Source organism: Helianthus annuus, chromosome 1, assembly GCF_002127325.2.
Source record: "Helianthus annuus cultivar XRQ/B chromosome 1, HanXRQr2.0-SUNRISE, whole genome shotgun sequence".
Classification (NCBI taxonomy): Eukaryota; Viridiplantae; Streptophyta; class Magnoliopsida; order Asterales; family Asteraceae; genus Helianthus; species Helianthus annuus.
Genome location: NC_035433.2, coordinates 131,407,719 through 131,479,588, shown reverse-complemented (window position 1 = coordinate 131,479,588; position 71,870 = coordinate 131,407,719). Strand labels below are relative to the sequence as shown.

Genomic DNA, 71,870 nt, shown 5'->3' with positions numbered 1-71,870 from the left:
CATCATATTCAACTATTTTTGCAGAGATTCTTTCATTTCGAGTCGTAGTAGATTTGGTTGGTCTACGACTCCACTAAAACGTTTGATTTGTTTCGATACCTTGCGGAGATATTTACACAAAATTGAAGCTTGCGCTAATCTGGTTACTCACTTCGTACACAGATTCAATTCCCTATTTAGTTGTTAACAATCCATTTTGGATCTTCACGATCAAAGCGGTCTCAACACAATTGTGTGTTAAGGCAACAATACATATATTCATGTCATGAGCACAATGTACCTCCTAACGATTCTTTCATTATCAATCAAACGCCTTGCAGTACTTAGTTTCATCTTCCGGCTTGTTTCGGTACACCTTCATCTGGACTCCAACTTGGTGAATTTGTTCAGTCACCGCTATTATGGAATCATGTCGTTGCGATACCTTGTGGTGTCATTACAAATTTGCAGCTTGTGCTAATCATGGTCAACCGTTTCACACCAAACTGCATATCTTTTCGTTTGACCTGCCATTTAAACATTTCTGATGCAACTACAAATCAAGGTGAGTATACACCAGATTCGTTGTATTCACTCAGCGTAATCTCGCAATTCGAAATTTACAACACACTAAACTTTACCATTCACCTACCCGGGAGTTGACATATCAAGATACCATTTCATTTAAGTTGATAATTTTTGAGTTCATATAGAGGGTGCTATGTTTCGTGAAAACTCGTTTGCACATTGCGATCGATCGTTTGAGAGTCTTCTTAGTCAAGGCTCCTCTTTGTGGAACCCCCTGCTAGCTGGGTTACATTAGGTCACACGTCAAGTACGTTTTGTACTTCTGACATCAACTGCTATGAGCACCCACTTTCTTAACCCTAGGGTACGGGTTGTTAAATATTCTTGGACCCACCAAATGTGAGTAAGGTTTGATTTAGTTTGACGATTATCTACCTCGATGTTATTTATAAACATACATGTGTGACGTAACCATAAGGAGTTAAGGTAGTACAAATTTCGGGGACGAAATTTCTCTAACGGGGGGAGAATGTGACAACCCTAAAAATTTCAGGTATCCGTACGATTAATTTATATTTAATTACTGCTCAATTACTGTGCTTGCTTACAGTTGTAAATAAACTTCTACATGATTTCTGAAATATATATAACCAGGCCTCATACTTTATTTGCTGTCACTCTATCATTTACGTACAGAGCTTTAGTGACAACCTTGATACACAAAAGCACAGTATCACAATGAACGGATAACCCATTTAACACGCTGATATAGCCAGCACCAGGCAGGCACTGCCTCTAAGGCCTGTATGAGCCAGAGATAGTTTACTACACTAGTAAAGAGTGTAGGGATAAGAGGGTTGTAGAACTGCGTCACTAGGTGATAATTATAGTGACCGGATGTGCCTAAAACGTACTTTAAATACAAAATTCAGCACTTTAAATAAAAATTCAGCATTAAACTAATTAATAAAGTGCCAAAAACATGAGGAAAATATTACTAGACACTTTCCAGAGTGTCGGGAATAAGTTGTGTCACTAAAAATAGTATTAACGACACTTTAAAGCTTTGTTAAGTACTTTAACGGATCACTATCCAACCGAACAACCGGACTATACCCGGAACATAAAAATATTGTCATTAACATTGTTTTCCTTTTCTGAGCCAGTTAGGGTCCCGAATACCCTAACACCCGTTACAACTTACTACATGCTACTAACTAGTTTAACCTCCTAATTAAAATAACTAGCACCTAACTATCAAGTTCCAATCAAACCGAACCCCCTCCCCCTTATAACCAAATCGGTCCCCATGTGGGGACACTCCACAAACTTTTTGATTATTTTATTAGGACATGTTTAATATCTTGATGGCATAATACCTAATGGTTACTAGTGAAATGGGTTTATAAATAAACCTAAGAGTTAGAAACTCTCATGTACACTAACCAACTCACTCCAACTCTCTCTCTTTCCCCCTTGACCGTCCGCCGCCACCACACCACTAAACCGCCACCATCGAACCTCCTAGAAGCCAACCATACATACTCAAAGGTGTTAAAGATCATATAAGGAAGCTCGGTGCACTCGGTTTGCGAAGGACCTCACTATATTGCTATTATCCACTCGATTTTCGACTAGTTTCTTCCCTAGCCTCGAGCTAGTAGTAAGTGACTCTAAACGCCTTCTTGATTTATTCTAAAGTGGTTAATATGAACTTTGTCGGTTAAAAATTATGAACATACGAGATTTCATACTAAAAGTTTACTAAAATGATAAACATGTTGGATAAAAGCAATAGAGTTGTGTAAAACTTGTAAGACTTGTTTTCTTGTGATTATTTAGTGTTGATCTATGCTAGTAGTAGCTCGGATCGTCATCTAACCCGGCTAAGTCATGTCCATGAAACATGACCTAGAATATGTTAAAGTATGAAAGAGGTTAAATGATGAACACTACTACATATCAAGCATGAACTTGTGTAAAGACAATCTTTCTTATGAAATAGACTTGTAAACTAGTAGATCTACGGATCTACAAGTTGTATTTTCAAAGGACCAAGCGTCAAAAGAAATCATATTTTCTAAACCGGGTTTTACATGAACAAGAGTGATTTTTGTAAACACACAAGTGTGTAGACACTTGTGTAACACAAAGTTTTGACAAAAGAACTATTTTTGTAAATGTTGACAAGAAGTTGTGGAAATTTATTTTCTTTAAAAACGAGACTCTCAAGAAACCGAGTTGATTTCTACAAAGATCCACTAAAAGTAATGGAAAGTTACTACATATTTTGGATAAACCACAAGTTCATGTATTATTGCGATTTATAGCTATTTTGACTAGTTTGATGGTTTGAATATTGTTTATTGTTGATTGAGAAAATTGTTGATTTGAATTTTAAAAGAAAATGATACGCTTGAAAGCGTGGCCACCTCCAGTTACAGGAGAAACTCTGGCGAAATTTTTCCAAAAACCTAACACTTGGAAATATTTTCACCACAAGTGTTATAAATATGTTTCTAACTTGTTTGCAAAAATGTAAATTTCGCCACGATTTTATTTACAAAATTTCTAAGTGTCGGAGGTGGGATTTTCACAAAATAATCTTGCTAAAATATATATATTTAGAATATATATTTTCATAACAACACTTGCGTAAATTTTTGTGATTATTTTGCAAATTATCTAAATATTATTTTTAGAGTAAAAATAATATTACCGAATGTTAACAACTCCAAAACAATACGAACGCCTTCACAATAAATATTTAGTTACAACGGTATTATTAATACCACCCGATCTTTAAACATAACTCACACATTTTTAGAAAATACTCATAAGTGTGTATTTTGACGAGTGTTATTTTGGAGAAAAATTATCTTGAATAAATATAATATTTTTGGGAAAAATATTTATATTTTGGAAGTAGAGTATTTTAGACAAATGAAATAAAATATAATATTTTTGGGAAAGATATTTATATTTTGGAGATAGAATATTTTGGACAAAAGAATTAGAGTATATTTATTAAGTGGGACTTAATAATAAGGTCTTGAAATTGTATAAACGCACATGTATTAAAACCCCCATCCTTGGGAAGGAATATATTTACCAAATAATTCCGAAGTGTAATTACGAAATAGTTGCCTAACTATTTCCCAAAGACATTAACCCTTATGCTAAGGCACGGCCGTCCGTCTAATAGAAGTTAGTACGTGTAGGTCGTCGCACAGCAGGTTGACTGGGAGATACTTTTTAGAGACGCACTTCAGTGAGTTCATGTCCCCCTTTTCTTTTAACTGTTTTCAGTTTTACAACTTCGGGGGGTGAAATACATGTTACATACTGTTTACAAACGCTTTTATACATGGTATGATTAGCTAAGGAATTTACTGCTAGATCACGTGAATGGATAGGCTATTATCATAAGACCATTAATCCTTGTATAAGGACCGAGAGGCATGAGTGATAGATCTATCGGGTGTTGCGAGCCCCACACATGAGCCAGCGTGTGGCTGCATGTGGTGACTATGTCGTTCCGCCGGAAGGACCGGTATGAAATACGCGTTACAGGTTTGAGTGCTTCCTAGGCCATTTCACTTATTGATGTATTAGCTACACATTAATTGATCTCTTTTTCCTTATTGCTACATACAAGGAATTTTCATACATACAGACATTTTACAAAGGTTTTACTTACTCACTTACACATGAACTCGCTCAACAATTTTTGTTGATTTTTCCAACTTACATGTATTTCAGGGAACTAAGGATTCTGGCACGGTATGCTACGTTTTCCCGCTGCATAAGAGTTTCGAGGTCATCCAAGTTTAGGGGATGTGACTTTTACCTGGACGAGTCACAGTCCTTAAACTGCGTTTATTTCATGTTGGTGTTGTGTCTTTCAAACAATGTTTTTATGTTATCAGGTTGTAGTGTCCGTTGCATGAGTCAACGCCTTAAGACAATGTTGTGATACTTATGTTTTAAAACTTAAATCAATGGATGATCTGCATGGTTTTACTTTCATATAGCTTTGTTGTGATTAAGCTATGGTATTAAGAAGTCACACCAAATTAACCCACGCTTCCGCAAAGCCAGGGTGTGACAGTTAGATTCAGGGATGAACGGATGAACTGCTCTTTCAAACCTTCTTGTGCGAATAACTTTAATTCTTTCATTTTTGATGCGGGGTTGGTTGAGTATAACCTTAGTGGGTCTCAATTTACTTGGCGCTCAGAGAATGGTAATAAGCTAAGCAAGCTTGACAGATTTTTGGTTAACTCCGAGTTTTTGAATGATTGGCCGGAAGCCCGGGTTCAGGCTCTTCCTAAGATGTGGTCCGACCATTGCCCGATTATCATCATCACCAAGTCGGTCAACTTCGGGGCCAAGCCGTTCAGAATCTTCAATTCTTGGATGGGGAAAGATGGTTTCGCTGAGGTGGTTGAGGAGGCTTGTTTATCTTTTTCTTTTTCGGATTGTCCGCCCGATATCTTCCTCGTCAAGAAATTGGGTTTTATCCATGGTAGAATTATAGAGTGGCGGGATAAGATGCTTAAAAAGGCGAGCGAGGTTCTCAGCTCAGCGTTGGAGGAGATTGCGGCTATGGAGTCTCTTTTGGATTCTAGGGACTTATTGGAAGAGGAGGAGTGGATTCTAGCAGAAAATAAAAAGGTGGTGGCCGAAATGGAGCATGCCAAAGCTATGGATCTTAGACAGAGGTCTCGGGTTAGATGGGCCAAGGAGGGTGATGAAAACTCTTCGTTCTTCCACTCTATGATTAATTGCAGGAAAGCGTCAAACGTCATTCACGGGCTTGATGTCGATGGGGTATGGGTTGACAAACCTTCTTTAATTAAGAAGGAAGTGTTTAATTTTTCCAGATCCAAGTTTGTGGAGGATTGTGTGAATCGGCCTTTGTTGTCTTGCTTCAATCTGAAGAAAATCTCGGATTCTGATATCGTGTGGCTGGAGGCTCAGTTTTCGACGAAGGAAATTAAATCAGCCGTGTTTGAATGTGGAGATGATCGTGCTCCCGGGCCGGACGGGTTCAACTTCAGATTTTTTAAGCGGTTCTGGAGCTTTTTCGAGGCTGATTTTGTGAGGTTATTGGGTGCGTTCTATGAGGCAGGTTCCATTAATGCTGGTTGTGGTTCTTCGTTTATTGCTTTGGTTCCTAAAAAGAGGGACCCCGCAGGTCTTAACGACTACAGGCCCATAAGTCTCATTGGTGTTGTGAATAAGGTTATTTCTTAGGTGCTTGCAAATAGACTTAAGAAGGTCCTCGAGCCGGTTATTTCGGATTCTTAGTCCGCTTTTTTGGGTGGTAGATTCATTCTTGACGGGCCGCTTATTATTAATGAGGTGTGCTCGTGGATTAAAAAGCGGAAGAAGAAAGCTTTTCTTCTCAAAATTGACTTTGAGAAGGCTTACGATAACATCAACTGGGGGTTTGTGGTGGATGTCTTCCGCCAAATGGGCTTCGGTCCAAGGTGGTGCTTTTGGGTTTGGGGCATCCTCGCGTCTGCCCGGGCTTCGGTTCTGGTCAACGGGGCTCCTACATTTAAGTTCAAGTGTGGCAAAGGGATGAGGCAGGGAGACCCCATCTCCCCTTTTTTGTTCGTCATTGTTATGGAGGCTTTGTCTTGCCTTCTTGATAAAGCTAAAGAGGAGTTGATTTTCTCAGGTATTCAGCTCCCTGATTCAGCTCCCTGATGGGGGACCGGTGCTCTCCCATTTATTCTTCGCTGACGTTGCACTTATCATAGGGGATTGGAATGTGGATAATGCTCTTAATATTGTTAGAATTTTAAGATGCTTTCACATGTGCTCTGGCCTCCATATTAACTTGGGTAAGTCTAGCTTGTTCGGATTAGGAGTGGATAGCGAAGAGGTTGGGATCCTAGCGGATATTGTTGGTTGTAAGCAAGAGTCCCTTCCATTCAAGTATCTTGGGCTAAAGGTCGGATCAAATATGAATCGCATTAGCAATTGGGAGCCAGTTTTCGAGATATTCGGTTCTAGACTTGCCCTTTGGAAGTCAGCCCTTTTGTCTATTGGTGGTAGAATCACTCTCATTCGGTCGGTCCTCCAAAGCCTCCCGTCCTATTATTTTTCGCTCTACAAGGCTCCCGTGAAGGTGATTAAGGCCCTTGAGGGTATGATTAGAAAATTTCTTTGGGGTGGTTCGGAAGAAGTGAGGAAAACTCATTGGGTGGCTTGGGATAGGGTCTCGATGCCTAGAAAGTTAGGAGGTTTGGGGTTAAGTAAGCTGCAAAATATTAATATCGCCCTCTTGTGCAAGTGGGGATGGAGGTTTAAGAAAGAAAATAACGCTCTTTGGGTTAAGGTAGTGGAAGCTCTTCATTCGAACGGGTCGGGCTGGACTTTTCTCCCATTAAAGAAGTCCCTTGGGGGTGTTTGGGCTTGTATTGTCTCTGTGATTAATAAACCATTAAGGGGGCGGCCTCGGCTTCGTAACTTTTTTAAGGGTTGTGTTGGGGATGGTACGAGTATTCTATTCTGGTTAGACCCGTGGCTGAAAGACGTCTCGTTGATGGACATTTTTCCCAATTTGTTCAGGCTAGAGACTGTCAAGAACTGTTCGGTTAAGGACCGGTTATCTGGTGATTGGTTGTGGAATCATGACCGTATGTTGGAGGGTGAAGTTTCCGAGTTGATTGCACTTAATGCTGAGGTTGCGGCTGTCTCTTTGCGGGACAGAAAGGACGAATGGAAGTGGCTGCCCAGCAACTCGGGTGTATTCTTGGTTCAGTCCGTTAAGAAGCTTCTTGATGCTGCGGATGAAGGTAATAATAGATATGTGTTTGATTGGTGCAGTTGGGTCCCGATTAAATGTAATGTTCTTGCTTGGAGGGTGGAATTAAACCGTATTCCCACAGCTGATGCTTTGCGGAAGAGGGGTATTCAAGCTGGTGACGGGGTCTGCCCCTTATGCAAATCGGATGATGAAACTGTGGAGCACATCTTCACTTCTTGTGTGGTGGCCGCTCTTCTCTGGCAAAAAGTTTCTCGATGGTGCGGCTTGCCTCCCATCTTTGCTTTCTCTGTCAACGATTTGTTGGACTTACATAAAGAAAGGTACATCAATCCCGAGGTTAGACATGTGGTGCAAGGAATTATGATTACATCGTTGTGGTGTTTGTGGCTGGCTCGTAATCGAGCGGTTTTCTCTAATGTGGATGTGAAGGTTGATAGTGTTTTTAGCGATGTTATATCTTTAGGCTTTTTGTGGTACAAACATAGACGAGAGGGTATAGTGATCTCATGGTCAGATTGGTGTAAATTTGTAAATCTATAGGTTGTTTGGGTTGGTACCTGTCCCGATTTTCGAGTTCGGGTCTTGTTTAATGAAGTTTTTCTTTAAAAAAAAACCTATTAGCATATAAATCAGCTCATTTTCACTCAAAACCATTCCTCAAAACACACCCAAAAAAAAAAAAAAAAAAAAAAAAAACCCATTAACTTCCCTACTTTCTCGAATCTTTCACACAGCCACTACTTTTGATTTTCATCTCATACTCATAGTTAATTGTGTTCACATTTATTCTCCAATGTTTTCAACATGTGGCTTCCCTATGTGCCCGTATATACATACCATCCACCCACATATTATCCCTTACCCACCTACATTTGACAAACTCTTTCTTCTAAAATCCAAATGGCACAAGTGATCAACAAACGGATCATATTAAAAAACTACGTTAATGGCTTCCCCAAAGAATCCGACATGCTCCTCAATGCTTCCGCCACCATCCGCCTCAACCTACCAGAAGCTTCTAACGCCGTTCTCGTCAAGAACCTTTATCTGTCCTGTGATCCGTACATGCAATTCAGAATGAGAGAATCTAAAGCTGGCTCATTCACTCCTGGTTCGGTCTGTAACTATGTTTCTCGAATTACACTATAATTTTTATATATTTTTTTTGTTTGGTTTATTGCACGATTTGTTTTTAGGGTTTATGTTTTTTTTTTTTTTTTTTTTTTTAATTTCGTGTAAAATTAGGAGAAAATGAGATACTATTTGTGATTTTGATTTTAGGGCAATTTATAATTTCTGACATTAGTTAAATAGTCTGAATTAGTGCACCCTAACGCCAGATCATGTTAATTAAATGATTCCCCTCAACATAAAAACAAACAACTTATATAATAATCTTATTTTTAATAAGTCCAAAACAGGGTTTTTTTGTTTGTTTTTGTTTTTGAGTGTTTCCAGATAATAGACTTAAACGGGCCATTTTGCCAGTTTAGTCCAAATGTTTCATTTTTCGTCAACGAGCCAAAAAGGTTTCACCGTTGCTATTTTAGTTCACTGAGTTAACTTCAATCATTTATTCTGTTAACGAGAAGGGGCAATTCAGTATTTTATATGTAATTCTGTTAACTAGAAGGGCAATTCGGCCATATAAAATGACCAAATTGCCCTTCTCGTTAACAGAAAAAATGGATGAAGTTAACATAGTGGACTAAAATGGCAACTGTGAAACCTTTTTGGACCCACAGGCGAAAAATCAAACCTTTGGCCTAAACTGGCAAAATGACCCAAACCACAGGGACTAAAATGGCATTAAACTCCAGATAATATTGTTATATATTTGAAAAGATCTGGTGATAACGAGTTTTCATGGTTTAAAAATAATTAGGCCACAGGGTGTGGCTTAGCGCCATCCCGCCACATCATCAATAATGGCGCCCCATGGCGCCGTCACCCACTCCCTGCATGTTAAAAGGGGGGTGCCACCCCTTCTCCGCCACGGTGCTAACGAGCGCACTAAAGGGGTGCAGGTGGGGCCCATTCTTTTCAACCAATCAAATCTTTTCCTCTTTATTTCTTTTTTTTTTTTGTATTTTTTTAATATGGGGCTTTAAAGGGGCTTTAAACCATTGCATGCAAGTTAAAGGGAGGAGAGGGGCTTTAAAGCCCCCTATGTGACATGGCACTGATGTGGCGTGATAAAACCCCTAGGGGCTTTATACCACACCCCAGCCTAAGTACAATAAAGCCCCCGAATAGTCTAGCATGCATTTGAAGGACATTAGTTTACTATTTCAGGTTGTGTTTTGATGTAATCTCTGTCATCTTGCAGCCTATACAAGGATTTGGAGTAGCTAAGGTCCTTGATTCTCGACATTCAAACTTCAAGAAAGGTGACTTTGTTTGGGGACTGACCGGATGGGAAGAATACAGCGTTATCAATACTGTTGGGTTTCTATTCAAGATTGAACACACTGATGTGCCTCTATCTTATTATACAGGAATCCTCGGTATGCTTTCTGCTTAAATTAGTTTTCGTTTGTATGTGAGAGTGTGTGTGTAAAAAGACAAGTAGGTGTATTAAGTATTTACGTAGAGTCATGGAGCATATAACATGTTGTAGAAGCATTCAAAACGTAAATGATCGGTAGTGCTTGAGTCCCTCTAGCAGAGTTATCGAGTTTGAATCTAACTTCCATTGGTTCTTTGCCTTTAACCCCCTCGAAGGCCACCTGCGTAGCACCAATTACGTTTTACCTGATCTCATCGGTTAGCATGCATTGGTGAGGTCCCATGAGTTTTCTGGTAACGAATTCTCATGTTTAAAATAAGAAAAGAGTTAATTACTGTTTTCGTCCCTGTGGTTTGTCAAAATCACTATTTCAGTCCATTAGTTTAAAATTTGCGATTTCAGTCCCTGTGGTTTCACTTTCGTAACCATTTCAGTCCCTGTGGTTTCACTTTCGTAACCATTTCAATCCATTATTCTGTTAAGTACAAGGACTGAAATGGTTACGAGGTGGACTGAAATGGTTACGAAAGTGAAACCACAAGGACTGAAATCGCAATTTTTAACTAATGGACTGAAATAGTGATTTTTGACAAACCTCAGGGACGAAAACAGTAATTAACTCATAAGAAAATGATGGGAGTTAGGCTGTAGGAAGATCACAAGCATGTTCCATTGCTTTGAGGATCAGAAATTCCCCCCCCCCCCCCCCCCCCGATCGCCCACAGATATATACATTATATGTGCACACCGCAAGCGGGGCATTATAAAAAGTATTAGACAAATAGTGTTTCAGGTCAACACATCCTGTAAGTCCATTTTGCCACCTCTTACCTTTTGATTTTTATCTTTGGATGTTTCTAGGTATGCAAGGTATAACCGCTTACGCTGGTTTCAATGTGATTTGTGCTCCAAAGAAAGGAGAGTATGTTTTTGTTTCAGCAGCTGCGGGTGCAGTTGGTCAACTCGTTGGTCAGTTTGCAAAGCTGTCCGGATGTTATGTCGTTGGGAGTGCGGGTAGCAAAGAAAAGGTTGGTGCGTTTTAAAACCTTCTTCCAAAAGTTTATACTTATACGATTGATGTGTATACAATAATGGTATCGCCTTTAAGAAAGTAGATATGAACAACTGTTAATTTTGCTACACCATAAATTTGTTCATTCTAATGTAGCCTTTTTTTGTATATAAATGATTTTTATATATAAATATGTTTTTGATGTGTATTTCATCACCCAAGGTTGATATGTTGAAGAACAAATGTGGATTTGATGAGGCTTTTAACTACAAGGAAGAGCAAGACTTAGATGCAGCTCTAAAGAGGTTAGCCCGAAACATGGTTGTCACCCAAGATTATACTTTTAAAGAATGTTATTAAGAAAAAAAAATGGGTAGAAAGCCGCTCAAATTGTAACTTCAATGCATACATGATACAACCTCCTAAAACGTTTCATCAAAAAAATAGAGTTAAATGTCATTTTAGTCACTGTGGTTTGGGTCATTTTGCCAGTTTAGTCCAAATGTTTCATTTTTCACCTGTGGGTCTAAAAAGGTTTCACCGTTGCCATTTTAGTCCACTGAGTTAACTTCATCCATTTTTTCTGTTAACGAGAAGGGCAATTCGGTCATTTTATATGTAATTTTGTTAACTAGAAGGATAATTCGGCCATATAAAATGACCGAACTGCCCTTCTCGTTAATAGAAAAAATGGATGAAGTTAACTTAGTGGACTAAAATGGCAACGGTGAAACCTTTTTGGACATACAGGCGAAAAATGAAACCTTTGGACTAAACTGGAAAAAAGACCCAAACCACAGGGACTAAAATGGCATTTAACTCAAAAAATATTATTAAGTATTATAATGTGGGTTTTCATATTTTCACACTAAATGTACATAAAAAGTTCTTTACAAAAGTTGTGAACAAAACATGTTCTCCATGAGCCAAACTTACCGAATCCATTTTGACCCGTTACACACCCAGTTTGACACTTCTAACCAAGAAATGTAAAGTGTGATTGTTGGCGGATCGGGTTTTTGAGATGTTTTAATATAATTCTAATGTGTCAGGTACTTTCCTAACGGAATTGATATTTTCTTTGATAATGTCGGGGGAAAGATGTTGGAGGCGGTACTCCTAAACATGAGATTCAGTGGTCGGATTACAGCGTGCGGGATGATTTCGCAATACAATCTAGAGCAAGAGGAGGGGGTACGCAACCTATATCAGATAATAGTAAAAGGCGTGCAAATCCAAGGGTTAATTGCAAATAATTATCTTCACATGTTTCCAAAGTATATGGAAATGATCATACCTTTGATCAAACAAGGAAAGATTTGTTACATGGAAGACATTGCAGAAGGGCTCGAGAGTGCACCCGCGGCTCTCGTCGGGCTGTTTTCTGGCAGAAATGTCGGGAAACAAGTGGTGGCTGTGGCTCGTGAATGAATTGATATCTTTAGGCTTTAACTACTAATGATTGGTGGTATGTTAATAATGACCAATGTATGTGTGTGCGTTTTGTGTATTTGGCTTGATTTCCTTTGGTAATAAAAAATGTTGGCTAGCTTAATCCTAGTTGTAATAAGTGTAGTGATTTAGTCTGAATTTATTTAAGTGTGAGAATGTATGTGCCATGAAAACTATATCAAACTAATATAATTCTTATATGTACTTTTTGTTAATGTTAATTCCTGGTTATCTAGTAAACTTATTCTCTATACTTAGTCACTGAAGAAACACTGAAATAATTTGGTAGTTAATTAGTTTGGTTTATGTTTCTGCCATAAGGGTTAATCTTCTTATCACTTTCTGAGCTTCTTAATGATTCGCTAATCCTGTAAAACAGAACACTGTTAGCTCGTTAAGAGGGGAATATTGGGGTTTCCCTCTTAACCAGACTCCGGCGTGAGAATAAGTATCTGCTTTGAGGAGATTAAAGTGTGTAAAGAGTGAGAGTAGAGGGAATAGAATGTTTAACCTGTGAACTGAGGTCTCTATTTATAGCCGGAGAGGTGTAAGAGGAGGTGGGCTGATGGGCCTTGGGTCGTAAGGCGACAACTTAGAGGATATGCTCTTTGTCTCACTGGCGTCGACCGTTAGTGGCTTCTAGAAGTTCTCCGGTGCTGGCGCACCATGAGCGGAGCCACGTGTCACTGTTGTCGGCATTGTTGTCCCTCTGCCATCAGCAGGTAAGTGGAGATCGTGGGGCAGGTGTCTCTGCCCTGTGATTGGTGCCACATAGGCGTCCTTCAGTACTTTCTGTCTCCTGTACGTCAGACGATCGTGGAGAACGATTGAGCAGAGCCTGGAGGACACGGATTGGCCCCTTTCTTCTGCCACTTGTACCTTTGTGTGCCTTCTGAAGTGGCCCTGCGCCATAGTCCTGCGCGACCCTTGCTGAACACGTAACTAGCCCGCGCAGGGTATAGGTGGTTGAAGACTCTTATTCAGAATGCTAAGTGTTGAAGTCGGTGTTCTTTCCTGTCTAGACGTCGCGCGAGGTCAATATTTGGTGAAGTAACCCGCGCGAGTCTGAAATTGAACCGCTTGTTAAATTAGGAGTATGGTCCCGCGCGCGACCTGGTAGACGGCTTGCGCGGCTTTTTGGGACCATACCCCTTCAGTCACGAAAATACTAGTACCAAAAATGGTTAAAAACATATACCGGTACCTTTTAGGTTTTTTCGGTATCGTTACATGTTGGTACCAAGCTCATCCCTAAGGAAGAATATGGTAGCGAGGATGAGAGTATGAAGAAAAAAGGTGACAAGGAGTACATGAGGACAAAGGAGATGTCTTCAACTGTAGAGTAGGTTTGTTTAGAAATTGACTCCCACTTGCAAGAAAGGAACAATTGAGATTGCATCTCCACATCGATGTTTGGAAGAAAGAATGATACACCTCATCTAAAAGAAAAAAAAGAAAATTTTCACTTAAAATATTATATCAAGTGAGACTAGAACGTGAGTCAGCTCTGGAACAATAGCAGCTTACCAGATACGCCACAAAGCCTTATTATGAATTAATTTGAATTGAAATTATATAATTTATGATAACAGGCTATACACCAAGTTTTGCTTCACAATTAAAAAACTTACCAAGTTTCACTTCGCAGTCAAATTTATAAAGATTGATATATCTAGGCAATATTTGGTCAATTTAATTTCAATTCTCAATTAAAAGAAACTTTTCTTTTTGTTTTACTTATCTACTTATCATTCTCTTTCGGTATTTTTTAACATAACTGAAATGTTAATACTCATTTTATCATGTGGTTACCTACTTTTACCCCTAAGAGGAGTGAAACTTGGTATATAGCCTTTATGGATTGATGGTATGTTATTAAGAGGATGTTTGGGATTACGTTTTGAAGTGATTATTTGATTATTGACTTGTAAAACATAAATAATCTAAAAAAGTGTTTGGATAAAAAAGTGATTATCTGCCTCCAAAACGCAGTTTTAGAGAAGCATGTACCTACATGCTTTTTCAAAACGCAGTTTTGAAAACGCAAAATCTATTTTGAAAACGCATAATCTATTTTGAAAACGCAACACCAAACACCCCCTAAGATTTGGATATAGCACTTTAACATATATTGTATTATGTTACTATGAAATATAACATGCACTCTTACTATACGTAGTTGATCAACCACCGGCAAACTACAAAGGCACCACCCCTCTATTACAGCCCTATAAGTAAACCGCATGTAATTCTGCCCCATAGGTAATCACTTGCCATACGGCTCCATAGTCTGTCACACCACCTGTAATACGGCCCCCCCAGGTAACCGCCTGCAGTACGGCGCCGTATGTAACTGCCTCTAATGTACAACATGCATACGATAATACTTTAGAATTTGTTACTTTAACACTTAAGCAATTTAAAAGTTTTGAATTAATTTAGCAAACATTATCACAATCTATCATGTCTGAAAACACAATCCTTCACTTTGAAAACTATAGTGATTACGCATAGCGCCCCAAAACAGTAACGTAAAGAGGATCTAGAAATTCACCTGTTATACTATGTTGTTCTTTACCAATAAATGAGCTTTCCCGACCCTTAGTACCTTTGTAAAATTGTTCCAAGCTCACAAGCAAATGGGTCAATAATCATAACAATTGCTTTGCGCCACGCATAGAGTTTCTATGCGCTCCAACAGATTTTGCTCTCCCCCAAGTCGTTGCGCTTTACTATGTGCGTGATAACACTGCGCGGGGATGACCTCACGCAAAGGGCCACATGTGAACTACTCTACGCCTAGACTAAGAAGCGAGAACTGTAAAGCATAGTCTATACTATACACGCGTGCAGAGCGATGCATGAACAATGAAGCGTAATGTCCTATTCTTCCTCAACAAATCATAATCCAAGCTTGATGGCGGCTATGGATTCCAGATCTGAAAACAAACCATGATGCTAACTTTATGCATCCATATGCCTTGAATCAATGAATAAAATGCATCCATGTGTCGAATTACTCTCATGGCATATAAAAATTAGGGTGTTACATAATTGATGGAGCATGTTGTACTGGCACACTTTGTTTACAGCGAAGGTGATGTCTGGTCTGGACAAGGTGACATATTGAAGGGCACCAATTGTTGACAATATTTCACTAGGTCCCGTAGAAACGTGTTGTCTCCAAGCGTTAACAACTACGATGTGCTCGTTGGGGAGGATACTGGTTTACAATTAGAGAAACCAGTTTGATGCAGTAGCTCAGAGATATATTTCCTCTATGAGAGAATAATATTTCTTCCTTGTCCTTGTGATACACTTACGAAACCTAGAAAATATTCAAGGTTGCCAAGATCCTTGAGGGCAAAATCTTTGCTGAGTTGATGGAATCATGGTGTTGTAACGAGTGACGATGATGTTGTCTACATAAACCAGATGTACATAAGGGTTTTCCTAGATTTGTAAGTCATGAGAGATGGATCATTTTTGGAACCATTGAATCCTATAGATTGAAAAGCCTTTCAAAGACGTTGAAACCAATCTCGTGGAGCCTATTTGAGACCATATAAGGACTTGTATAAAAGACAAACGTGATCCGGATGTTTGGGATCAACAAAGTCTTATGATTGCTTTAGGTGGAGGTCTCTAGTATGGTCACGTGTAAGAAAGCATTTTGAGCATCAAGATGATGAATGGGCCTTGCTTTGTAACATCAAGGGAAAAAACCACCTAGATGGTGGTAGATTACCACGAGACGAAATCCTTTTGCCACAGGGCGATCTTTATAATGTGTAACAACACCATGTTGATATATCTGTATCTTATAAAGCCACTTGCAATCAATAACGTTAATTTAGGAAACATGGGGAACTAAGACCTAGCTCCATTTCCAACAAGTGCTCTAAATTCACCGCCCATGTCTTTACACCACCGTGGATGTTGGTCTCCAATGGTAAATGAGGTGGCTTTGGTACTAATTTGGGAGGACACAGAAGCATGATTATCGTATGCATTGTATGGACTACGAGGTTTTGAGTTTTGACATAGGTTGGAAGGACGATGATGAGGTGGGGAGGAGGAGTTTGGGAGTTTGAGGATAGGGATGGGGATGAAGTAGAGGAAATTGTTATAGGGAATGGCCGAGCGTGTGCCTATGAGGAATGAGATTTTGGAGGAGATGGTGGATCAAGGAGGTTAAGTTGCGAGAAGGTGAAATCAGAGAAGGACATGTAAGTGTTCAGAGGAGTAGATGGAATAGGTGTCACACCCCAACCGTGTAAAACAACAAACTGCGACGGAAACGTCGGGGAGTAGAGCGAAAAAATTATTGTTTCGCAACCATGGCATTAAAAGTTTTGTTTTATTTAATAACTTGATTACATTGTCTTGGAAATTAAAAGAAACACAACATAAGTTCAACTATTCGTGCATCTTTTAAGTCACTAAGGCCTGAGTCCGCCTAAGTGTGTCACGATCCATATCATGCATTAGCTCCTGAAAACACATAGGAAAATAGGTACGTCAGCATAAAAATGTCTGTGAGATATATAGGTTTTGTTGATGCAGAATTCATGACTTGTAAGTTAAAAGAAATGTTTAACAAAAAGTAGTCATGAACTTTATAAAAATGTTTTCTTTTATAAATCATACGAAAATCGATAAGAAATCAGATGACATAAAAGAATAATGCATGGTTAAATAAATAACAAGTAAAAATGAATTTGTATAAAATATTTTGTTTGTAAAACAATGTCTTGTGAAAATATGTCATTTGTATAAAATGTATCATGTCTTTGTCGAAATGATTTAGATGACGCTACGATAAGTAATATCATAAAAGCACTTATATATAGGAAGTACCAGCGGCGTATCCACCATGCTTTTATCATATTACACATGCCTCGTTATATAAATCACTTATCAATAACCACCAAAATGTCTTGTTTAAACCAATGTCAAATGTAAATCATGTCTTGTATAATCAAATGTTATGTATGGCAAGTAAAAAGTATCTACTCAAACCATAGGTAAAATGTACAAAACAATGTATTTGAATAAATCATAGTTTAAGTCAAAAGTTATGTTTTGCAAAATCAATGCTTTACTGATACAAACATTTATGCAGTAATGTTTATCGCATACATTCAAGCCTTGAGACTGTCGGACAAACCCTTAACAAGTTAAAGGTTTATCAAAAATGTTTTCGGATTCTGTCATTCCTTACGTCCAAACAAACCTAGGATTCCAGGAATGGGAGTTGTCAATTCCTATGGTACCACTACATACTACCGAGCGGCGTCATCATTGTTAATGAACGTATTTTAGTCTCGTTAAACATACCAAATGTAAGCATGTTATGTGAAAACAATGTACTAAGTATGCTACGTAAACATACATAGTAGAAATGTTCATGAAATCAATGTGCTAGCATGCTCAGTAAACATACATAGTAGAAATGTAATGTAAAACAATGCGTCCATATGCTAAGTAAACATATGTAACAAAAATGTTTATGAAATCAATGTGCTAGCATGCTCAGTAAACATACATAGCAGAAATGTAATGTAAAACAATGCGTCCATATGCTAAGTAAACATATGTAACAAAAATGTTTATGAAATCAATGTGCTAGCATGCTCAGTAAACATACATAGCAGAAATGTAATGTAAAACAATGCGTCCATATGCTAAGTAAACATATGTAACAAAAATGTTTATGAAATCAATGTGCTAGCATGCTAAGTAAACATACATAGCAAAGCATAATGGAAATCATGTACTATATGCATACTAATGAACGTAGCAAGTATATGTCATGAAAGCACGAAAAGCACGAAAGTAACAAGTAGGCACATATGTATCACCCCAAAATATTTGAAAGTGGTAAAAGAGGGGAACTATGTACTCACTTGATATTGCTTAATAGTCCTTGAATAACAACCAAGTAACGCTTGAAAGATCACGGAATCAAACGGCACCTAACATAGGTAACTATGTTAATAAACCGGACCTAAATCGGAAGATCGGATAGAATGAGGTTTCGTAAACCAAATGAGTATTGGAAATCATGTGATATGGTTTAACAAAGCCTACATTCTAAGTCGGAACCTATCATAAGTGCTTATGACCCGTTACGACTCGTTAAGGTAGTTTACACTACTTTAACGTGTCGTTCGCGCAAAAGCGCGTTCGGACCGCCTAACTAGTCCTATGACAAGTATTATATGCCTTAACATGTCTAATAACATTGCATAATCAGTTTAGATGTCAAAATTTAGGTTACATATGCTTAAAATGAAATTATGCGTAAAAAGGGCATTTTGGTCATTTTCCTAAGGCATATAAATTACCTATCATACAACTAACTAAACGAAGTGACCATAAGGTATAACCTCGAAAGGTTATTCCCTATACAACTATGGTCACAAAATATGTTTGGTCGGATCCTAATGATATTGTCTACATAAACCAAATGTACATAAGGGTTTTCCTAGATTTGTAAGTCATGAGGGATGGATCAGTTTTGAAACCGTTGAATCCCATAGATTGAAAAGCCTTTCAAAGACGTTGAAACCAATCTCGTGGAGCCTATTTGAGACCATATAAGGACTTGTATAAAAGACGAACGTGATCAGGATGTTTTGGATCAATAAAGCCTTATGATTGCATTAGGTGGAGGTCTCTAGTATTGTCACGTGTAAGAAAGCATTTTGAGCATCAAGATGATGAATGGGCCTTGCTTTGTAACATCAAGGGAAAAACCACCTAGATGGTGGTAGATTAACCACGAGACCAAAGCCTTTTGCCACAGGGTGATCATTATAATGTGTAACAACACCATATTGATATATCTGTATCTTGTAAACCCACTTGCAATCAGTAACGTTAATTTAGGAAACAGGGGAAACTAAGACCTAGTTCCATTTCCAACAAGTGCTCTAAATTCACCGCCCATGTCTTTACACCACTGTGGATGTTGGTTTTCAATGGTAAATGAGGTGGGTTTGATACTAGTTTGGGAGGACATAGAAGCATGATTAGCGTATGCATTGTATGGACTACGTGGTTTTGAGTTTTGACATAGGTTGGAAGGACGAGGATGAGGTGGGGAGGAGGAGTTTGGGAGTTTGAGGATGGGGATGGGGATGAAGTAGAGGAAATTGTTATAGGGGATGGCCGAGTGTGTGCTTGTGAGGAATGAGATTTTGGAGGAGATGGTGGATCAAGGAGGTTAAGTTGCGAGAAGGTGAAATCAAAGAAGGACATGTAAGTGTTCAGAGGAGTAGATGGAATAGGAGTTGCAAAAGGAAAGCTATCCTCGAGGAATCGAACATGTCGGGCAATATAGATGCGATTTGTTATTGGATCTAAACAATTATAGCCATGATATTTGGGAATGTATCCAATAAAGATACAAGAGGGTGGAACGAAAATCCATTTTATAAGGTTTTTATGGTCGAAGATGGGGAAAGCATTGACAACACGAAGAAAGGAGTGGGCAGAAGTGTGACAACCCGAACTTCCAAGGTTAGTAACGTTGAATCTTGTGATCTTAACTCTTTATTATCTCTCTTCTTTGCGTAAATGTTCTGCTTCGCGATAACTCTGTTAATCTAAACGTAGAATGACTCGGCCAAATAGCGTATGATAACTCCGTTAGTCTTGGGCCGGTTAATCTTGGGCCGTACATATAGTGGGCTATGTATTCTATGTATTCGCATTTTAAACAACCTAAACTTCGGACCAATCCGCCCGATCCCAACCAGGGCCGGCCCTGAGGGTGTGCGGGGTGGGCCGCCGCTCAGGGCCCAAACCCGCAAAGGGCCCGTAATTTTTAAAATTTATCTATATGTATTTATAATAAATATATATATAATACAGTTCAATCTTAATAAATAAACCAAGAGTGTTACAGTGGTGGGAACTTTCTTTCACAGTTTCATTAGGTAATAACCACAGGTTCGATCCTGTAATACACTTTTACATAATTTTTTTCTTTGGTGAGAGTTCTTTTTAAATTAACTTACATTGCGATGTCAAAATCCATAGCTTGAGATCATGATATTATTATTTTATTTAATAGCTTCTATTCAATATATCGTTTACTTTACATTGTAGATATATATTTTATAGAATACGTGTGAAATTTTGTTTGTTTGTTATTATGAATGTCTTATTCTTTTATAAACTTTCATCAAATAAACTTAAAACAAATATTCATGGCTAATAAAATGTCTCGCTTACCACTATTATGTTTGTTTGTTTATTATGAATAAATTGTCATTCTATAAATAACAATCGCAAATATAATAGTGATAGTAATGATTCACTTTTGTTTTTGTTTCCTTTTGTGTTGCTATATCGAGTCCACTATCACAACAATAATGTAATGAGCCGAGCCGACAACAACTAAATTTCTCATGTAATGAATCCGAGGCAATACATGAATACGTGGTTTAAAGTTTTTACGTTGTATTATGCGTTTTTAGTTTTTATACATGACAATTGGTGGGTAGGGCCCGGTTTTTTTATCTTGCACAGGGCCAAAATTTTTTTTAACATTCTCAGAGACGGCCCTGAGCCCAACCTAGGCTACGGTTGGATGAGATAAGTCAGTGCATGCGTTGTTTGAATTGAGAAATAAACGGGGTTCAAAACCTTTGTATATACACAAGCATATGGAGCCGACATGAAAAACTTATGGACGTGTTTGATTGGGCCGATAACAAGGCTTCACAAGTGGGCCGCAATCATCATAGGGGTGAGTTGTTGGAGCCGTTTTTCATGACTTAGAAGTCAGCGATCACATCCTCTTAGATCTTAGATATGCACGTGGATGTGGTGGATGAGAATTATGTCATGACCGCAATCATCATATGGGTTTGTTTGATTGGGCCGTAACCTTTTTCATATTCCACAATTACCACATAACAAACCCTACCTCCTACGGGTTGTGCGACGGCAGAAGACCAGAACCCCCCCCCCCCCCCCCAACCCTTCTCGAGACATCATCTGAATTGATCGAACTTGTGGTTAGTAGCTTTATGTTTATTCTAATTTATACTTAGTGATGTTTCATGAAAATTGATGAGGGAAAAATGGATGTTTCATGTGAATTTGTGTCAAAAGATAAGGTGATCAAAAGTCAAGTACATCAGTTCTTATTAATTGCTTGTGTCAGGTCAGACATGAATAAAGTGATAATATTGCATGTTATTGAGGTCCAATTAGATTAGATTATAAATATTTGCATTGAAAATCATATGATCATGTTTGTCGGCCATAATATAAATAGTTGCATTGAAATCACATGATCATGGAATAGATTATAAGATAAGTTGTTGTTATGGGTATGCAAGTTGAAAAAGGACCGACGAGTATTGCTGGTATTAATTCCACTCAGCAGATCTTTTTTTTTTTTGTGTGGATGTTTGGTTAACAAATTATGTGTATACATGTATGTTACTATTATGGTAATTATCGTGGACCAATTAGTGTGATCAATGGGTGGTAGATGTATATGTGATGATTAGGGTGAGTTAAGGTTATTGCATATAGAACTATTATTCAAGTTGATAGAACGATTCATTATAGCATTAGTAAAATAAAGAATGAGTGTACAGATTCCTTAAGGATGGGGCATTTAGATCATGATCGAATGGAGGGTTAAGGGTTAGTGGACATTCTTCAGTTGGTATTGTTAGTGTAAATCACATAAATGATAAGTGTTTTATAATGATGAAATTGATCTCCTTAATACACAGTATAATCTACAAAGGTTGAATAACGTTGTGGATTGTTAATTGTTACTACATGGGCCATACACACATCACATTTAAACTGGGCCACCAAGTGAAGTGTTCTTTCATACTAGTGACTAGGGTTGCATGATACTTTTAGTGTGGGCTCACACCCTAATGCATGAACAAATGTGAACTGTGCAAATCTTGGCCCAAACGCATTTGTGAGTGGGCCTGCAATGGGTCTTGGCTGCACAGTTACTGGACTACCATCTCGTCGGTCTTTGGTCAAACGGGCCGCACACCTACTTGATTTATGTATTAAATTGCTAATTGTCAGCGTAAGAAGCGAGTTGATTATGTGAAATATATGTGGATCAATGGCTGTTATGCGATTGTGTGATAACTTGTACACTATATGCAACTTGTTACATGCGTGGTTTGGATGAATAAGAGACTAACTGTTATTGGTAACCATACTAGGAACTAATTGACCAACTGGGAACACGTGCTTTATTTTACGGAGCAAAACTAAGGTGAGTTCACTACATTCGAGCATGCGTCCCAGTGGTTGGGGACAGTCAGTGGGTATCCCATGGGGGGATAAGTCTTTGGGTAAAAACGGGTATATTGGTTAATATTCTCACCTATCATCTTTTGTAAGTCCCTCATCGGGTATTAGTTAGTAGCGCTACTTAGGTTTGGCACCCTCACCCCGCTCCTGTAGAGGACGGAGGTGAACTAATGACCCAGTCTGGCCCAGTACTAGATAGGAGTACGTGGGAAGGGCAGTCGTGTATTTCAGGAGCCGTCATTGTTCGGAAATGAGATATTAACAATATTACTTGCATTGGTTATTGGACTGTTTTACATACAACGGGTAACAAACGTTTTCTAAAACTGTGAACTCGCCAGCTTTGTCTGATACACTTGTTGCATGCTCGCAGGTCGTTAGGTATCTTGGAATTGGGAAGCTTGCTATCTGGGAGTGCTGGAGTGGTCATGGATCGAGGCTCTTGGATTAAATTACATTTGATACATTGGTTTAAGCGTTATTATGAAACAATTGCTAAACAACTTATTACATGCTTCCGCTACACAATTTTTGAGAATTAATATTATGTTGACAACTTATTTTGGTAAATTAATGTCATGACTTATTTAAATATTTATCATTGGTTCAATGTGATTGGTGGCTCGAACTCTGATGCATAACACGCCTCGCGGGGTTTCCGCAGGTGAAATTTTGGGGGTGTTACAGTTGGTATCAGAGCCACTGGTTATAGTGAATTTGGTTTTAAAACGTTTTATAAAACCAGACTATAACCGAACAACTTCGAAAATCGATCATGACACTCAGCTCCAGATTGCAAGGTTCGTTTCCCTCTCATTTATACATTACTTGTTTAACAGTCACACACTCACAACGCATATGAACTGAAACAATTAGCACCATAGTGACTTGATAGCGTGACCCCACACATCGACTCATGCGAGCCATAGACCTGGGATATCATCTGTTGTGTTGTTTGAACGGGGGAACCCTTGAGCGCGAGCTAAGAAGCACTGAGATAAGCATGCAAATTGCCTTATTATTATGGGTGCACACTTAATAATAACGCGGGGTGCATGCAAGTCCCAGTGAGACTTATCAAGCGTGAGGAGGGTTTTGCCCTACTATGTGTGAACCTGGTAGTACGTAAATATCAGCATGATACTTGACTCTCATCTCGTTTCGACTTCTAAATCGGTTTATTCCCAACTATAGAAACATGAGTGAACGAGGACACGGATGTGGTAACATCACCATGACTCAGGCTGAGTTGACTGACCTAATCAACACCCGCGTGACTGAGGCTTTAGCAGCCTATCAAGCTGGTACGAAATGTACCAAGTATTCTTACCCTCATATTGTGTACACGAACTTTTCACTTCTCATCAAACTTTTACGAACCTCGACGTTAACAAACATTGCCTGAACACTCATCAGAACACCTAGCAAACTGCGTAGAATGTTAGGTGCTTGTGCGAACGTCCCTGAGTTGGATGTAGTAGCGTCGAATAAATGGTTATTACCTTCCCCACTTATCTTCATTTGAACCTAACACACTAACGCCCTAAATCTCGAAGTGCGATCACTCTTGCAACACTCTTGAAACACACTGGGGATAATTCGAATCACTTGCTGGAATGATGAACAAAAGGGTGAGTGTAGTATCCTACCGACTTCAGCATTTGGACGACCCCGATTACCAGCAACGAACACTAGCGAACTGACTCCAATCTAAGTTTTAACTCTGGTCAGTAACTCGTGGGAGTCAACTGTTACAAACCAATCTGAACTTTAGCAGTGATAACAGATTCTAGTGTGGAATGTGTAACTTCCAGCACCACGAGTAGCTCCGTGGAACTCGGCACGAAGTGTGAAGAGAGGAAAATTGTGATGCGGTCTGACGCTCTCCCAACTGAGCTATCCTACTGTGTACAATTAGAGCAACAGTATTCGTGACAACCAGGTACTCGTAATAGTAGCCTACTGTATGGAAATGAAGGTGCTTTCGGCATGTATTGGACGTCGATAATTCAAAAACGACCACAACCACGAGAGCGATGTCAATACGGGAGGAATCCGCGTGACTGTAACAATTGCACCGGCAGTGGTGCTCACGGAAAGGAAGTTAGGATTGATGTGGGCAACGATAGGACAATAACAACATGGTGGTTTGGTTGGGTAGTAAATCGCTTCACCCCAATTCTGTTTAACCCTGATGATTCGCAAAACCAAACATGTTATGGAACAGGCCGATGGCAAGTCAACTGCGACCGCACATGCTAGTTGGGACGCAAACTCGACCCTACAAGAGACAGGTATTCGACACCGGTCTCATTTCTACTATCCTTGGTGATTACAATGCAGTAGTCAGTGATGGTTCATTAACTAGATAAATCACTCAGACGCATCCTGTGAGAAGAAATTTAACGTCACCCTATGCATTGAAGTACCAGAGTGGTGAGAAGGTTAGCATCATGTCAGTAATGACAGCCCCGAAAGCGTCTATGAAAGGATGACCTCGCTGTAATAGCAACTAACCCTAATGATCAGGCTAATTGTGATGGGATTGAGGATCCATCAATTGTTGTGACCCATCTCAATGTGCAACTAGACGAACTCTCAGACCTATTACCACAAATATTAGTTGGAAACACAGTGATCTCACGTTAGAGGAAGCTCCGAACACTCGTACTCTTATCGCCTTGCACCGGGAGGGTTGCAATAACTGTATAAGCTACTCCGAGAACTGTTGGACAGTAGTTTTGACAGACCTAGTTTTCGCTTGGGAAACCCCATTTATATCCGTGGAGATAAACCATTTCGTATGCGTACTGGTTACCGAGAACTCAACAGAGTGGCAACCAGGGACTGTTTGCCCTACCATGTATTGGCAAACTTATCGACGAGTTGCGAGAGTCAAGCTTCCATTCGAGGATTGGCTAACGAATGAACTATCACTAGACGGAAGCCCAATAGAATAATGCTTTTATAACAACACATCAAACACAATACGGCCAGCGCGACTTCGTGCACCATGACCATTGAGATAATCAACACACCAGCAGCTCATGGACCACAAGAATCGACCGTCTTTATTGATGACGTTTTGGGTCATTCCCTGGGGGAAAGGACATCATGGACGACATCCGTAGCTTATCTCAGAGCTCCTGAGGGAAGAGTCATTACGTGTGAAGTCTGGTTGAATGTAACATCTAGATTTGGGGAATGTATTTGATCATGTAAACAACGAAGTGGGAACACTTGTGGATCGTGCTAGGATCCATTTTATTAGAAACTGATTTGGCACCCAAGACCCCTTCGAGGGTACAACCATTTCTTGGTTTTAGTGGATGCTGCTGTAGGTTCATCACATGACTTGCAAATATCGCGCAGCTTAACCTCCTTAAGCGCAGCAGAGTGTTGTGTTCGTGAGAGACAGAACAGGAGAACGTCTTTTCACCTTTCTAATTCCGATGCTTCAACGTACTCAAAATCGTCTTTGCCTGAGGGTGCAAGTGATCTAGTGGCATACCACAATTGTTCGAATCAGAGTTCCAGTTACACGCCAATGCAATACGAGGCCGTGACGGCTTATGTAATGGAGTTACAAAGAAGAACAGCACGACACACAATCGGTAGTAGGAATCGTGGTCTTTGGATTCACTTGGAGGCGTTACTTGGGCGGTACCGAACGCGTTACTTAGACCGATCACAAGGGCCTCCCGTGTACCCTGACTACGAAAAAAAAAAAAAAAAAAAAAAAAGCTTTATCAAATGATGAGAACACTGGACGGAACTCTTGGATGATTACGACCGTGAGACTTGAACGTGCATGACCTTACAGTTCGCTATCCACCCTAACCCACCTGACCAGACTCACCTTGTTCGAAGTGAAAACCTGATGGAGGAGAATTCACAAGCTGGGTTCATGCGAGCCATGGAGAAGCAACTTTTGGCAAGGCGGACGATATTCGTTAGCTCATAAAACAGATGTGGATCCCACTATACAGCAGCTGTATGGAACTCATACTGGGCAAGGCACACCGACTCCGACGTTTCAGTAGTCTGGACTTGATAGGAGATATTAGGATTTTAAGCCTCGTATGAATGACCGGGCAGGAAGGCCCCATAGCACTACATGTGAACGATGTTGGACATGCGCGAACGTCAAGGTGGAACCCCGGAAACCTACTTGTTTGGGCAGTAACCAGAAACACCCGTATGGAAACGAGAACAAACACCATGAATTTGTCTTTGATCTACCTAAAACTCAGAACGGAACCGATATCACCTGGTGATCGTAAATTGCCTCACGAAACCAGCGCACTCCCTTACAATCTAGAAAACTAGCGAGTCTTCACAAGCTGTGGATGTTCTTCTGAGAGAGGCGGTCTCAAGCACGAGGTGCCAACTCCTGTTACTTCCGATTTTGGAACCATACCTGATGTATGACAGGCAATACACGGTACCCTCGGTTTACGTCTGGGCATGGACATATAGTATCACCGTGGGGGCAAACGACCAGAGTAAACGAACCATCCCTGCACACGAGGACATGCTGTGAGCATGTGTATGGCTAACTTTAGTAGAACTGGAAGGACGCTTATCTTTGGGTGAGTTCTACAGCAGCTGTTACCGTATAAGTATGCATATAACCTTGTTTGGGGCAACGCTTGGACAGTAACACTAATCTCCTTGTTGAATTAAGGTGGGTGATAACTAATCGCAGAACCAGGATTTGAGCTCAAAACCCTTGAAGATTGTTAGATCGGAAATTGTTTGATGGCAACGCGTAACTTCTAGGAAAAACTGATAAGCTTAAGAAACTCTGGGAGTTTGTTGTGGACGAGAGTGTCATAATCGAAAGTATCACCCTAGAAGGGTGCGATACGCTATAGTAAACATGGTAATTGTAGTTTTCGACGCGTGGGAACATTCGAATTTCTGGAATAAAACGGTGACATGGCTCACAAACTGGGGCTAATTGATGGAGTGGGATAACTGTCGTAATGGTATGTATGCCATGGATGTAGGACTGTGCTGTCCGATGAAAACCCTTATGATACCCTGGTCGGAATATGAAGTCATCGGAACAGTTGTATTTATCAGGGAACCTATCGAAAACACGGACTAAGGAGTCAAGGTTCGCTAGCATAAGTTGTAAGACAATCGTGTGGATTTGTTAAACCTCAATACGTGGACTGGAGTGTACATAGGAATGTAAGGATTTGTCGAAACTTTAATATCCTCAATGGTTCAAGAGGTTGAACCAACCATGGTTATCACTGGTGAATTTCGGGACGAAATTCCTCTTCAAGTTGGGGATGATGTAACACCTAAGGAAAATCCACAGCAATCTTGAATTGCCACTTCACTCTCTCGTACTTACTTGTCAAATTTCGAGACGAAATTTCTTTCAAGTTGGGGATGATGTGACAACCCGAACTTCCAAGGTTAGTAACGTTGAATCTTGTGATCTTAACTCTTTATTATCTCTCTTCTTTGCGTAAATGTTCTGCTTCGCGATAACTCTGTTAATCTAAACGTAGAATGACTCGGCCAAATAGCGTATGATAACTCCGTTAGTCTTGGGCCGGTTAATCTTGGGCCGTACATATAGTGGGCTATGTATTCTATGTATTCGCATTTTAAACAACCTAAACTTCGGACCAATCCGCCCGAGCCCAACCTAGGCTACGGTTGGATGAGATAAGTCAGTGCATGCGTTGTTTGAATTGAGAAATAAACGGGGTTCAAAACCTTTGTATATACACAAGCATATGGAGCCGACATGAAAAACTTATGGACGTGTTTGATTGGGCCGATAACAAGGCTTCACAAGTGGGCCGCAATCATCATAGGGGTGAGTTGTTGGAGCCGTTTTTCATGACTTAGAAGTCAGCGATCACATCCTCTTAGATCTTAGATATGCACGTGGATGTGGTGGATGAGAATTATGTCATGACCGCAATCATCATATGGGTTTGTTTGATTGGGCCGTAACCTTTTTCATATTCCACAATTACCACATAACAAACCCTACCTCCTACGGGTTGTGCGACGGCAGAAGACCAGAACCCCCCCCCCCCCCCAACCCTTCTCGAGACATCATCTGAATTGATCGAACTTGTGGTTAGTAGCTTTATGTTTATTCTAATTTATACTTAGTGATGTTTCATGAAAATTGATGAGGGAAAAATGGATGTTTCATGTGAATTTGTGTCAAAAGATAAGGTGATCAAAAGTCAAGTACATCAGTTCTTATTAATTGCTTGTGTCAGGTCAGACATGAATAAAGTGATAATATTGCATGTTATTGAGGTCCAATTAGATTAGATTATAAATATTTGCATTGAAAATCATATGATCATGTTTGTCGGCCATAATATAAATAGTTGCATTGAAATCACATGATCATGGAATAGATTATAAGATAAGTTGTTGTTATGGGTATGCAAGTTGAAAAAGGACCGACGAGTATTGCTGGTATTAATTCCACTCAGCAGATCTTTTTTTTTTTGTGTGGATGTTTGGTTAACAAATTATGTGTATACATGTATGTTACTATTATGGTAATTATCGTGGACCAATTAGTGTGATCAATGGGTGGTAGATGTATATGTGATGATTAGGGTGAGTTAAGGTTATTGCATATAGAACTATTATTCAAGTTGATAGAACGATTCATTATAGCATTAGTAAAATAAAGAATGAGTGTACAGATTCCTTAAGGATGGGGCATTTAGATCATGATCGAATGGAGGGTTAAGGGTTAGTGGACATTCTTCAGTTGGTATTGTTAGTGTAAATCACATAAATGATAAGTGTTTTATAATGATGAAATTGATCTCCTTAATACACAGTATAATCTACAAAGGTTGAATAACGTTGTGGATTGTTAATTGTTACTACATGGGCCATACACACATCACATTTAAACTGGGCCACCAAGTGAAGTGTTCTTTCATACTAGTGACTAGGGTTGCATGATACTTTTAGTGTGGGCTCACACCCTAATGCATGAACAAATGTGAACTGTGCAAATCTTGGCCCAAACGCATTTGTGAGTGGGCCTGCAATGGGTCTTGGCTGCACAGTTACTGGACTACCATCTCGTCGGTCTTTGGTCAAACGGGCCGCACACCTACTTGATTTATGTATTAAATTGCTAATTGTCAGCGTAAGAAGCGAGTTGATTATGTGAAATATATGTGGATCAATGGCTGTTATGCGATTGTGTGATAACTTGTACACTATATGCAACTTGTTACATGCGTGGTTTGGATGAATAAGAGACTAACTGTTATTGGTAACCATACTAGGAACTAATTGACCAACTGGGAACACGTGCTTTATTTTACGGAGCAAAACTAAGGTGAGTTCACTACATTCGAGCATGCGTCCCAGTGGTTGGGGACAGTCAGTGGGTATCCCATGGAGGGATAAGTCTTTGGGTAAAAACGGGTATATTGGTTAATATTCTCACCTATCATCTTTTGTAAGTCCCTCATCGGGTATTAGTTAGTAGCGCTACTTAGGTTTGGCACCCTCACCCCGCTCCTGTAGAGGACGGAGGTGAACTAATGACCCAGTCTGGCCCAGTACTAGATAGGAGTACGTGGGAAGGGCAGTCGTGTATTTCAGGAGCCGTCATTGTTCGGAAATGAGATATTAACAATATTACTTGCATTGGTTATTGGACTGTTTTACATACAACGGGTAACAAACGTTTTCTAAAACTGTGAACTCGCCAGCTTTGTCTGATACACTTGTTGCATGCTCGCAGGTCGTTAGGTATCTTGGAATTGGGAAGCTTGCTATCTGGGAGTGCTGGAGTGGTCATGGATCGAGGCTCTTGGATTAAATTACATTTGATACATTGGTTTAAGCGTTATTATGAAACAATTGCTAAACAACTTATTACATGCGTCCGCTACACAATTTTTGAGAATTAATATTATGTTGACAACTTATTTTGGTAAATTAATGTCATGACTTATTTAAATATTTATCATTGGTTCAATGTGATTGGTGGCTCGAACTCTGATGCATAACACGCCTCGCGGGGTTTCCGCAGGTGAAATTTTGGGGGTGTTACAAGAAGAGATGTTGGAATGGAGATTTGTTGGTGGCTATTTGTGAGGGCATGCGATTTACGAGACAAACAGTGGTATCAAAAGAAAAGTGCCAAAAACACGTTTAGGAACAGAAGATTGAGCAAGAATGGGAAGGTCGGTTTCAACCATGTGATGATGACGGTGTTCAACGAAACCATTTTGCTCACTTGTGTGAGGATTTGATAATTTGTGTATTATTCCAATAGAGAGGCAAAGAAGCTAGTTAAAGGTATAAATTTGCCACCCTAATACGTTTGAATCCTTTTTTTTTACTTTGGTCCTAAAGTGTCGCTCAACCATATTAACAAATTTTGTGAAGGTGTTGTAACATCAAATTTTTTGTGTTAAAAAAAAAAAGCACATGTGACAATAAAAAATATCAATGGAAAGCATGAATAACAATAGCTGTGACAAGACAAAACATGTGCAAGGCCTCAAAGATTACAATATAAGAGACCAAAGAAATGAGAACTACGAAATTAGAATTCGATAAATGTAACTTTTTGCCCAAATGACAAGTAGTTATGAAATATATTGCAAGTTTCTAGTAACAGGAAGATAACAATTTGAAGTATAAAGTTAAAAAGACGGTAATGTAGATAACCAAGCCTTCTATGCCAAACAATAGAAGACACTTTGTAGCAGAAAAAACGGTCTTACGAAGAGTGTGGAGTTGCGAAAGACGGAGAGAATAAAGACCATGCTCACTGACCCGTAAGGAGGATAGTGTGTGTATGTATACATCAATACTATACTTTAGTTAAAGACAATAAAAAACTTGCTTTTGATGACACAAATTTAAAGTAATGAAGTATATATAAAAGTTACCAGTTGTTTAGAAAAATGAAACTAAATCAAAAATAAAAAATTACGACATTTTTTACTCTCTTGATCGTAATTGTCAACATCTCATCTGAGCCATTGATTTGTCTTGATTATAGATCCAGATCCACTTTACACGTTTCTCACTTGAATTATTTTTATTTATTGATCAAGCATATAGACATAAAGATATATCTATCGTTACCTAGTCTATAAGATTAAAAAATTAATGGTTTTTATATTTTTGGAAAAACACATACACGTTTCAAAAGATTAATACATACATGATTGGTCTTGGATATGATTTGAATTGGTCAAGAGGATTGGATTGGAAGCAATAAATAGGTGCCAAAGCTAATAAATTGACTAGTGGATGGAGGATATGGGGCTTGGATCATTACTCCACTTGTAAAATATTACAAGTTGCAACAATTTTATATTGAAAATAATTGAGTTTGTTACTTTGTCTTTAACTAGTATTTCTCTACGTTACGGGACACAGAGTCAAATATCTCTTTCTCATAATATGTATGTTTGCGTTTCAGTTACTTGTATATGCTACTGATAACACGATCTAAAAAAAATAACACCGAGTCAACTAATTAAAACAAAACATTACCATACTTTTGTTAAAAAAAATTAAAATGATGGAAAGACTACAATTTTAAATTGCAAGCAAAATTATATTTTTTTCAGGACAAATGGGCGTGTGCCAAGCAGCCGCTACCTGACACAAGAATAAAAATTACACCAAATCAACCAATTAAAACAAATCACTACTATAGTGTTGTCAAAAAAAAAAAATTAGAACAACTATAAATTTACACTGGGGGGCAAAATTGTAATTTTGCAGGAAAAAAAAACAAAATCGATAGGAAAACCGTAAACTTGAACTGAGGCCAAAATCGTAATTTGGCTAAGAGAAGAAAAAACAAAATGCAAAAGAAATTTAAACGGTGCAAAATTGTAATTTGGCTGGACCAATGAGGGGGTGCCAGACAGCTGTCTGACACTATTCCCCCTTATTGTATTTGTAGTATACTAGTTTTTGCTTCGCTTGCGTTGCGGGACACTAAACCGAATATTTATCTCTCATGACATGTACGTCTGTGTTTCGGTTATTTGTACATACTACTCATAACACGATCTCAAAAAAAATTACATCAAGTCAACCAGTTAAAACAAAACACTACCATACTTTTGCTAAAAAAAACTAAAACAATAGAAAGACTATAATTTTAAACTAGGGTAAAATTGTAACTTTTCAAGATAAATGAGCGTGTGTTAAGCAGGCGCTTGACACGAATAAAAATTGCATGGAGTCATCAAATTAAAAGAAAACGGTATCATAGTTTTGTAAAAAAAAAAAAAAAAACTAAAACGATTGCATAACTCTAACTTTATATTGGAGGTAAAATCGTAATTCGGTTGGAAAAAAACAAAAAAAAAACGATGACAAAACTGTAAATTTGAACTGATGGTAAAATTATAATTTGGCTAGAAGGAAAAAATACCAATGACATAACTGTAAATTTAAACGGGGTAAAATTATAATTTGGCTAGACTAATAAGAAATTGTTAAAGAGCTGTCTGACACTATTCTCCTATTTAGTAAATGTATAAATAAATATAATATAATAATTTTAATACATAGGTAATTGGTAACTTCACCTGGAACCCAAAAATAGATCAATTATTATTATAAAGATGAGTAAACTGGTCATTGAATGTGATGTGGCATTTGTAAATTGTACTGTTTGATAAACACGCTTTGACTTTTTCTAAAGTCGAAATTACTAGATTTTGAGACGTAGTCTTTGTAAAAAGAATTATGATTGAATGTAACATTATTGAATTGTCACTGTGATATCGGATGTTAAAGCGTACGGGTTTTTGTGGTATAGGAATAAATATAAATTTGATACGATAGATTAGAGAAAATGGTGTAACTTCGATTTCATGTAATTCGTGGTTTTTGCCCGGGCTATATCCGTCTTGAAGATAGTGTTTTGGCTTTGTGTGTTTAATGAAAGTTAACTTCCAAAAAAAAAAAAAAAAAAACTTTGGCCAAATTGTAGTTTTATTACTAGTTTTCATTTTTGAATTGGAGATTAGTGATGGTTAAATTGAAATACGAATATTATATCTTAAAAATTCGTGTAATTGTTTAATTTTGTTTTGTAAGACTATCCGTAGTCGTGAGTTATTGGGTGTTTTGAGCCAAAGCACCCCCTCCCCCCACGCCTGATCTTCTGCCCCCATGGGCGTTGTTTTAGAGAAATTGGGCAGAAGCGTTCTTAACTCAACGCCATGAGCAAAAGAGTTTGGCCAATCACAGGTAACCATCTTTTTCTTTGGCCAATCACTTTTTTTGATGGTTTTTTTATTTATTTAATTCTTTACACCCATTTTAACATAATGCCTCACAATGCTCACATCCCAACTACACCTATTTTAGAAAACGACTCATAATGCCCCATTGCTGACTGGGTTGCCACATAACGCAAAACGCCTAAGGATAAGGGCATTACCACTACACATGGTCTATATGTTTATAATTATTATCACTTAGCATTTATTTCTTGTTTGTTTGTTTCACCAACTAAATATCAATAAACAAATTCAAATACTTGTATTTTTCTAAAATATATATTCACTTTATGAACCTAACTATCAATAGTCGACAAGAAACCAACCAACAAACGAAAAAAAAAAGATATCTTTTCGCAAAGTAATATCCCATTAACCACATAAATTGACATGTGCCCTCACAATCTTATTTAATTTATAGAAAAATATATCCTAACATCGAGACAAATTTCTTTTTTAATGGCAAGCGAAATTTATATTTATATTTATTATTATTATATATAATAAAATCTAAAGTAGTTTAGATTTTATTATATATAAATTTTAAATGAAAATTAGAATTAGAATACATTAGAATGGTAACATCATTAAAAAGAGATGAGCAAATGGTATCGGTTATAGGTACCGGTCTCAAATCTACCAAACCGGTGTACTTTTGGTACCGGTTCTGCACAGGTATTCACCGGCTTTTACCTTCAAATACCGGTGCTGTACTAGTACCGACCGGTACCGAATCGTACCATACTAGGTATATTCGGTACCGGTACCCACGTTTAGAGATTTCGGTAAAGGTATTTTCGGTACGGTTGGTATCGAGCTCATCAAATCCTATAACAACGTAGCAATGCAACTAATTGCACCGTTTATATTACTTTTCATACACACAGTAAGTAAACTGTATTTTGTTTGAATTGGGTTTTATATACACAACAACTTATTTTGCTTTCTTTTTTGTCTTTTTCTGTAATGAATGAATTGTAGCATGTAAAATTAACTTGGATATTTAGATTATTGATGAGCAAATCGTATCAAATCCTGTAATCAAACTGGTATCGTATTGGTACCAAATTTACTATACCAAATCATTCTCGATACCAATTTGGTACCCACCTTTTGGCGTTTTCAGAATCGTTACTTTCGGTTCGACACCGGTCTAGCACCATACCTGTATTTATTGATTTTTAGCTTCAAATACCATACCGTATTGTACCGAGCATTTTCGGTGCCGGTAACTAATTTCGATGATTTTTCGGATCGGTACTTTCGGTGCCGTTACCGGTACCGAGGTCATCCATATTTTAACGTGATAGCACCGTAATAACTGAGCTCCTCCATATTTTAACGTGATAGCACCGTAATAACTGAATTGAAAACAATCGAATTTCCAACGTGTAGGACGTGTGGGTCCTATACTTACCACGTCATTTTATTTATATTTTGATATTCGGTATCTGCTTGCTGTTGCTGACACGCGTTTTGCAGTCATTGGATCCCCACCGCAACGCGCGGGTGGAAAATAACTAGTTTTATTAAAAGATATATAGGCAAGCAAGGAATTAAAACCCAACAAACAAACCCCAAACAATAAAATATAGAGCACCACAACTAAGTAGGGTTGTACAAAATTTGATTCGAATTCAAAAAATTGAAAATTCTTATTGAAATTCGATTATCAAGTTTCGAATTCAATTTTTAAATATTCGAGTTTTATTCAATTCGAATTGATGATTTTTAATTCTAATCGATTCAAAATTCAAATTCAATTTACACACATGTATGTGTGTATATATATATATTATTATAATTATACGAATGAAGAAAACCTTATAAATTTCAGCCAAACTCTATGAGGCCTTATAATTAGTTTGTAGTAGTTCTAAAAGTAAACGTAAAATAATTTATCATATAGAGTGGATTTGAATGAAATCGAATTTATTCGATTCAAGTTTTAAATACAAATCGAATCTAATTTCGAATGGCTGATTCTATATACACCCCCCTCCCTTCCTGACTATACCCCCCTTGTGAGAGGAAAACTGTCGGTCCCACGCGGGCCCCACCTGTAAGTATGTGAGAGGAGGGGGGTGAAAAAAGTAATTAGGGTGGGTGTAGAAAGTAGCACCCTTTCGAATTTAGCATAAAATTCAAATAGGAATAATCAAATCTTAAACGAGACAAACAGTAAGACTATATGTTGTGGTCTAACTAAAAAGTGTTTGTTAAAATGTCACGTCACTATCACAGAGGCATTAAGACTTTAACTAATTCAACTTTTAACAAATGTGTTGTGATTTAAACACACACTGTCTCTCTCATCCTCACACTTGTTAAGAGGGTGGCGCCTCACCCACTGGAGACGCATCTCAACACCATGTGGTGACGTTCTCCAACGCAGGCAGGGCGTTATCATACAACGAGTGGTCTAACGAGGGAGAAAACAAAAGTGACCGACAACAAAAACTTTTAAAAAGTAGAAGGATTCAACATGAAAATAAAGAGAGGCTTCAACGACTTTCCCGGATAGACCGAGTGGCAGAGAGATTTGACAGACAATTTCACCACCATTTCATTTTCACACTTTCTGTGTTCATCAATCCAAATACAATAATTTCACACGTATTCCACCAATCATTTCACCCTTTTTAAGATTCCATTCAAATTGCCATCACCCATTGTTTTGTTTGCTCCCAATCGGGAGCTTTATACCAGCTCTCGATTGATCGATCTCATCTTCTTTACATACATTTTCTTGAATTGTAATTCATATTTGACATGGATAGGGCAGCCCAATTGAAACGGGGGATATCCCGTCAATTCTCAACCGGGTCCATGAAGCAGCTGAGCGCAAAGTTCAGCTTCAAGCGCCAGAGTTCGATGGACCCGCGATCGAATAACGCTCGGTTCAGGTTCGGGCGCCAATCGTCGCTTGACCCGCTTCGTCGGTCGCCTCCAAAGGATGATCTTACGCTCCCTGGGAACCTGGATTCCACTATGCAATTGTTGTTTGTTGCGTGTAAAGGTGATGTTCAAGGTGTTAAGGATTTGCTTGATGAAGGGGTTGATGTTAATAGTATTGATCTTGATGGGCGTACTGCTTTGCATATTGCTGCTTGTGAAGGCCATGTTGAGGTTGTTCAGCTTTTGTTGACCCGGAAGGCTAATATTGATGCTCGTGATCGTTGGGGTAGCACGGTATGAATTCAATTTCATCATATATTCATATTTGAATTGTTTGAAAATAAAACAATTTGAGGAATGAATGATTGATTGATTCAATCAAATTGATTGTTGTGGTAGCGTTAAAGGTACTTAAATTACCTTACCAAAGGCTCAAACTAGCCAACCCCAAAATGTGTTTTTTGTCCTTTGTACATACCCTGCAGTGTCGAGCTGTGGCCAAAGCGCGGCGTTTTGGTCCGATCAACCAGACAAAGACTGACGGGTAAAGACTGACGGGTGTCTGACGGGTCTGTTGACGGACCAAAATGCCGAGCTTTGGCCGCGTTTTGGTCCTGTCAACCAGACCGGGTGTCAGTCTTTTGTCTGGTTGACAGGACCAAAACGCGGCCAAAGCTCGGCGTTTTGGTCCGGTCAACAGACCTGTCAGACACCCGTCAGTCTTTGTCTGGTTGACCGGACCAAAACGCCGCGCTTTGCCCACAGCTCGACACTGCAAGATGTGCATATAAGACAAAAAACACCCTTTTGGTGTGCCAATAGGCAAATGGGTGTGCAAATAGGTACACCCTTACCAAATTGAATAAAAACATAAACCGATTATGGTGGCAGGGTACTAGTTTGGTACCGGTAGTACCAAAATACGGAAACCAAAAACCATAAAAATGAATATTGGTACCAATGTTTTCGGTACGGTGGTACTTTGTAAAAATGCTCATCCCTATGTTTAAGTCATGTGAACGTACTCTTGCAGAAATGCAGGGTAAGGCTGCGTACATCAGGCCCAAGTTGGCTTGAAAACCCGTACCTCGTGCTCGTGCATACGGGAGCCTCGTGCACTGGGTTTGCCCTATAGTTTTGTTTAGCTTTCCTATTAGTTTGGTTAAAGTTTGAATTTGATATTTCTAAAAATATTTTCTTACATAACAAATAAAAATTTATTCATCATGATATTATTCACTTGATAATTGATTCTAAGATGGAATTGTTTCGGGTTTTCATGTTTGTTTTATTCAAGTTCTATGATACCAACATGTGTTTAATCATGACAGGCTGCTGCTGATGCAAAGTACTATGGAAATGTAGAAACGTACAACATATTGAAGGCCCGTGGAGCCAAGATCCCGGTACTATGTAGTTAATGTATTTTTTTAGTATGTTGATATTTTCTACTTTTGGCTATTATGACAACTGATGAACATGTTTTAATTTTGGTAGAAAACTAGAAAGACGCCTATGGCTGTTGCGAATCCTCGAGAAGTTCCGGAGTACGAGCTCAATCCTCTAGAGCTTCAGATTCGCAAAAGTGACGGCATCTCAAAGGTAAGATTGTTTATATAAGTCTCTAGAGTAAATTGCCATTTTAGTCCCTGTGGTTTGGGCCATTTTGCCAGTTTAGTCCAAAGGTTTCATTTTTAACATCTGGATCCAAAAAGGTTTCATCGTTGCCATTTTGGTCCAACTGACTTAACTCCATCCATATCTGTTAAAGCTGCCAAGGGCATTTTTGTCATTTCATTTTGGTCCAACTGACTTAACTCCATCCATATCTGACAAAAATGCCCTTGGCAGCTTTAACAGATATGGATGGAGTTAAGTCAGTTGGACCAAAATGGCAACGATGAAACCTTTTTGGATCCAGATGTTAAAAATGAAACCTTTGGACTAAACTGGCAAAATGACCCAAACCACAGGGACTAAAATGGCAATTTACTCTAATTCTCTAATTCTATCTCAAACCTTATATCAACTTTTGTACATTTTGACAGGGGACTTATCAAATTGCTAAATGGAATGGCACAAAAGTTTCGGTGAAGATACTCGACAAAGATAGCTATTCGGATCCTGAAAGCATGTATGTGCTTAAATATTGTTTTCTATCTGTTAGCCTTTTTATATAAACTAGATGAAGCGGGTCGGTAATGTGTCAAAACGCGTAATTTTAGGTGTGGGTTCGGTTGCCCCATACAAAGTCAGACACTTCTTTTTTTCAAATAAGTACAGTGTGTACTGTGTGGTATATGATTACAGAAGTTGCAATATATTAACAATAATCTTTTTTTTTTTTTTTTTTTTTTTTTGCAAAATATTATATGGAAGGTTTTATCATTTATGCACCAAAACTAACTTCCTGTCAGCCTGTGACTTTCAACGCATTTGACATGTTGTTAAGCTATTCGTTTTAATTTAACTGTTTGTATAAAATTTTCAGATTAAGTCCATTAATATTTGATTTAAGATATGGTCCATTAATATATAACTAAACATAATCTGATTTGACCCATTTGTGTTTAATTTAAGGGCGTGCGTGTGTTTTCGTCGGTTTCTTTGAACTACAAAAAATATAGTCTGATAAACGTTGATCCTAGGATATGAGAAAAGACTAATGTCACACGCATCCAGCTTAGTTCCAGCCATTTAATATCTGGTTTCTATTATTGTATTTGACTTCTGTATATTTTATTTAGAGGTTGCGATTCAGATCCGTGAATTGGTCGATTTGTGTTATGATTCATAGTTAAATAAAGGAAATGGATCAGGGTTGAAAGGGTCCAACATGTCAATATCACCCAAATTGTATTTTTAATTCATCCAAAATTTTTTCATTCAAAAACCTGAATATTATTATTATTATTATTATTATTATTATTATTATTATTATTATTATTATTATTATTATTATTATTATATTATACTGAGTTGACACTTGACACATTAGCTACTTATTAAAAAATATGATAATAAAGTGTTAACGGGTCAGTCTGAACTGTTTTTTTTTTCCATAAGTAAAGGTTACACGTTTTGACCCGAACCTATGTTGATCTATTACCTAACCTGCCCAAACACTGTATTTTGGCTTCGCATTACACTGTAATAATTAGCATTAAACTTTTTTTTACCGTTTATAACCAATGCAGAAATGCTTTCAAATATGAGTTGACGTTGATGGAGAAGGTGCGCCATCCTAACGTGGTTCAGTTTGTCGGAGCTGTCACCCAAAACGTACCCATGATGATTGTTTCCGAGTACCACTCTGCAGTAAGTCAAAGAAAACAAAACCAAAAAATAGTAGTAGTACTAATAATAATAATAATGACAATATTTATAATAAGATAAAAAAGCTTGAATACGTAATGAATTTTTCAGGGTGACCTTAGAGCCTATCTTCAAAAGAAAGGACGCTTGTCGCCATCCAAAGCTCTTAAATTTGCTCTCGATATTGCCAGGCAAGTAGAGTGTTACACACATGTTTGTAAATTCAATTCATGTATGTTAGAACGTAGAAGGGGTCATTTAAATCCATGTGTAAAGTACACGGATGGTGCCTATGGTTAACAAAAATTTTGAATTTAGTCCCTAGCTTTTCAAAAGTACATGAATGGTCCTTATGGTTTGTATCCGTAACGCATTTAGCCCCCAACTTTTGCCGAAAGTACATGGATGGTCCCTGTGGTTTGTACTTTGTAACGCATTTAGTCACTAAAAGTTGGGGACTAAATGCATTACAAAATGCAAACCACAAGAACCATCTGTGTACTTTTGGCAAAAGTTGAGGACTAGATGTGTTATAAAGCACGAACCATAGGGACCATTCATGTACTTTTCGAAATCTAGGGACTAAATCCAAAATTTTGGTTAACCACAGGGACCATCTGTGTACTTTACTCTAAATCCATCGATGTGAGAAAAAGCCCATTCGGGTTGTATCTAATATATAATGGATCAATGTGGTAAAATCCAAAATATTAGCTAAAAAGGAAATAAGTCAAACAGTTTAATCACTCAGTAACATAACTCATATAAGTTGATTACTCGCTCATTTGCATATTATATACTTTTTATTCGACACTTTTCACATCTGAGCTGAATTTGATTTGGCAGGGGAATGAATTATCTTCATGAATGTAAACCCGACCCAATTATCCACTGCGATTTAAGGCCAAAGTAAGGCAACTAATATAAGTTGATTATTCTGTAACATAACTTGTATGAGTTTGTGTTTTGAGATTTTTTTAATAATTGAAATTTTGGTAAGGTGCCAGAAATATTTTGCTGGATAGTGGGGGCCAGTTGAAGGTTGCAGGATTCGGGTTAATCAGACTGTCAAAGATTTCACCCGATAAAGCAAGATTAGCGCGATCTGTTAACATTGATCAATCAAGTAAGTTCAGAAAAACAACAGGATTCTTCTTTTTTCTTGTTTAGATTTAGCAAAGATATATGTAATGTTACGGTTTTTTTTTTTTTTTTTTTTTTTTTTTTTTTTTTTTTGTATAGTTGTGATTAACATCACATTGTACATTGTCATTATTGAGACTGAATCTGAGTGTCGCTTGTAGATTTATATGTTGCACCGGAGATTTATAAAAATGAGCTATTCGATAGAGGTGTGGATGTGTACTCTTTTGGCCTTATTTTGTACGAGGTACATTTTTTTATACTCGTATTAATATAGATGTACATCTTCAATTTCGTATAATCTATTTGTATGTATCATGTCATGTCATTTTGTGTTGGTTGTTTTGTTAGTTTCTTGGAAATTAAAGATTATCTTATACCGTAAAACACAAACGTTGATCTTGATATTGTTTACAATGGTGTCAGATGATGGAGGGTGTCCAACCGTTTCATCCCAAGGCTCCCGAAGAGGCTGTTAGGCTGATGTGTGTAGATCTCAAGAGACCCGCGTTCAAGACAAAATCTAAATATTATCCTCCAGACTTAAAAGAGTAAGTCACGTTATGCACTCAACATTGATTGTGCAGGCGATACGAATGGGTAACAAATGTGTTAAGGTCAAATGGGTAACTTATCTTTCGGGTTGGGTTGACCCAAAACATTTTTTTGTCTAAACTTCTATAAATAGTTAGCATATCAAGTATCATTTAGATGATTATATTGTTTTAGTAGTAATCTTACTTTTTGAATAAAATTACTTATGAGGTTTTATGTGTTCACAATGGTTTGAAGGACTTTCGACCCGTTTGACCTATTTGACTTGTTTCCTTATAAGCTACTTTTTACTCGTTAACGTTGAAACATAACTCCAATAAACCATTTTATAATTAAATGGGTCAGAATTGCCACCTCTAAAACTAATTTTAATTTTTAAGAGTTTTATCATTTTTATTTTATTTTATTTTTTTATTTTTTTTTGTAGATTGATTGAGGATTGTTGGTATCCGGATTTGGCGACAAGGCCAAAATTTTCAGAGATCATCATTCGACTCGACAAAATTGTTGGAAACTGCACGAAACAAGGATGGTGGAAAGACGCGTTTAAGCTCCCATGGTATGCTTTGTAACAATTCTTGTCTATGAAATTCAAATTTTGGGCATGTTGTGTTAATAAAATATATTGATTATAAAATATTGTTGTAGGAAATAAATATGGTTGGTTATGAATGGCATGAATGTTGAAGAAGATGAAGTGGTTGAGGTGGTCTAGCTTGTATGGGAGTAGTGAGGGGCTAATTTGTAATTTTCAAGAGTTGCAAAAGCTGCATCATAAAGTGGAATCTTGTTTTTTCTTAAGTTTTGTGAAAATTGTTTTCGTGTATTTAAAGTTGAAACTACTTGTGATATATTATAGATCATTTTAATGTCTTTTTTTACTAGCTTTTTCTTTAGTTCTCATCATGTCATGCATTTTAATAAAACAAAATGAAAATCAAAGAAATAATGATGGTGGCATGTAACAAAAACGAGGTGATTAAACCAATAAATTTACGCGATTTATACATTTTAGATAGTTAGAAACTATACAAGTCACTAAAGTCACATAATTTTAGATATAAAAGCACTCATGTAAGTAAAATGACGTGACAATGAATATGATAATAATTCATGTGATGTTAACTAATATCGTTTAATTTATGTGATTTTTGGAAAGTAAAACTGTAAGATTTGATTTTCATATTCCTTGGTTTCGGGTTTCAAAACACGTAATTTGTTTTATTTTAGTTTTTAAGTGAAGTTTATAAGAAAATAAATGGATTTTAGGTTGTTAGGGTTTTGATTCTTCTGGCTCTCTCCCTCTCTAGATGGCACGCCCCAGAACCAAAAAGTGACCTTTTTTATTAAGTATTTTTATTCCACAATTTTCATTTCCACCCCCTCATTCTTTTAGAACATGTCACTTTCCTCACATTTACATACTAACTTAGTTAACTTTCATGTATACATAAAATCTAGATTTACTAAAACTTATAAAAGTTTATAAATGGTAAAAATTTATATTTACTATTTCTTTTCCGTCAAAATATTGCGATTATAATTTTTATAATATGACATACGAAATTTGGGGTGTTACAAAAGCCTCAGATTACAAGATTGGGAATAAGATACAAATACGGCACGATTACAGGTTTCCAAAAATGAAAAATACGAATACACTTTCTAAATAAGGAAAGTACAGAAATGCGAAGCATTACATGTGGTGCAATAATAACCACCAATGCTAACAACGTCGACCAATTGCGAATAGCTGTTCGTCGGTACATAATTGTGGTGCCAACTACAAACATTGTCACTGCGTTCACATGGTTATTAGTCATATATATTACCATGGGGATACAGTTGATTGATGAACAACCAACCCCACGCCCTTGAAACTCCAAATATTATATTATGAATGATTTTTATGTTGTAGCATCTGATTCGCTCACATCACTTAACCAATCTGATTATGCACATCGTCTGCACCCTCGGTTTAGTTGAAAACTCACTCGACCTCACAAAAATACGTGAGGGATATCCCGGTCACTACAAGAAATTTGGTTCTTTACCAACACAAAGTATATGTGGGAAAAAGCATATAATGTGTTTGTAGCTGTCTTTACCTACATATAAAATAAGTGTAATGATATGTAGGCTCATGACTGTGGATATAGGTCATTACCCACACATAAGTTATATGTAGGCATATAGCAAGCAATACCTACACATATATGTGTGGCTAAAAGCCATTTATATGTGTGGTTAAAAGTATAATAATTTGTTTAGAAGACATCTGACGTGGCAATTGACGTGGAATCCGACATGGCATCCAACGTGGCATCCGACATGGCAGTTGACGTGGCATGAATATATGTGTGGGTAAAAGTAATCTTATGTATAGGTAAAAGTAATATTATGTGTAGGTAAATGTTGAAGATGTTTAGGTATTGATATTAATTTGTGTTGAAAAAAAAGGTTGATGTGTTGGTAAATATATTTTAAAGTGTAGACATTAACCACACTATATGTATATAAAAATATTCAAATATGTACAAAAAAATACCAAAGCAATATGGAAACATACGTGAACAAATTAAGATTCTTAATTAAACTAATAAACATCAATCTTACAAACAACCAATAAAAGTACTCGTTCTATACCGTCCGGTGGACGGGTACTTTGCCATAGTAATATGAAAAAAAAAACTTTGAATATAAACAAAATCAATAGCTTACAATTGACACAGGTCCATTCAACAATATATTTCATAATCAACTTGAATTGCACACTTCTAAGTGTCAATTCTCTCCACTTGATGTGATAAACTCCCAACTAACTTTTCCAGATTTGGAGAATAGTGGCAGCTGGCGATGATCATGTTGTGCTTGGCTCGTTAAGTCGGTGGCTCCTTGACTTGTCTCTCATCACCATTCTAATTGGTCCCTACGATTGAGTTTTTCACATCAAGAGTTTCACCTACAAAATCAATCAAACAACATTAATAGAAATTTGCGGCTTATTACATCCTCAGAAATTTTTGATTTGGGTCGAAATAGATTAGCTTGGTTACCGAATACAAATTTGACGAATTAAAACGAAAAGTTATATAACTAATAACATTATTTTTTGGCATATTGGAAATAAATAATCCCAACTCACTGTTATTGGCCAATAATAATCCCAACTCATTTAATCACCAATAATAATCCGAACTATTTACTTTTGTTTGTAAAATACTCCCACGTTAAAAAAACACTAACTAGGTTAAAATATTGCTGATGTGGCTTAACATGTATGGACTGACGTGGCTGGTTAACATCTTACATGTGTATAAAATGATTATCAGCCTCATTTGCACACACAATCGCACTATCCTTCAAAACCCTAATTCTACAAATTAGGCAAATTCAGTCGATTGTGTGTGCAAATGAGGCTGATAATCATTTTATACACATGTAAGATGTTAACCAGCCACGTCAGTCCACACATGTTAAGCCACATCAGCAATATTTTAACCTAGTTAGTGTTTTTTTAACGTGGGAGTATTTTACAAACAAAAGTGAATAGTTCGGATTATTATTGGTGATTAAATGAGTTGGGATTATTATTGGCCAATAAGAGTGAGTTGGGATTATTTATTTCCAATTTGCCTTATTTTTTATATAAAAGGAATTAGTAGATTGTATGCTTCAATCCATTTAACCCATTTAGCATGTTAGGGATAAAACTCATAGAATCAACAAATATTTCAGTAAGTAAATGGTACTGAAAAGCCACCTCTAGGACTGCTGGTCTTCTAAGTTTCGACATAAATGAACATATCAAACAGAAGTGTAGGTGTCAGTTTAACTGGATGCTTTTGAAGTAAATGCCTTCAAGAACATTTGTTATATCATATATTCGTCTCTTATTCACCTGTAACATTATAACTTCTTTCAACAGAAAAAAAAAAAAAAAAAAAAATTACCTAAAGATCTTTATATCATAAGTTAGTTAAAATTAACTCCTACAGGGAAATTCCTACTGAATGTTGTTATCATAAGTTACCTAGATATCTTTTATATGGACTGGTGTGAGGAGGTGAATCTGATTTTCACATCTTTTCAACCATTATGGACTGAGAAAAGAGAGCATAGTCCCATTGCGTGGTGGACTGGTTCAAGGAAACCTTCAACCGTTGCTTAAGGATTCTCCACTTTTTTTTGAATATGAACAACTTGCAACCATCTGACGAACGTATGCGCATCCTTATTCGGAGACTGCTCAATCCAATTCTAAACTACTTAGGGAGCCTTCAATTGATTAAAAAGGTAGCATGGTCAACAAATTATAAGCCTCAGACATACCTAAAGAAAACTTGTCACTGTTTTGGGCTTCTTCTCTGATTAACCGAACTGCAGTATCAATATCATCTTCACCGGTTAAAAAGACAAGTATATCAATATCCCCATTTGGCTCCTATAAGTTAAAACAACACATACATAAAATAATTATAGAATACTAAAAAGTGTAAATATTCGATATAGTAAAAAAAAAAAAAAAAACTCATACAGGAAAGTGGGTGTACTTTATCATAAATTGACATCACTCTTGAAAGAGTAGCGCAACAGCTTGGGAGGGACAATTAGGGTTTCAGCATTCTCGTGTGAATGGTGTGCGATACAAAGATAGTATGATTCACAGATTAAGGTTACAATATTTGGGCAAAAAATAACATAAATGAAATGGGCCTACCGATATTCTCGCCGATACGACCGATATAAGAATCACAAAATATCGGCGATATCTCGGTATATATCGCCGATATTCTTGCTACCGATATTATATCCGATATTTTAAACAGATATTTTGGCCCAGGTCCGATAACCGATATATCGCCGAGATTGACTGCACAGAGGTTAACTTATATGTTTTATTGTATAATATCGTTGGATTTTCCTACAACATACCTCAACAGACGAAATTGTAAATTTTGTCTGCAACCCACTATCTTCTCCAACCAATCAAGGCTCCTTTTTTCTAATGAATATACAAAGTTGCAATACATTAGCCGTAATTCTTGATCGAAGTAATTAATTAATAGAGCTTAACCATTAAATTAAGTCACTGTTCTAATTAGAGAACCTGGTTTGGAAAAAATGCAGCCATGGGCTTCAGTTGTGACTGAAGCAATAATTAAGTGCAAATCGGTTGCATCTAAAAAGTCAATCATTAAGAAAATAAACATAAGTTGCTTAAAATACTTGCATGTTTTTTCTAAGGAGAGGATCATCCATCATTTCCCTTAACACTCCAACTATGAAAAACTCTTGTCAAGTCCTACACTAACTAAAGGATAAATATAGACACTCTTGACCTTCATAGCATCAAAGTAAAATCCACAGTGCAAACTTGGTTTCTTCAATTTTTTAATATTTTTTTTGGTTTATACATGTTAAGATTATTTGAACTTAAAATCATTGAATTTATCACATCTTCAAACCAAATTCTATAACCAACTCCCTCCCCAAGTTCATTTCTTGTGCCAGCCTTGCAGCAACACTTTGAAAACATAATACAGATTCAAAGATATTCTATAAAAACTCTAGAAAGGTAATAATGGATAATGGTGTCAGTCACGAACAAAAAATTCTAGCAGTAAGTACATGTGCGAGTAAATGTCTTGCTTGAGTACAAGCCGAGTAAACAATTATGCAGGGGGTGTCAAATAAGCATACATAACCATATCACATAATCCCTATTTATAGAGCTATCCAATGATGTATATAATAGTTATTGTATAATCGTAATACGATTGCCATCAAATGTGACTTTATTATATTACATAATTGCTGTTAACATGCATAGGTCTAATAGTTTGGTGAATGATTTGGATTAATTACATCTCTCATTAATGGTCGGGTTTGGGACGGCTTTAGGTAATCCCAACCCCAAACCCGATTAGATAAGCTTATCCCAAACCCGTCCCAAAACCCGTCGCGTTTCTAGCGGGTAAATACCCATCGGGTATCGGGTATACCCGCAGGTTTCGGCTTAACCCGTTAACTCAAATAGATAACCCGTTGGGTATACCCAACCCAAAACCCATCGGGTATCTATCGGGTACCATTACTAATCGGTTACATTTAGTATTATCACAATAAAAATATATCAAATAACTACAATGTATACGGAATAAAATACCTATATGTATAAAAAATGAATGTATTATATATATGCATATTTAATAATATTAAAGAAATTATATCGGGTATACATTCGGGTAAATGGGTACACTTTATCGGGTAAACGGGCTTATCACCAAATCCCAAACCCATCCCAAACCCGCGAAAAAAATAAAAACTATTCCCAAACCCGATTAACCAACCCCAAAGCCATCCCAAATGTGTCGGGTTTCGGGTTTACCCATCGGGTTCGGGTTCGATTACCATCCCATCGACACCTTGAATCATGTACCTGGGTAAGTATGATACAATGGAATGGTGTTCCCTTGTAATGTAAGGGTTTTCCACCAACACACGTGCCAAATTCACCTAATCCCAATATAAAGTTAGATTCTAGAATTAAAACAACTTCATGTATGTGTATCTCACATTCTACAAATCTACTAATATCCGAAACATAAGTTACATGTGCAGAGAGCTTGAAAATTCGCTGCAACACAAACAGAAGAAACATTTAATTAAATATAATGATAGCATCCTACACACCAAAATTAACAACACAATGATTTGATACTTATACAAAACCCTAATTTTCACAAAAAAAAATGATTACCGCAACCCCTAAATATGTAAATCAACCTGAGACTTTTGTTGTCGTTCTCTGTAAACATAGGGTTTTTCAATGTCTTTAGCGTCATGGGAAGCATTTGCCACTCCTGATAAAGATGCGCGCTATGTTTCAACACCATTGTTTTCGTTGAATAGATGGTGATTCGATGTTGAAAGTGACGATTTAGATGGACAACTGATTGTGATTACTTTAGGAATGATTATCGAGACGAACTAGTTATAGATGAAAACCGTAGCTTAGGGCATGTTTGGCTAAGCTTATTAGAGTTAAAAAGGACTTTTGGGAAAAGGAATTTTTGAAAAGGAGTTTTTAAAAAAAGTGTTTGGATTAGCTTATGGGGTGGGAAAAGCCAATAAGTTGTTTTATAAAAAGTGTTTGGCTTAGCTTATATGATATAATGGGGTAAATAAGGGGTATATTGGTAATTTGAAGCTTGAAAAGTTATAAGCTGGCCAAGAAGTCACAATATTGTGACTTCTTAAAAAACTCCTTTTCATTCATCTCAAAAAGCCATTTTCAAAAGCACTTTTCAATTTGACAAACACTAAAATGACTTATTGGCTTTTTTATTAAGCCAATAAGTCAATAAGTTACTTTGAAAAGCTTAGCCAAACATGCCCTTACTGAAGATCGTGGGTAGGTCAAAGTGAATCTAGAATAACTGTGAAAAAACCTCCCCCTCCCTTCTTGTAGCTTTTAATTACAAGGGTGAGGATTTAATCTCATCTCGATCCAATGGCTCACATAGCATATTGTTGTCTAAAAATAAGTTTTATAGTAACGCTCGTGTTTGAGTTGGCTCGCGAGTCTTTTATTTATAAAATTTTATTTAATATATATATATATATATATATCAAATTAAGGGCTGTTTGTCAACTTTTAAATGGTTAAGTGCTGAACCAATAAGAGGTCTGTACCATTAAAACATAATGCTTAATCGTTCAGAGGCAAATGTCTGCAAATGTCTGACCAATTCATATCAGAGTTCTTAACTATTCAGACTCAGTATAATACTTAATCATTCGGAGTTAAATGTCTGAACCATTCATACATATGCTCGCGAAACAAACAGTCTGAACCATTAAGTGCTAAACCAGTAAGATGTCAGAACCATTAAGAGGCTCATTAAGAGGTAAACAAACAACCCCTAAACTATATATGAATATATATGTATACATATTATGTTATGGGTTAAGTTATTCTACAATAGCTCCTAAAAGTAAGAAGTGTAAAAAGGCTTTATAGAGTGACAAGTGTCAAAGAACCTAAAACCTAAACCCACTACACCACCACCCAAAACCTAAACACCCACCCCACCCAAAAACCTAAACCCCCACCCCACCCCCAAAAAACCTAAAAAAAAACCTAACCCCCCATATTAAAAAAGATTTAATTATTTATTTTATACGTATTCAATATCTACACATATTGTACATTTTTAAATATGTGTAGATATTTGTTTTGTCACATCATCTAAAAAATATATATTTACTTACTTTATAGGTATGTAATATCTACACATATTGTACATTTTTAATCATGTGTAGGTATTTAATTTGCCACCCGTTTTCAAAAAAAAAATAAGTATATATTAACTTAGTTTATCTACATATTTTTTTTTAAATTCTTATGTGTTAGTAAACATAATCATTTACCTACATATATTTTAGTTTGTTTACATATGTGTAGATAATTTAGCTACACATGACAAAAATTTGCTACATATGTAGGTAATTTTGGGGGGGGGGAAATTTTCCCACCAATACCAAGTGTGGCTAAAATGTCTTACCAACACATATTAAGTGTTAATCATTATAAAAATATATCATCAATTAATACCCACACATTTACATGTGTAGGTAAATTATGTGTGGGTAAACCCCCCATTTTCTTGTAGTGGGTGCATGTAACCTACACTTTATTTCTAAGAGTATGCCAGGCTTATAAATCACCACTGTGTTACAAATGCCCACATTCCCAATTAACACGTCTGATGTTGATTAAGTGGACTTTCAAGTAACTCGCATATATCTGTCGAAGGAGGAGCTAGAAATTCTAGCGAATGAGCTGAATTCACTAAGTCTCTGGTTTGCTCTGCAAGTAGAATACAAGATACGAGAAGAACGGGTGTTTTTCCCGCCTTTCCCAGAAGTGTACCACAATGAACACATCTCATGTGATATGCATGTTGGTCCTTCACCAACATTTCATACCGTATCTGAATGCCGGAAATCTCTAATACCATTTGAGCAGGGTTTTCCCACTCTAACATGAAGTTGTTGTTATCGATTTAGAGTCTGTTCTTTTAATTATTATAGTTTATTGTTGAATTATGTTTAGCACCGGATAACTATGTGTTGTCATTTATTGTGATAATTATAGTTTATTGTTTTGAGGGTTTTGTTAAACTAATATCCTTATTTTTTTTATTTTTTTATCGGATATTTTGAATATTTGAAAATATCTTAAAAATACCCAAAAGTATATGAAGTTTTATATTAGGATATTCGAAAATATCGAAAAAATATCCGAAAGTATCTTAAATAACCATATTGTGTACCCATGCCTTATAGAAAGTTTAGTTATGTGTTGGGTTATGTATAATATTTACCCCCACATAAAAAAACTACAATCATTTTGATTTATTTGATTAGGGAAAATATAGGGTCCAAAACCTATAAGTTTTTATGTACACGGACCTTGAAAAGGGTGAGTGATAGGTGCTTCCGAGTACCATTGTATGAAGCAACATATCTAAAAGCATACATACACTAACGATATAAAATGGTCGGTGTCTCGGCATGTGTTAACAAGTGTATGCCTATTGACATCTAAATTTGGAAATACACTGACCCATTCAGTGGTTGGATATATGTGTTACCAACCTGAACAAAAATTCTACTAAGTGTTTACATGTTGACATTACAAAGGGTCAGTATCAACATAGGCCATGCTTAATTTGGCCAAGTAACTTTTATACAACGATTATATGTTGGGCAATGTATAACACTGGCTTGATAGAAGTTCTTCTAAGGACTCAGTGTCTTATGTACAAATATAAAAGTTTCACCAATATGTTGTCTATAAATATTTAGAACACTTGTATCAAAATCGAATATCATACAGAAGGAAAGAGCTTACGCACGTGATAGCACATTTGTGTACATATTATATGGTTGGTTTATGCGGTTTCTCAATCTCTATGAGATTTGACAAAGTGCCTCAAATGATTGTTTGCAATGAAGTAATGAGGATGCAAAAAATTATAAGAGGTTTTATGAAAATTTGAAGGTTCAAATATGAATTCCGGATAACTATCATTAAGAAACAAATCTAGAATAAATTAAATTAATTTGATCATCGCTAACTATCATTCAACAAGTATAACTATTCTACCACAACAACTAAATGTTTAATCCCCTTTAACACCCATTATGCCATCGTTTCACCATTATATATAAGCACAACTATTTTACAACCATCTCCCACACCATATACCACTTTTAAACACACAATCACTATTTATACGAATAAACCTACTACCATCCAACCATTTAATTCAAATCCATACCCTGATAGATGTTTTAGATGCTCATGTAAACAAATCTACACCATGGTATAAACAAATAAGGGACCTGCACTCAAGTCTGAGATGTAGAAAAAGAGAAAATACATGACATATACACTATAAAAAATATTTATGAGACCCTAAATGTGAAGCTCTAGCTATTAATAAAGTATGTTGGATTTGGGTTCTAAAAAGCAATGATGGGTTCATACCAATGAAAAGACAAGAGAATACAACAAAAAACTCATTGATCTGTAAAGCATATCAAACGTCTTAATCAGGGCCGACTGAATCATTTCGGGGGCCTAAAGCGAAGTGAAAATTAGATTCGTACTTTCATGAATGAATCACGTTATTTTCACCTTCAAGCTATAAATCACAATATCATCCATTCTTAGTTAGTTTCCTTGTGAAAGTATAAAACTTACCAATTACTAAATTTTCAATAATAAAGGAGGAGATAAAAAGCTTTAAATCAAAATATAACAAAGCATGTGATGTAGAAACCATTCCTTTTGTGTTCACTTCCTTTTAAAAAATCAGGTTTCTTTCTCCTAAAAAAAACTTCATCAAAACTTAAAAAACCCTTAAAGAAATATGAGACCCTTTAAAGCGGGCCCGGTCAATAGATTCATTTCATTTGCACTAAAGCCAATTCTGATCTTAACAACCATCATATCTAGAAGCCAACGATGCAATAAGTCTCAAAGGTAACTTCAAAATTGATTAACTAAGGGGGTGTTTGGGATTGCGTTTTCAACCTGATTATTTGATTATTGTGTTTTGAAATCGCAAAAAATCTATTTTGAGTGTTTGGTAAAAAATTAATAAAAAGTGATTTTTTACGTTTTGTAGAGTTCAAAACGTGATAATCCATAAGTAGGTCACCCCTTGCTGCAGGAAAACGTGATAATCCAAAAACTGATTTTTTACGTTTTCACTTATTTATTTTTTTGAAATATATATACTTGCCAAACACTCAAATAGTTGATTATCTGATTATTGCGATATCAAACAACATAATCAAATCCAAACAATGTTGATTATCTGATTATTGTGATATCAAACAACATAATCAAATCCAAACACTATCTTTCTGCAGCACGTTTTGTTACAGCTAATTATCTGATTCTGATTATTCAAAACGCATAATCTATTTTCAAAACTCAACCCCAAACACCCCCTAAATATCATTTCTTATAAACACCTTACACAAAATTAATCAACTAAAAATATCTTTTCTATAAACACCTTACATAATTTACTACAATTTTTCATAGCTTACAAATGACCCAAAATAAAAACAAATAAAATAACCTAACTTTACACAAATGGTCCAATTCCACAAAATCGAGTTTCCCCGTTTGTTCTGTGTCTTGACCAGCAGGCAACCCTATAATAAAACTTCCATTCCACCCCCATTTTTATTTATTTATTTTCAATTTCAATTCATTTCTTCCTCCTTATTTGCTCCCATGATTACACACACTTAATCGTTCAACTCTCCGATTAATTGACTCATTCAGATTATTATTTCAATCTGTTACACCTTCTTCCGTATTAGGTTTGTTTATAATCGTGTTTTCCGCTATTTCCTGATTACATTTTGTTGAATTGTATCGCCTAATTTTGTTTCTAATAATGCTGTTTTCGTTTTCGGTGATGTTGTTGTTGCTTGTAGGTTGCAGGTGATCAGCTGGACGAAATACGAATTTTACTTGCAATTGTTACGTGAAGATTGCGGTACTTTTTTTGTTATAATGTTTGTTAATGATCCGTTTAGGTTTAGTTTTGTAATGTAAATTTGCATTTGCTGTTTGTGATTACTGATTAGTGTGTAGTTTTCAATAGTTTTTCAATTAGGTCTGCTGGTAATGTGTTAATGCAAGTGTGTGGTGGTGGTTTGATGCTAGAGCATCTTGTTATGTATGTTATTGATCCGTTTCGGTTCGTCACTAGGTTTAGGTTTAATTTTCTAATGTAAAAATGCATTTGCTGCTTGTGATTACTACTGATTACTGTGTAGTTTTTAGTTGTTTTCGAATTAGGTCTGCTGGTAATGTGTTAATGCAAGTGTGTGGTGGTTTGATGCTAGAGCATCTTGTTATGTATGTTACTGATCCGTTTCGGTTCGTCACTAGGTTTAGGTTTAATTTTCTAATGTAAAATTGCATTTGCTGCCTGTGATTACTGATTAGTGTGTAGTTTTTAGTTGTTTTCGAATTAGGTCTGCTGGTTATGCAAGTGTGTGGTGGTTATATATGATTAGTGGTTTGATGTTAGAGCATTTTGTTATGTTTGTTATTGATCTGTTCGTATTTGTGATGTAACATTGCATTTGCAGAGTGTGATTAGTGTGTAGTTCTTGTTGTTTTCTAATTAGGTCTGTTGATGATGTAAGCGTGACAGCGTGTGGTGGTTTTAGTTGATTAGTGGTTTGATGTTAGAGCATTCTGTTATGTTTGTTATTGATCCGTTTCGGTTCGTCACTAGGTTTAGGTTTAATTTTGTAATGTAAATTTGCATTTTCTGCTTGTGATTTCTGAATGTGTGTAGTTTTTAGTTGTTTTTGAATTTGGTCTGCTGGTAATGCAAGTGTGTTGTGGTTATATATGATTAGTGGTTTGATGTTAGAGCATCTTGTTATGTTTGTTATTGATCTGTATAGGTTTGATTTTGTAATGTAATATTGCATTTGCTGTTTGTGATTAGTGTGTAGTTTTTAGTTGTTTTGTAATTAGGTCTGATGACTGTTGGTAATGCAAGTGTGTGGTGGTTTTAATTGATTAGTGGTTTGATGTTAGAGCTTAGTGTTATGTTTGTCATTGATCTGTTTGGGTTTGTCACTAGGTTTAGGTTTAATTTTCTAAAGTAAATTTGTATATGCTGCTTGTGATTAGTGTGTAGTTTTTGGTTTCGAATTAGGTCTGTTTGTAATGCAAGTGTGTGGTGGTTTTATTGATTAGTTAGAGCATCTTGTTTTGTTTGTTATTGATCTGTTTGTCATTAGGTTTAATTTTGTTATGTGAAATTGCATTTGCTTGTGATTAGTGTGTAGTTTTAAGCTGTTTTCCAATTAGGTCTGTTGGTAATGCAAGTGTGTGGTGTTTTTTAGTTGACTAGTGGTTTGATGTTAGAGCATCTTGTTGCAGGTTTTTTATTGATCTGTTTTGGTTTGTCACTAATTAAATTTTGTAGTGTAAAATATCATTTGCTGCTTGTGATTAGTATGTAGTTTTTAGTTGTTTTCTAATTAGGTTAGTTTGTAATGCAAGTGTGTGGGTGGTTTTAGTTGATTAGCGGTTTGATGTTAAAGCATCTTGTTATGTTTATTATTGATCTGTTGCGGCTTGTCACTAGGTTTAATTTTGTAATGTAATATTGCATTTGTAGACTGTGATTAGTGAGTGGTTTTTTAGTTGTTTTCTAATTAGGTCTGTTGGTTATTCAAGTGTGTGGCGGTTTTAGTTGATTAGTGGTTTGATGTTAGAGCATCTTGTTGCAGGTTTTTGTTGGTACTTAGGGTATTTTGATGATGGCTTCTAGAGCTATTTTGAGACGCAGGCGGTTTATTTCTGATTACCTCCATGTTTCTGGTCGTTCGGTTCAAGGTCTGAGCCATGGGGTTGGTACCAGATACTCAGACTTACGCGATTCGAGCTCTACTCCGAATAACACTATCGACAAATTGGGCAACACAAAATATATTGATGCAGACTTAACAAGACGTGATGACTTTACAAACTTATCTGCACTGGGACTGTTCAGGACACAGAAGTTCCACACCATTGCAGGATATGGAACATCAGGAAATACGTTACCCGTGAGGGTTAAATTTGTATCGCAGTCTTCAAGTTTTTCTACAGTGGCCTCAGCGCCTAAGCCAGCTACAGGTAATGATGAGGAGGATAAAGAACCTACTAAGAGGAAGGAAGCGTCTCCGGAGGAATGTGATCAAGCTGTTGAAGGTTTGACCACTGCAAAGGCTAAAATTAAAGCCAAAGCCAAACAGGTTACCGAATCTCAGAAGCCCGCTAATTCCATTTTGAAAAAAACTTGGGCGATGCTGTTGGGGATCGGTCCGGCTTTAAGAGCGGTGGCTTCTATGAGCAGGTTTGATATACCTTAGCAAGTTATTTAGAGTAAGATGCCACTTTCGTTCCTGAGGTTAGGTCACTTTTGCGACTTTCGTCCAAAGGTTTGTTTTTCCGCATTAAGATCCATAAGGTTTGAAATCTTGCCATTTTTATCCAACTCGTTAACTCCATCCGTTTTTCTTCGTTATATGATGGGTATTTCCTTTTTTTAGACATTTTATTAAGATAAAAACACTATAAGAAATAGCGATCCATCTCTGTTGACTTTCTCCCACCCAAACCCTTTAATCACCACAAAATATGTCTAAAAAGATGAAAATACCCCTAACTTAACGTTAAAAAATGGATGGAGTTAACGAGTTGGATGAAAATGGCAAGATTTCAAACCTTTTGGATCCAGATGCGGAAAAACAAACATTTGGACGAAAGTAGCCAAACCTTAGGGACGAAAATGGCATTTTACTCAGTTATTTATAGTCCGAACCAAGCCAACTTTTAATCTGTATGTCTTTGTGTTATGTTTAATTTAGGGAAGACTGGGCTAAGAAACTCGTTCACTGGAAAACTGAATTTGTTGATACGATGAAGCATTACTGGTTGGGTATCAAACTTCTTGGCGTTGATGTGAAAATTAGTTCTAGATTGCTTCTTAAGCTTGCTGGTGGGAAGAGTCTTTCTAGGAGAGAAAGACAACAACTGACACGAACCACTGCAGATATCTTTCGGCTAGTTCCTGTTGCCGTTTTCATTATTGTTCCGTTTATGGAGTTTTTGCTACCTGTATTCTTGAAACTGTTCCCCAATATGCTGCCTTCTACCTTTCAGGACAAGATGAAAGAACAGGTGCTGGTTCAGACAGTATAAATTTGTCACATTATATTAATTCCATATCTTAGTTGTTTATAATACCGCTGGTTGAGAAGCTTACGCGAAATGAACATGTTGACTCAATGTTTAATTTTCTTGATTATGGTTACCTTTAGGAAGCATTAAAAAGGAAGCTAAATGCAAGAATAGAATACGCAAAGTTTCTTCAGGATACAGTTAAAGAGATGGCCAAAGAGGTTCAAAATACTAGGAGTGGTGAAATCAAGAAAACGGCAGAAGATCTTGATGATTTTTTGAGCAAGGCAAGCTTGTAGTTATAGTTTGATGGCTATACTTTATAGTTCTTTCTTGAAATATGCTTCATTTACAAACTGATATACAGGTCAGAACAGGTGGTTCTGTTGCTAACGACGAAATTTTGGGATTTGCAAAGTTGTTCAATGACGAACTTACCCTCGATAATATCAGCAGGTCTGATGTTTAATCATTTCTGCAGCAGTATTACTTGAGTATAATCTCATTATCAATAATAACTTACTAACCTCATGTTGTTTTCTTAAAATGGTTGCTGCTATTAGGCCGCGTTTAGTAAACATGTGCAAGTATATGGGTATCCAACCTTACGGAACAGACACTTACTTGCGATACATGCTGCGCAAAAGATTACAATGGTAAATCTTTTGTTATCATTTAAAAAGCTGTTGAAATGCTGGTTATCCCTAAACTTACAAGTTACAATTATGTCGTTTTTGTAGGATAAAGAATGATGACAGGATGATTCAAGCAGAGGGTGGTGTGGATGCTCTTTCTGAAGATGAACTTCGTGAAGATTGTAGAGAGCGAGGCATGCTTGGGTTACTTTCAGTGGAGGAAATGCGTCAGCAGGTCTTTTTTTTAAATTTTACACATGCAACTTTATATGGCTGTAATTAGTGGAGTTAACTAGAAATCAAATTGTTATTTACTTTAAAGTGATTTTTAGAGTAGAGTGCTGGATAGAGTTGTGTGTGCGTTCTCTGAGACTCTGAGTTGGTCTATTGGGTGAAGCCAGCTATAGAGAATCAAAGTGAGCATATTGGCCACTTGGCCAGTTGGAAAATAAATTAATAAATTATATAGTCGACTCACACCCTTTTAACACTTTAGAGATATTAACGTTTTCTGCGTCTGTAGACTTGATGGAAATCATGCTACGTGTTTAGACAAGATGCCAAATGTTGTTCACACTGCTGGCTTGGTAAAATGTTTGGTTGTTTTGAAATGTACCATGATCGTAAGAAATCAATAATACAGCTCCATTAGGTGTGAAACATGTGATTAGTCTGTAATATAGTTCAATAATATAAGGTGTTTTGTCATAAAAAATATTGTTTTACATTCAGTTAACCTTTTCTGCAGCTTCGTGATTGGTTGGATTTATCTCTTAATCACTCTGTTCCATCTTCGCTCTTGATTCTTTCCAGGTAACTGTGAACATTCTCCTCCATTCACTAAAAAGTATTAAATAAAACAAAACAAAACAATTTTCATAAATATCTGGTGTTTCATGATTGTTGCAGAGCCTTTACTGTGTCTGGAAAGTTGAAGCCTGAGGAAGTTGTAAGAGCCACACTGTCTTCATTGCCAGATGAAGTTGTAGACACTGTTGGTGTTACGGCCTTGTCATCTGAGGATTCTGTTTCAGAGAGAAGGAGAAAGTTGGAGTTCCTTGAAATGCAGGAGGAACTCATCAAGGTTCTAAATTTCGAATTTCGATCTCTTCTAACAAATACATATACTTTTTTTTTCTACTTTATTACCACAGTAGTATAATCTAGGGTAGAGGTGGCTATAATAGGTGGTTGAGCGGGTTGGCTAACAGGGTCAAACCTTTAGGTTTAAACTGGTCGTCTTTTAGTATGGGTTGGGTTGAGTCTAGGGGCTGCTCGAGATCGGCTTGAGATAAAGCTCGAAACGAGCCGAGCCTTATCGAGCCTGACCTGAGCCTAAAATTAAGCTCGTGTATTTATTGAGCCCGAGCTCGAGCCTGGCATGTGAAGCTCGTCAAGCCTTATCGAGCCTTAGTGTAATATTGGTTTTTATTAAAATTTAATAACTTTTACCCCTTATTTAAAGTTGTATAGTAAACGAGCCAAGCCGAGCTTATTTAAACTTGTTTACGAGCTGAGCCCGAGCTCACGGGCCTAAACGAGTCTATTATTTATATTAATTTTTATTTAATATATTATTTAGTATACAATAAACGGGCCGAGCTCGATTTTGGGAAACTACTGGCAACGAGCCGAGCTCGAGCTCTCATAAGTTAATCGAGCTCGGGCTCGGCCCGGCCCGATTGCACCCCTTGAGTCGTTGACCCTCCTAACACTTATGTTCATTTTTTAAACAAATCATTAAACCGTTAAATATGATTATTCATAAACAGTAATATTACATTAAAAACCTGAATCTTTGAAGTTTGAACTAATACGATTTATTGTATCAAAAACAGACACTGGGCGACTTTCAACCCATTCGACTCGTTCCCCTTTTAGTTGATTATTATATTTGTCTGGCTTGAGATAAAGTGCAACCCAAATTGATCCGTTCGTAAGTAACTGGGGTCGAAATGGACATCTCTAATTTATGGAGTTACAGAAATATTGATAAACAACTACGACACTAATTTGCTTAACGGTTCTGTACTTAATTATGACAGGAGGAGGAAGAAAAAGAGGAAGAAGAGCAAGCTAAGTTGAAGCAATCAAGTGGAAGCAACAAGGATGTGGCATTAGAAGAGATGATTAATGCAACAGCTTCAGATGTGCAAGAACAGGCTAGAGCAAGAGCGCTAGATAAACAAGAGCAGCTTTGTAAAGTCAGCGAAGCTTTGGCTGTTCTAGCTTCTGCATCTGTAAGGATCTTGTTTATAAGTTGCTGCAAACATTTATATCCTAATGGTTTCTTAGTAGTTTCTGAAACGTAACTGTTGTTTTTCCTGCAGTCTGTGAGTAGGGAGCGTGAAGAGTTTCTGAGACTCGTCAACAAGGAGGTATGCATAACATGTCAAAATGGGTAGTCTATAATACGGGTCAGGTTGGGTTGACCCATCTGATAATGAATTAGGATATTGAAGAATGAGATTTTGCATTATAAGTTCACTTAGGGTGACTTTTGACTCCTTTAAGACAAAAAAAAGCTCAAAATGGCCCATTTGTCGGTAAATGAGTCAAAATGACCACCTCTACATCTACATCATAATGTTTCTCATCTTTTCCTTCTGTATTTCATTTCCAAGAGTTTATTTCTAGAAAATAGTGATTGAAATTGATGAACCCTTTGGTCATATGTATTATTATTATTACTTTTTTTTTTTGCAGATAAATTTGTATCATAGAATGATGGACAAAGAAGGCACTGACACCGTGAAGGCATATAAAGCTGCCCATGAGGAAACCGATAATTCCACTGATGAACATGTAGCTGATGGAGTCTCTTCAGCACTCATAAATAGGGTATTATGAGAGATGGTTTTTTGTTCGTGTTTGTATTTTGTTCATTTTTAATGTCAAAGTTGCATGGGTCCAATTGGTTTGATGCTGAAAGCCTATAAACTTATCCTTAGGTTGATGCTATGCTCCAAAAACTTGAGAAAGAAATTGATGATGTGGATGCAAAGATTGGTGATCGTTGGCGAGTGCTTGACAGGTTAGTACTTTTCTTAATTCTTTGTTTTCCCATATATATTTTTCTATTCAAATATTTTTTAAGAACCTTGTATAACTTGAATCCACCCACCAAAGTTGGCAATAACGAACCGTTAACTGAATTAACTGAATTATGATCAGTTATGATAATAAACCGAAAATCAGTTATAGGTTCGGTATTAGCCCATAACCAACGTCCGACCCGACCCATGCTCACATCTAGACACTTAACATTCAAAACTATAAGTCCATAAGATGGGTGGGTCATGCAGGTTGGGTAACGGGTCAGATGGGATGATTTTAAACATATATGGCCAACACTTTTGTCTTTTGTTTATTATAATTGCAGGGATTATGATGGAAAAGTTACTCCTGAAGAAGTTGCATCTGCAGCCATTTACTTGAAGGATACTTTAGGCAAGGAAGGGGTTCTAGAGCTTATCAGCAACCTTTCCAAAGATAAGGGTTAGTAATCTGATCTTACAAATACTTGCAATATTTGCATCTTCTCTATAGCATATTTGATTTGGGTTATGTAACGGGTCAAATGGTTCAACCTAAAAGATCTAACTAAACAGGAAAAGGTTCATTGGTTTGAAAGACGTTCATGTTGTATCATAATGCATAAAATCATCTAAATCACTTTATTAAAAAAGTTGGATTATTATTATAATAAGATGGTGATTGAAATTAAATTTAGAGTAAAATGCCAAAATGCCCCTTAGGTTTGGGCACGTTTGCTACTTTAGACAAAAAAGTTTTTTTTTTCTTCTTATTTATCACTGGGGACCCTTGGAAGGTTTAAAAGTGCCATTTTGGCCCACTTTTTCAGAGGGTGTTAACTTAGGTCTGTTAACTCAGGGGCAAATGTGTCATTTCTCATATCAGGGGCCATTTTAGCAATTTGAAAAGAATTACACCGCTCGAAAAAAGTGGCAACATGTAATGACTCAATAAACAGTGGTGAGTATGAGTGTGACAAGTAAATAATATAGTGTGCCAAAAGTAACATTATTATGATTAACCATGTAAAATGGAAACGGAAAAGACAAACAAAAAATATAGAAATTTTTTTATTAAATAGTTAAACGGGTTAAAGAGTCCACCCGACCCGTTTCTTTAAACGGATCATGTTAGTCGACCCGAGCCTTTTTTTTGCGGCAGGTCAAGAATTGTCGCCCCTAGTTGGGAGTGGGGTGGGTTTTATATAAAATAAATAAATATATTTTGTTCTTTATAATTGCCAAAATGGCCCTTGAGGTGAGAAATGACATATTTGCCCCTAAGTTAACAGATCTCAGTTAACAAAAAAGTGGGCCAAAATGGCCCCTGAGGTTTGGGCACATTTGCCACTTTAGACAATTTTTTTTTAATCAAACCTGAAAAACTGGGCAACAAGTGTTTGTGGGTGCCTGTTTGCCACCTCTATATAAGCAACTTTTTGTGGGTACATATGTATGCATTGCAAGTTCAAACTTAGCATTGGACTGTTTCTGTTCTATATGTGAATGGGTTTTTTATAGCGCATCATGAATTACGTTATGAAAAAGGTTTTTGGTGTAGTATTACATACAAGTATATAACTCACTAATCATTACACAATGCACATTTAATTACGACTAAAATGCCGGCTGCTTGCTAACAGAGGGGAAAATTCTCGTGGAAGACATAGTGAAGCTGGGGAGCCGAGCAGAAGAAGACGCTGAATGATTTTAAGCAAACTTTAGATGATGGCATTGTTCCGTTATTACTTGGAACCCGCAAATCATCATCTTTGAATTTTTGCATATTGTAGAGGGTCCAGATTCGACTATTATACGCTATTCGTTATACTTTCTAGGCATTGAAGCGTTACATTGGCAATTTTTGTGCGGTCTAACGCCAAATCGAGTGACCAAATTTTGTTCTAGTGCTGTAAAAATTAGTGGATTCCAAACATATATGTACGCAGGAAGCGGATTGACAACTAGCAAATGGGTTGAACCCGTCAAAAGTGAAATAAAGCGTTGGTTTACTAGTTTCTTTCGGGGTCTAAACAGGCCCGAGTTCTACATAAAAGTTATACAAATGGTCTTATACGTTATATTTTCTAGGCATTGAAACATTTAAATGGCAATTTTTGTGCGGTCATACCCAAAAACGAGTGACCAAGCGGGTTGATAACTAGCAAATGGATTTAACCCGTCAAAAGTGAAATAAAGTGTTGGTTTTCTAGTTACTTTTGGGGGGGTCGAAACAGGCTTGAGTTCTACATAAACGTTATACAAATGGTCAAGCATCTTAGCCGTCAAACGAGCTAAAGTCCAGCGGTCCATTGAACCTAGGAAAAACAGACGGAAGACTCCGACTTCCAACGGTGGTTCGCTCATTGCTCTTTCCGACATCCTTGGACACCCGATCAAGAACCAACAAAAAGTCCCGGACCACCATGAATATCCACAACGGTTGACTTTCTTCTATAGTCGAACTCCCATGAAAGTATTCAGTGGTTTCTTTCACCATTGAAACCGCCACTCGTTCTTCACCTTCAATCTGAATTATATCATCTCCCGCTTTCTTCAAGAACATATTCATGGAGTCCGAGAATCTTTTATTCGATCCACATCGTTCATTTAACGCGACCATTTCGTTGATTTTGGTTAATCCGGTTGCTAACCTTTCTGCTTCCTTCGAAAGCATATCAATGTCCATAGTTGCAGCTTTCTTAACACTTGATAGCTCTCCACTTAGGCTTGAAACCACTTCAAGACCGCGTTTTGTGGACTCGACCTCGTCACAGAGTTCAGATTGCTGGTTGACCTGTGAAACACGGCCTTCTGTTCTTGCGATTTCTTGTACAACAAAGTGCAAAAGTGTCGTTTTCCCATCAATACCCTTCACGTCTATGAGCTTGAGGAGTGTATCCAACCTAAAGGCTTGAGCATCCCCACGGTTTGTTCCTGTATTTAGACGGTTTCCAGCTACCAGCACGGCTTCTAGAAGCTTTATAAACATCCTGCTGTTCCTAAGTTGTTGACAAGCTGACTGCAAAATTCAACAATCGAAAAAACATCTTCAATACATTTTTAAACTACAGATGGCATGAGGACAGGTCGGTAACGGGTCATAAGGCGACCTTGTTTAAAAGGAGCATTTTCAAAATGGTTAGAAACAGGCGAGGCTGGGATGACCAGCAAATGCCTTTTTAATCAATTTCTTAGATATAATTAGTGCGTTAATTGTGATTACAAAATTATTTTTATATTGTGGAAAATGGTTTACATGACTTCCATTATTTTATTAAACATGATTACGGAAATATATGTGATATATAATTATAAACCTATTAAATATGATTACGGAAATATTATCATTACACTAATAACCTAAAATATTTAAAAAAGTCGATTTAAGATGGTGTACATAAGCAGGTCAAAACTGACGCATCTAATGAGATCCGGATGCAAAAGGGCGTTAAATTTTACCTTAATCATGTCGAAAGAGCCTTTAAGGTAGTCAACCTCATTATCAAAGTTAGATATGTAAAGCATGGCATCCACCCTCTTGAATGCAAAAGGAATATCAATAACCGCTTTCAGAAACTTTTCAGCAGGATCAAACAACGCACCATTCATCTCTTTCAGTCCCGCTTCTTCCTCCATGGTTGGCGCCATTTTTAACAAGCTCCCCAATAGCTCTGAACCTAAACTATCAACATTGCCTGTATAATAATAATACATGATGCAGACCATATCTAGCTGTTAGCAGACAAATTCATCAAAAGAAAAACAAGTGAAAATGCCCCATTTACCCTCCGCATGCACGAAATATGCCTAACTACCGAAAGTAAAGTTGAATTCAGCAATATTGGTATTTCAAGAATTTTGGGTTTTTTTAATCATTCTAGTTTCTTATATAGATAATGTGGTATGTTTTAGCAAATCTTAGTGACGGATTATACTTGTTTAGTTATACCAAAATATATTGAACTTGACATGTATTCTAATTGTACGTAGCAGACTAAAACCATTATCTTTAAATGCACCGAACTTCAAAATTTTAGCGTTTTGTGTAATAGGTGATTTCGACAAAGGTTAACCGGTAAATTTTAAATAATAGATATGTCCTTTTATACAAACAATTACAATACGTCTCTAAGTCAAGTTAAGTACATTATTGGGGGGGGGGGGGGGGCTATTGGAGTTGAGGTGTTGCTCCCCTTGAGGTCAAGGGCTCGAGCCCCGTCAAAAACGGAATTGGTGTAATTTTAGTCATTCGAAAAAAGTACATTATGGTTCATTTGACTTGTGTAGGTCACTCATTGTATAAAATTATGAATGTTAAAATATATAAAGATAACTATTTGAGTTAATTACGTTTTTCGTCCATGCGGTTTGTCAAAAATTACTATTTCAGTCCATTAGTTTAAAATTGCTAAAACAGTCCCTGTGGTTTCACTTTCGTAACTATTACAGTCTGCTCTCACCAACGCCATCCAGTTATTCTATTAGTTTATTTGAAATGACCATAATGCCCTTTCTATTAAAATTAAAATAAATAAAGAGTTAGTTATGTTTTTCGTCCCTGTGGTTTGTTAAAAATAAGCATTACAGTCCATTAATTAGTTCTAAAAATTGTTAAAACGGTACCATGGGGTGTTTTGGCAATTTTTTAAACTAATGGACTGTAATGGTTATATTTAACAAACCACAAGGACGAAAAACTTAACTAACTCTTTATTTATTTTAATTTTAATTATAATACCAAGGGCATTATGGTCATTTCAAATAAACTAACGGAATAACTGGACGGCGTTAGTGTAGGTGGACTGTAATAGTTACGAAAGTGAAATCACAGGGACAGTTTTGGCAATTTTTTAACTAATGAACTGAAATAGTGAGTTTTGATAAACCATAGGGACGAAAAAAGTAATTAACTCTGATTATTTAGTACGTATTGTGTGTGTCAAGTTTCTATTTCTAACCAATCAAAAATAGAATTGGGCTTGTAAGGAATTCTTTAAAGTTTGAGATTATTCTAGAATATTATAATTAAATAAACATGAGCAAGCAAAAATGGTTTGATTGTACCTTGAAGAATACACTCACACACTTCATCAATGGTCAAGTTAAACGCCCTTAAAAGTATAGCTATGTTCCTGGACTTGTGAGGGTCAAGGACCCTAGTCCTTTGGGTCATCTCTGCAGCCATGGGTCGAACCACCGGTTCATTGGTGCTATGATTTGGTGCCACCGTTGATGATGATTTAGCCCTGAACAATGTCTCTATCTTTTCTTCATTCAACCTATGTATTTAAACTCAATTAAAATAATTTAAACGCAAGAAAAATAATAAAAGGGAGTTTTGCAAGTAGTCCACTAAACTCACTCAACTTTCACTAGGTATCTCCAATCTTGTACAACTTTTATATGAATATTAAAAATAATCAAAAATTAAGTGAGTCAAATAAAACAAAATAAACATATATGAATCCTGGTTACTATTTAACGATTATTTTTTCTTCAAATTAACTTGGTATATAAAGTAAGGGTATATGGGGCACTTCTCGGGGAGGCCTGCGGTGACCCAAGTCCCCGAGCGGGAACACCGCCGCCATCACCGCGGGGAGCGAAATCGGTGAGCAGGATCGGTGTGTATTCACCGATGAGGGGATCGAGGTTTAAACGGCTATATAGCCGTTATACATTTTAAAAAAAAAAATTCCTAACCCATATAAATACTACCTCTTTAATCTTTTTATTTTTCAAACCCAAAACAACTCTCACCCATTCAACTCATCTAATTTTTTTAACCAATCTTTAAAAAAAATGGATAAGGTCCATCGTGTATACGTGCATTATTTTACATAACATGATTATAAAAGACGACGGAAGGGCGATAGCACCGGTACACATTCAAGATCCTCCAGTCGAACCCGTCTTCGATGATACAGCTTATAGCGAGCTCATTGACGAAGAAACGCATTGGAGACTAAAACACGATCTCGTTGAGCATCTCGGACGTTTAGATCTACCTCACCTTGAAGTGAGTTCCGACGACGAGTAGTTTGTTTTTTTTATTTTTCTAGTTTGAATGTAATTTTTATTTTTAATTTAATGAAATGTCTTTTATTAAATTTTATTTAATTTTTATTAATATTTGTTTAATTTATAAACATGCATAATTACAACAAATAAAAAAAACAAAAAAAATAAAAATAAAAAAGCAAGTCCCCTAAGAGAGGAGTGCCGCCATCAAATTGAGGGTGTGAGGGGAGTTAAGAGGGGAATTGACGTGGCGCATGCTGATTGGCCGTGCGTAAGGGAGGGGACTCCCTAAGAGAGGAGTGCCCCTCTCACCCTAATAGTGAAGAAAAAAAAAATTCAACTGTTTGATTTTAAGTGGGTGCTTGGATTAGCTTATTTTGGAGCTACTTTTTACTTATAAAAAGTTAATAAGCGATTTTGATAGTGTTTGGATAAGGGTTTAGAAAGTGTGAAGTTAAAATTTGTGACTTTTGACTTATAAAAAGCTAAATGCAACGATGACGATTGCTACACACCATGCAATTAACCACGAGATTAAAGAAACTGAAAATCTTACTGAAAAGAAGTATTAAACACCCTTAAGTCTAAAAATAAAAAAAACACTAGATGGTAACCAATATTCATATCTTCATCTTAAAAAGAAATACATTTATAAAAAAAGTTGCATAAACAAACAAAGTTTGAGTTTTACGGACTAGTGTTGTGCGTTACCCCTAATAAAAAACATCAAGTGTTAATCGTCAATCCTTAACATGTGTTGCATACGTCACTAAACCACCAATAAATTTAGAGGTGTACAAAAAAATGATTTTAGAATCGAAACCGGAAAAAAACCGAAATCGTTTTTTTTTAATCGGTTTTTTTTAACTGGTTTTTTTAACCGCCGGTTTTTATACCGGTTACTATTCTTGACTTCAAAAACCGGTTATTAACCGAACCGGTTATTAAAAAACCGGTTAAAACCGGAAAAAACGGTTTTTTTGGGAAAAACCGGTCCCAACCGGTTATTGTTTTGGACCTCAAAAACCGGTTAGTAACCGGAACCAGTTATGAAAAAAAACAGTTTTTATTTTGGGTGAAAAAACCGAAACCGATTAATAACCGAAACCGATTTTTGAAAAAAACCGATTTGTACACCTCTACAATAATGCAACGATGGCGTCACTGATTGCTACACACCATGCAATTAACCACGAGATTAAAGAAACAAAAAATCTTACTGAAAAGAAGTACTAAACTTCAACTGATCCCACACCATAGCTTTCTCCGAACTAGACTTCACTTTATCCCAATGCAAAGCTTTCAACTTTGGCTTCAAAACCTCTTCTTTTCTTTGTCTTTCCATAAACCCACCTGCCGTCGCCGGCGCCGGCGGAGGTGGTGGGGGTGGCGCCACCGTATGTAACACCACCGGCGACCCTCTCGGAGAGAAGAAGTTCTCATGACCATCCACCTCGGAGTCAGTTAAAGAACACTCTTCAACATTGTTTTGGTTGTTGAAATCTTGGCGGGGTAATGGTGGCAGAGGGTGGAGCTCCGGCGAGCCCATGGTGGCATAAGTTACGGTGTTGGTGGTGGTGGGTGGTTTGGGTGGTGGTGGTGGATCGTGTAATGGGCTAACAAGGGTGCCAAGATAAAGGAACTCGGTGGATGGGGTGGAGAAGTTAGGGGGGAGGGTGGGTGGTGGGCCGGGTGGTGGTGGTTTGTCGGAGGTGGGGAGGTTGGCCGGAAAGAGGCGGAGGCTGTCGGAGGAAGGTGGTTTGTGATGGTGGGTACGGCGGTATAAGAGGGTGGTGGCTATGGTGGCAATGAAAAGGATGGAGATAAGAGAGAGAGTGAGTGATAGTGATAGAAGTTTTTTGGAGTCATGTTGTTTGGTGGATGATGATGATGGTGATGGGAGGGTGATGGAGGAGATGTTTGCCGGAAAAGTGGGGATGGTGGGGTTGGTGGTGGTGGTGGGGGTGGGTGGGGTGGTGAAGAAAGGGAAGAAGTGGTTGTGGTGGTGGTGGGTAGGTTGGGTGGGGGTGGGTGGTGTTAGGGAGGAGAAAGGGTATTTGGGTTGTGATTGTGGTTGTGGTTGTGGGGAAGGGGGGAGTGATGGTGGTTGTGTGGTGGTGGGCGGCGGTGGTGGTGTGTCGGTGACCGGAAAGAAGGGTTGGTGGAGGATCCGGTGGGAGGATGAGTGGGAGATGAATAGTGATATAAGTAGGAGGAAGAAGATGATTTTCATGATTTATAACATATAAATTTATTTGTTGATGATGAAGGTGTAATTGTGTGTTGGTTTTTGAAAGAAGAAAGAGAATGTGGTATTTTGGAGAGAGGAGAACATATGTTGTTTTACTTGTAGTATTAATGTTAGTATGTTTTATATTATTAAATGGCTTCATATTCATAGATGGGAGAATCTTGGTTATTTGTTGGGTTTGTGGGTAGCTCAAAGTTTTAATGTAGGAAAACACCACTTCACCTAAGACAAAGAATGGTGTGTTTTGTTGTGTTCTAATGGTAAATGATATATCATAACTTCACTTTATTTATATACATATATTTTGTCTTTTACACCTATTAAGAGGACACCAAGGTTTTGTAGGATTCCTGATGAACTACTGTAAATGAGTGTGTTTAACTTACGAATATGTTTAGCTATATAAGTTGATGTCAGGTCAACTTGGCATGTTTGTAAGTTGACATGTTTTTTTTATAAGTTTTTTTAAGAGTTACAGATTGTTATAGCTTAAAACTAAAGTGACATGTTTGTTTTATAAGTTTTTATAGCTTAAACTAGATGTATATTTTATGTTCAAATAATAAGAATATTAAATCTTGTAGTTTAAACATATGAATATTTTATAGACATTTTTTTTGGGTATACATTTACAATCGCAAAGTAGAAATATAAAAATATAAACATAAAAAAAAATTGATGACCATCAATAGATAAGTCATGTTTAAAATCATTTTTCTTTACGCTATTTGTCAACCTTTATCATATTCGGTTTGGGTTTAACTAATTAACCTTGACCCATTTCACACCCTAGTATTAAACCTCTATGATTTTCCATATAATAAAAAAACTACAAATCTTTAGTTAAATGCTAAAATACAAATCTTTTTACTATTTTGTCACATCCAAATTCCAATCCAACTCAATAATAAAGTTATAAAGATATTGAAAAGAAAGTAAGAAAAGTAAAAAATGAGTATAAAGACATCTGACAATAGCAGTGAATAGTGACTAAATGGGGATATTCAAATCTTTGTTTCTATGCCTCTCAATAATACTCATTGCCGCTTGAAAAATACTATAATAACTTTATTTCCAAGAAGGTTTTGTTTTTCTAACATTTCTTTTATACCTTGAAAGAGAATGTAAAGATTTAACTTCAATAAAAAACGTAACTAGTGTCTGATCAAAAAAGATTTCATATATTTCTTCCCTACAAGACGTTGGGGCCTGGGTTGACACGTGTAATTTCAAAACTTAATTCTTAAACCTACTTTGGATGGGGTATGACGGGGCTTGGGTTGGAGCGTGGCTTGGCAGTTTATTAAAAAAATTTTTACAAAAACTTAAAAAAAAAATACACATGGCCACCAAGCGAATAGGAGCCCGCCACATAGGACCACTAGCCCGCCCCATGCCCGGCTTAAAACTCCCGCCCCAAGGGGCCACGCCCCAACCCAAGCCCTCGGGGTGGTGGCTTAGGCGTTTTCAGCCAACCCACACCCTAACCCAAGCCCCATACCCCATAGTCTAAACCATTTTCTAATCAATTAAAAGAAATCTAAAAATCATAAAACTAATTTAAATATATAAAAGTTGCTATTGGGCAATTCTTTGTAAGTCTAAGGTCATCTGTAGTCATAAAGCCTCTTTGTGGGCGTTATACGACACGTGTCGTGTCACATCATATAGGGGCTTTAAGGGGCGTTATGCTATTTGAGGTCGTAGTCATAAAGTCCCTACATCATCATTACTCAATTATTTAATTTTCATTTTTTTAATTAATTTCTAACTTTTTTAAAATTAAAAATCATTTCATTGTATAAAATTTGTGGATTAAAAAAAGCTAGAGAAAAAGAGGGTTTGAGAGTGTGTAGGTTTATAAAAATATGAGAGAAGGGGTTAGTATTTAAAGTAAATATTGATAATTAATTGAATTTTAATTTTTTTAGATTTGACCGTTACAAACGGTCAGAATTTGAAAATCAATGGACATGGCGCCGCTATGCTGATGGCGCTGGTTATTTTTTTGGAACCCAAAACGCCCTTCGTCGTGGTGTTACCGGCGCTATAGCCACATACCGCCCCACTACAGGGGACCTAATGGCTAATGTTACAAAAAATGCTAATCAACATTCCATATGATATGTTTGCTTTTACGTGTGTAAAAAATTTGTATGTAGTTGATCGGTTTACGCAAATATTCTTTTTTTAACTTTACCTCACTTAAACTCTTTATTCTAGGAATACCGGTATTAAATTTTCTGTACCGAAATTTTTTCGGTACCCACCTTTTAGCTTTTTTAGTATGGTATTAATACCGGCTGACCTCATCCCTATTTCAATCGATACAAATTCAACTTAAATTCTATGCGACCGAATCTTCTTTCACATATCACCATTCTTATGCGTTCATGTATCGATTTTATTTCGCCTCTACAAATTCTACGTGACCGACTCACGTATCGCATTTCTTTCGTGTGTCAGTAACTAAGTGGCTTAAATGCATATGCCACACAACTACCTCTTCGGTAGCTCATGTATCAACCCTACGATCGCGCTGGGTATCAATAATGAACAATTTTAGTTGCTAGAAATAGGGGGGGATAGTGCACGGTCCTCCCAACCGCCAGAGTGATCTCACTCCAGGAGCCGCTACCCGACCAAGCTAGCTCCGCGGTGACTTCCCCATGCCGAGTTCTTACCCTGGGCGACATATGTCACTTCCAAGACTCGAACCCAGTACCTCTAGGAAGAGGTGGGTGTCGGTGGCCAACTGGGCTACCCCAATTGGTTGCTAGAAATATGAAATATGTTAGAGGATTCTAAATTCAAACCATCTTCATTCAAAAACTAACTAATACACAAAGATCATGTTTG

The 71,870-nt window shown here is 37.0% G+C and overlaps 4 protein-coding genes and 3 long non-coding RNA genes across 18 annotated transcripts; 5 read left to right on the top strand and 2 right to left on the bottom strand.

The window, feature by feature from the left end:
* Window positions 1-8,090: 8,090 nt before the first annotated feature.
* Window positions 8,091-12,479, top strand: LOC110878242 (2-alkenal reductase (NADP(+)-dependent)). The gene is made up of 5 exons (XM_022126519.2): window positions 8,091-8,407; window positions 9,621-9,798; window positions 10,662-10,828; window positions 11,035-11,117; window positions 11,865-12,479. Exons 1-5 carry the CDS (start codon window positions 8,192-8,194, stop codon window positions 12,241-12,243), a joined length of 1,023 nt encoding a protein of 340 aa, XP_021982211.1. The 5' UTR covers window positions 8,091-8,191; the 3' UTR covers window positions 12,244-12,479.
* Window positions 12,480-21,241: 8,762 nt separating this feature from the next.
* LOC118480162 lies at window positions 21,242-22,993 on the top strand. Its single transcript, XR_004861805.1, has 3 exons — window positions 21,242-21,296; window positions 22,488-22,540; window positions 22,952-22,993. It is a non-coding gene; the product is annotated as an uncharacterized LOC118480162 (long non-coding RNA).
* Window positions 22,994-28,521: 5,528 nt separating this feature from the next.
* On the top strand, window positions 28,522-30,385 carry LOC118480161. Its single transcript, XR_004861804.1, has 3 exons — window positions 28,522-28,689; window positions 29,880-29,932; window positions 30,344-30,385. It is a non-coding gene; the product is annotated as an uncharacterized LOC118480161 (long non-coding RNA).
* Window positions 30,386-36,389: 6,004 nt separating this feature from the next.
* On the top strand, window positions 36,390-42,661 carry LOC110878248 (integrin-linked protein kinase 1). The gene is made up of 12 exons (XM_022126526.2): window positions 36,390-37,058; window positions 38,096-38,170; window positions 38,262-38,366; window positions 38,813-38,898; window positions 39,962-40,082; window positions 40,191-40,270; window positions 40,926-40,988; window positions 41,087-41,205; window positions 41,384-41,469; window positions 41,649-41,773; window positions 42,205-42,336; window positions 42,426-42,661. Exons 1-12 carry the CDS (start codon window positions 36,639-36,641, stop codon window positions 42,430-42,432), a joined length of 1,419 nt encoding a protein of 472 aa, XP_021982218.1. The 5' UTR covers window positions 36,390-36,638; the 3' UTR covers window positions 42,433-42,661.
* Window positions 42,662-44,456: 1,795 nt separating this feature from the next.
* On the bottom strand, window positions 44,457-48,801 carry LOC110878257. 12 transcript variants are annotated; one of them, XR_002557782.2, is made up of 7 exons: window positions 48,220-48,794; window positions 46,888-46,959; window positions 46,331-46,782; window positions 46,110-46,221; window positions 45,811-46,022; window positions 45,541-45,678; window positions 44,457-44,739 (listed from the first exon to the last, which is right to left on the bottom strand). It is a non-coding gene; the product is annotated as an uncharacterized LOC110878257 (long non-coding RNA). The 12 variants fall into 12 exon arrangements; XR_004861802.1 differs by having other exon boundaries at window positions 46,331-48,296; window positions 48,357-48,801; XR_004861803.1 differs by having other exon boundaries at window positions 46,331-48,296; window positions 48,394-48,801.
* Window positions 48,802-53,475: 4,674 nt separating this feature from the next.
* On the top strand, window positions 53,476-62,748 carry LOC110878284 (mitochondrial proton/calcium exchanger protein). Its single transcript, XM_022126565.2, has 16 exons — window positions 53,476-53,690; window positions 53,808-53,869; window positions 55,632-56,239; window positions 56,754-57,066; window positions 57,207-57,353; window positions 57,434-57,522; window positions 57,630-57,722; window positions 57,807-57,936; window positions 58,450-58,514; window positions 58,611-58,785; window positions 59,747-59,941; window positions 60,032-60,079; window positions 60,408-60,542; window positions 60,653-60,735; window positions 61,084-61,199; window positions 62,380-62,748. Exons 3-16 carry the CDS (start codon window positions 55,659-55,661, stop codon window positions 62,442-62,444), a joined length of 2,235 nt encoding a protein of 744 aa, XP_021982257.1. The 5' UTR covers window positions 53,476-53,690; window positions 53,808-53,869; window positions 55,632-55,658; the 3' UTR covers window positions 62,445-62,748.
* Window positions 62,749-62,838: 90 nt separating this feature from the next.
* LOC110878294 (formin-like protein 2) lies at window positions 62,839-69,132 on the bottom strand. The gene is made up of 4 exons (XM_022126572.2): window positions 67,981-69,132; window positions 65,804-66,018; window positions 64,199-64,434; window positions 62,839-63,758 (listed from the first exon to the last, which is right to left on the bottom strand). The coding sequence occupies exons 1-4, from the start codon at window positions 68,991-68,993 to the stop codon at window positions 63,015-63,017; spliced, it is 2,208 nt and encodes a 735-aa protein (XP_021982264.1). The 5' UTR covers window positions 68,994-69,132; the 3' UTR covers window positions 62,839-63,014.
* Between the last annotated feature and the right edge of the window lie 2,738 nt (window positions 69,133-71,870).

Bases quoted from the DNA above. Each gene is read 5' to 3' on its own strand.
- LOC110878284 (XM_022126565.2), top strand. From the start codon at position 55,659: ATGATGGCTTCTAGAGCTATTTTGAGACGCAGGCGGTTTATTTCTGAT. The intron at 57,937-58,449 runs GTCTTTTTTTTA...CCTTTTCTGCAG, and splicing joins TGGAGGAAATGCGTCAGCAG to CTTCGTGATTGGTTGGATTT. The intron at 60,543-60,652 runs GTATTATGAGAG...ACTTATCCTTAG, and splicing joins CTTCAGCACTCATAAATAGG to GTTGATGCTATGCTCCAAAA.
- LOC110878242 (XM_022126519.2), top strand. From the start codon at position 8,192: ATGGCACAAGTGATCAACAAACGGATCATATTAAAAAACTACGTTAAT. The intron at 8,408-9,620 runs GTCTGTAACTAT...GTCATCTTGCAG, and splicing joins GCTCATTCACTCCTGGTTCG to CCTATACAAGGATTTGGAGT. The intron at 10,829-11,034 runs GTTGGTGCGTTT...TCATCACCCAAG, and splicing joins GTGCGGGTAGCAAAGAAAAG to GTTGATATGTTGAAGAACAA.
- LOC110878248 (XM_022126526.2), top strand. From the start codon at position 36,639: ATGGATAGGGCAGCCCAATTGAAACGGGGGATATCCCGTCAATTCTCA. The intron at 38,899-39,961 runs GTATGTGCTTAA...TAACCAATGCAG, and splicing joins TATTCGGATCCTGAAAGCAT to AAATGCTTTCAAATATGAGT. The intron at 40,083-40,190 runs GTAAGTCAAAGA...TGAATTTTTCAG, and splicing joins TTTCCGAGTACCACTCTGCA to GGTGACCTTAGAGCCTATCT.
- LOC110878294 (XM_022126572.2), bottom strand. From the start codon at position 68,993: ATGAAAATCATCTTCTTCCTCCTACTTATATCACTATTCATCTCCCAC. The intron at 66,019-67,980 runs GTAAGATTTTTT...TTAAATACATAG, and splicing joins AAGTTTAGTACTTCTTTTCA to GTTGAATGAAGAAAAGATAG. The intron at 64,435-65,803 runs GTACAATCAAAC...ATTATTATACAG, and splicing joins GTGTGAGTGTATTCTTCAAG to GCAATGTTGATAGTTTAGGT.